Genomic DNA, 72,089 nt, shown 5'->3' on the forward strand with positions numbered 1-72,089 from the left:
GTCAGTGACGATAAGCCGTTCACTGATGACATAATGTGGTTCATGCCTTGACTCATCACTAACCACCCATTCATGGCTTCAACAACATATCACCGACGAACATTTCATCGCCAGTCAGTGATAGGCCTCATCTATGCCCAATGAATGGTGGTCGGTCAGTGATGAGGGGTCAGTGTTGTTCACAGCTGTAGCAGTGGACAATGGGAAACTAGAGGCGGTTACTAATTACCAACTGCCTCCAGTATATATCGTGGGCGGTTTTGTTATCCTGACTGTGTCCAGTGCTTTGGATAGGAAAAATAACCACATCCGATGGTGGTATTATAGGTGACTTTGTTCTGTTTGGTCACAACCACTTCCCGGGGGGGGGGGGGGGGGGGAGGCGCTCCTAATGTTCGTTTTTCTACTAGTGAATGTGACAAAATGCCTCTTTTATGTGACAATGAAAGTGCAATCCAGATCACTGAGAACCCCATGCAACATAGCTAAACCAAGAATATTTATATTGTCATCATTTTCTTCACGATCATGTGGCACACAAAGACATTGAAATTTTGCATGTTGGCACCAAGAAGCAACTTATCGATATTTTCACCAAGCTGCTTGATGAAGCTATATTCTGTGAGTTAAGCTTAGAGTGCTTGTTCCAATAAAGAAGATGTAGTTTGCATGTGTGGTAGTTTATCGGCTCCATATCAAGAGGGCACACCACCTTCTTGGCATCATTGATACTTTTAGGCAGCACGTTAGGTTCATATCGAGGGACGTGTCCGTGCTATTGGTTGTTGCCTTGATGTCCACAAGATTGATTGTGACACTAAGGCGGGTGTGTTTCGGCTTGCAACCCATGTACAATGGAGTTTTTGAGTCTTTCTAAGAGTCTCTAGTTTGGCAGCCTCTCCACAAGCCCCTCTCTCACTGGTAGTCTCTTCCATAATCAACTCTTGCACATGAGGGCCCTAGACCATTCCGGCCAACTTTCCTCCTATGTGTGTCGTGTCCGCTTCAGCTTCTTCATGTCCATTGGACACTTCACTGATTAGGCCTCTTCATGTCCATTAGACTATTCATCATGTCCGGCCTCTTGGTGCTCCATCTCCCTTCTTATTCTGAGTCTACATGCCCTGCTTCTTCATCTGACATCCAATCATCCTCCTCAACATGACTTGCCATCTTGTACAACCAGGCATGAAACCATTTACAACAAGTGTTGATGCAACTTGCCAGAGTCAAGTGTATACAGAGAATAATGTTTCCGCAAACACAACATGTACAACATATTTTTTTGGCACCCCTTTGTGTCATATCTTGCACCGCAACCTCTAAGAACTTAGTCAAACCTTGAAAGGAATTTTTTGACACCCAGGGTCTGGTTTTATACATCCAACTTTGATCCATCTTTCCATCACCACCTATAACAAATACATAATTGAATTCATTAGTTTATTCTAAAAAGATGCAAATTTGAATTTTTGGCATGATCTTTGCTAAAATGGGACGTATTGAGTGCCAAAAATTCAATGAAATGAAAATGAATCAGCATTTCGTCAGAATGTTGGCGCTTATTTGTATTCCTTGAAAAAGAAAGACAACAAAGAGGAAGCAAATTCATCGCGAGCAACCAAATGTTGCCTCGGCTCAATGGCCCTGGCATAACACAACCAAATATATGCCCATACTATACTCATGCGTCATATGTCTTGCAAAAATACTCGCCGAAAAGTATCCAATGTGGTGGTGAAGGTTGAATCGATGATGCGTCTTAGCTAATTAATTAAGGAAGGTAGCCAACAAACTTATTATGGAGGGGGTGGGGGTTGTTTAATTTGGTGGGCCCAGCTACTTCCACCTAGATTAACGAGGGTAGAGAGAGAAAGAGAGTGTTTGTAATGGAGATGGGAGAGAGAGAGTGTGTGTGTGTGGGTATTAATGGATGGGTTAAGATGGCAAAGAGAGTGAGAGTGGCTAGCTACATGAAAAAATGGGTCCCATAAGGTGGTAGAGGTGGCTAGATGGGAAATGGTGGAAGAGGAGTAAGAGGGAGAAGGAGATGAGGTTGGAGAAGTGAAAGTGACGAAGAAGATGGGTGGGAAAAGCTACTAGCCCAACCACCTCAATTATTGCGATTGCACTAGTGGCGTGCGGCGATATGAACCCGCCACCGGTAACTTTGATCAAATTTGATCATAGGGCGAAATATACGTGTGGCGGTCAGCGATATGTGCCCTCCAAGTGGTACTAGTACACCGGCGAGCAACCTAGGAGCACCCGCCACTCGTGCATTTAACCCACGGCTACTTTGGTAAGAATTTACTAGCAGCAGGTGAAATTTTGGGTCTGCCACTGATGTGTATACACCAATGGCGTTTATAATTCCTACCCGCCACTAGTATTTGACCAAGATACCAATGGTGGGGTCCTGAGCCTACCCATCACGAATGTGACCCTACTTATATTTTTTTCTTAGTAGTGATTTATTGGATAAAGATATAATACAACAAAAAAGATGAGAGATATTAAAACATCAGCCTATCTGTTTGGTAGACTCTTATTGATAATCACCTACTCCTACGAAGCCTAGGTTGAACAGAGTAAGAAAGTCAATCATTCACCTAACCGTCCATCTTCCCAAGTGTACCTAAAGAGGTCACCGTAAAATAGGCCATTGTATTTTAGCTAAAATATATTAATATCTTATAAAAGGAAAAATATCGCCAAACTTATCACAAAAATGCAAAACCACCAATCATCTATATGGTACATCCTCCTTTTATTAGTATCATGGGATATCAGTGACTAGCTTAAAAATATATGGTGGTGTCACGAGATTGTAAATATTACACTGGTACAGACATGAAACAATAAAATTATTGTTTGAATTCAATCAAACGGGATTAGAACCATATTGTTTCTAATCATGGAGTATTAATATTATCATATTTCATCATATTATAATTTAAGTTTCTTGCACTTAAGATGATGCCCTCATTTCCTGGGACCTCCTACCCAAACGCATATGCGCTGGCCAACCCAATGAAGACCACTTGGAGTTCAGTAAACTGCTAGATTTTTATTTTATGTTTAACAGGTGATCAGTTTTCTAAACAAGACACGTGAACAGTATGTTGAATGCATCACTTGCAAAAAAAAAGTATGTTGAATGCATCCCTAATTCTCTATTGCAGGACTTACAAAAGGGAAAGCGAAAAATCAATCACCTGCAATGCATCACATGCCTTCTAGACGGATCGCCAAAGTTGAGCGAGCTGTTATGGTACATCCCACTGCCTTTATCATTCGAACCGTACATACGGATTGGGTACTCATAAGTAGTATCATACACGTTTACCATGATGGATTGCTTCCCCGCAAGCTGATGAAGCAACTTATCAACAAGTGCTTCCATATCAATTATGGCACCTAGATAGCTGTTTGCAAGCAAAAGCAACCAGTTAGAGAATCTGTTGCATATATAACATATTGGCTTTAATAAGATGCTCGTGTAGATTTTACCCTATGGCAGCTTGGGTGAGCTCCTGCGGCCTCGCATTTACAACGGCCTCGGACGTGTACACAGAGTATGTCAAGATCACACCGATGCGGCCATTCAGTAGCTGGAAAGGAGCAGTCAGAGCACCCCTCCCAGATTCTCTAGCTCGTATGATGTTTTCGCGATCATCCTGTACGAAAGCAAACCAAATGCCCCTCTTTAGCATCAAACAATGTTCCCAGGAAAATTAGCATGACACATAATTGATTCCGAATATACAATTATTCCTCAAAATAAATTAAACCAAGATAATAAATAACCACACTGTAAGTTATTTTTTTTTTTGAGGGAAGGCCATCATGGCTAGTTTTAACCACACTGTAAGTTGGTAAAAGAAAATACTGTTAAAACACATGCAACAGCGCTGAGCTGTAAAACCACATGGTGAGCACCAACAGTTCCGGTTTTATACGGACGGCGGGCACTAGGCTAAAGGATAAATCTAGTTAGCTTGACAGTGGGAAAAAAAGGAAACAACCGAGATATATACGAAAGCAAGCAAATCCTCATTTTTCAAAAAAAAAAAGCAAGCAAATCCTCACGCACAGCGCCGGAGAGCATGTCAAATGAGATGACGTTCTTGTAGGCGTCCTGCGCGAAGATGACAGGGGCGTACTCCTCGTCCGGCTCGCGGATCATCGCCCCGGCGGCGTCCCCCTCCCCCTGCGAATTCGGGGAGTACATCTTCTTGATGCTCCACCCCTGCTGCCGCTCGAACTGGTCCCGCTCGGCGTGCGTGACCCGCACCGCGTAAGCGACCCCGCTTGTCAGCGGCCGCTCGAACGCCGTCCTCTCCATGTACGTCGCGAATGTCACCTGCAGCCAACGAAAACAAACATAAATCGACTCCGCCGTCGCCGTTGAAGGTGGAACGGAGAGCAGAGCGAGAAGAAGTTGAGCCAGCCGTACCTGGTTGATGGAGGAAGGATTCCCGGAGTGGTGGAAGGTGTTGACGAGGATGGCGAGGGCATGGAGGTGGTTCATGCTGACGTTGAACTGATCCTGGAGCATGCGGGCGCGCTCGTCGCACATGCTGGCGAGCGAGTCCCGGCGCTTCTCGACGGCGTTGGAGTTGATGTAGTGGAAGAGGTGGAAGGAGGCGAGCGTGGAGCCGATGATCCAGAGCACCAGCAGCGATCGCCACCACCGCTCCCGCGCCTTGCGCGAGCCGAAGTATTTGCTGTACACGTGGCATCCCAGCATCTTCGTCGACTCCGCCAGCGTGGCACCGGCTCCGAGCGGGGACAAGCGGGAGAAAGGGCCAGCCGGCGCCGACAAAACGTCCCGCGCGCCAACGGGGAAGAAGCTGAGCCGCTCTGGTAGGTGTTTCAAAAACTGATCACCTGTTAAAAATAAAGAAAAGTCTAGCAGTTTACTGAACACCAAGGGTGCTGATAATTTTTTCATCTTAAGTGTCCTCTTTTCACAGAAGAGGTAAGAGTATGTAGTCGATCTGAACATACTCTTACCTCTCCTGTGAAAAGAGGGAGTAAGAGGGGGTAAGAGGGAGCATGCTAAAACTGCTCTTTCTTTAATTCATGATGAAGTTTGGTCGGTGAACATAATTTCTTTCAGTTCTCGATAGACTCAAATTCATTCAACAAGAATGTCTGGGGTCCAGGATGCAATTGCCAGTTAATCACGATCTTGGAGCTACTTAGACTGATGAGAAGATATTGGTTTGGGCAATAGCAACTTGAAATTAGAGACCAGATGATATTCTAGGTTTTTTCTTGACGAACTATATTAATCAAGATAATTACCTGAGTTCCAGCTTCGTTTCTTGGCGATCTGCATATACAGGCATACAGCACTTAAGATGATTAGTCCTTTATAAAGGCATCTTGTAAGTTGTGTACAAAATGGAATCTACTCTTTAAAAAGAGTTTACATCAATAATACTATACAGTAGCATCAAATGATTTTTTTTTTCATCTTAGAAAATAAATTTGTTGTGACTTAATATATATCAAACCCAACATTAACATTGCACTATATGTAGTTCAAAATTGATATCATTTAGTGGGTGGGCGCGGGGCTCTGTTTTTTTTTCAAAAGCAATTTGGTGAAAGATATATATTTTCCTAATCACTATAGTAGCTTATTAATTAGTAGGAGTACATCAGTTTGATTCGGTAGTTTAATCTAGACCTCACTGAAAATTGTGTTTATTAAGAAAAATTTGGTGAAAGATATATATATTTTCCTAATCACTATAGTAGCTTAATTAGTTAGTAGGAGTACCGTGTCAAAATTATCTAAAACACAATTTTCAGTGAGTTCTATATTAGTTAGTAGGAGTACACCATCATTTGATTTCAGATTTCTACGGAAAATATTTTCTTAATATAATACTTACATATTTTTTACTTATATATTCATATGAAAAGTAATGGTCATAATTCATGTTGGACACGGTGTCCATGTCTAAAACACCATCTATTTCCAAATGGGCGGATTAATTATCAACTTTGCCTACTTATCACTCCCATAATAAATGTACAAAACGACTACTAGGTAAAGAACAAAATGAAATTATTAAGTAAGCATTCATCATGAGTGGGAAGTTCGTGTGGGTAATTATAGAGGATATGTGATGCGGTCAATCACGTGTACCTCCTTCTCAGAAATGACAATTGTGGCACTAGTGGCCACATACATGATCAATATGGAAAGGGGTGTAATATGTTTCTGCCCAACGTATATACCTGGCTTGTAGATAAACTTTCTGTTGTATCAACCATGTTCAGTTTATCAACAATTTCGGCAATATTAGGCCTTTTCTCACGCGTGTTTTCCACGCAGCTTAATGCTATTTTGATGCATGTTGTAACTTGCTCTGGTGTGTACGACGACATTGTGTCTTGTAACCGTTTTTCCCAGTTTTCATGCACCTACAAAGTTGGAACGCAATGCGAAAGGTGGCATGAAAATTAATGCATCACAATATGAATATAATATATGTGGAAAAAATTGTTTTCATAATACAAGATATCTTCCATACATGCTTAATAAATTCTTCTAGAGACATGCGTGCACATTTGGAGTAGCCGTCATATCCAGCCACTATCCTCGTGATCGTAACACCCAAACTGAATATATCAAACTTTGATGTAATTTCGCGTCTCTCGATGAATTCTGGTGGCATGTATCCACTGCATGGTATGTATCCAATGCACTTTCTTTCAATATTTTTCCAGACAAGCTGATTATATATCATGAGGCATATCAACTTACATTGTTCCTATGACTTTGATTGTGACATAGGTTCGTGCTGAGGGGAAGAGTCTCGACAAACCAAAATCTCCAATTTTGGGGACCATATTCTCGTCCAACATTATATTCTCGGGTTTCAAGTCAAGATGGTAAATAGGATCTTTGGATCCATTGTGAAGATAATTTAAGCCCTCACAAATGCCCTTAATAATTTTGAAGCGGGTGTGCCAATTGAGTCCGCACGATTCATCTGTGGAAGTAAACATGCATCATATTACCAAGACGCTAAAAATAATAATAATAAGGCTAATTTTGATTTACATGCAAAATAATAATAAGGTTTAAGTAGAGCACCATCATACCTGAAATGTGCTTGTCAAGGCTTCCACCCTTCAAGTATTCGAAGCATAGAACTTTTTCATCCGAATGGGCAAAAACATACTTATCATTGAGCTTAACGCGTTCATTTTTTACATTATAACAGTAGCCAATCAGCCGGGTAACATTTGGATGTTGGGCCTTCATAAGATTATTAAACTCGTTCGTAAATTGCGTGTCATCAAGCCCAGGCACGGGATAAAGCCTTTTGAGAGCAATCTCTTCCCCATCAGCCAGCACTCCCTGCTACATTGGTTCATGAAGGTGCATACAATTATATCATTTTGAAATTATAACAAGATCGACGTAGGTAATAATCATATTGGCATACCTTGTAAACTACTCCATAGCCACCATGACCAATGATGTGCTTCTCAGAAAAATTATCCGTAATTTCTTTTAGTAACTGGAGTGAAAACTCCTTTGTCGTCATGGTATAACGCTAGCTTGGACGTCTTCTGTTTATCTCTCTAATAACATGGAAACCCTTTCACATAGTTAGCATATATGCATACAAATTGTATGGAAAGAATAGACATGACCGCTACCAAGCTCGCAAAACACCAAGCACGTGACATGGCAGCAACGACCCAATGCCTCAGCGCGGCATCCTTGTTGGCCAGCATCTTTCTCCGACACCACCGGCCAGGTCATTAATAGTGGCTCGGGGAGTCTCTATGGATGAGAGAGAGCAAATGGTGGCGACTAAGTTAGGGCTAGTTTGTACACAGAAGGTCCCGCCATTTTGAGTTGGAGTTGGAGGATTCAGGCCTCCAAGGAGGCCTTCCAGATGCGTGTGGCGGATTCTCGGCATGAAGGGCCTTATGGTTGCAACTTAGTAAAGCGAAATACCAGTAGGGTCATTCTCTTCTTGCCTGCGTTCATAGAGGTAGGGGAGGTTTTCAGTTTTATAAGTCTCTCTAATCAATCAAACATGGTATTCTCCTTGGGCTCAGCATCATCATAGGCAATGGAGAAGGGACCATCTTCTCGCTGGACCAATGGCTTGGCAGGTTTCCGCTTTGCACGAGTTTCCTGATCTTTTTGCGATCTGCTCAGACCTGATGATTCTGATTTCCTTGGCCACCCACAATAAGAATTGGAACATACCATTTCGATAATCCAAGGAAACCGTAGCTTCGGATGCCTTATGGGTGGCCCTCCCACCAATGCTACCGGACACTCCGGGCGTCATATCCTACCACCTGACCTCGTTGGGGCTCTTCTATGTTGGCTTGGCATACCGCTACCCGCTTCCTATGGAGAGTTGACCGTGGGTCTCTGGGGCCTAAGTTAAGTTCTTGGAAAGTAGGGCCAACTGTACTTGTTGGGAGGAAATGCCTCTTATGGTTAGTGTTCGTGGTGATGACCTAAACCCGTCGGACGACTCATAACAAGATGATCATCAAGCATGTCTTTTTTACGATGTACCTCTAACTCTGTGTTTGATTTTTGGCCTTCTTGCAGCACTGACAACCACATGGGCTGGTAGGGCAGCATGATGGATTCTCTGATTGCAGTGGGCCGCCGTCTTGCGTCACCTCCTAGCCATTGACCTATCGGCTTGATGGAGCCTTGCGTTGGCTTTTCCTTTTGTTTTTAGGAGTGTATATTTTGTTATCCCAACATATAGTTTTTACTATACTTCAGCTTGCTGTATAGACTTGATTTTTTTGAGGGGTTGTTGTATAGACTTTTTTTAGAGGGTCCTGTATACACACATGTATAAACGTATGTGCAAAACTTCACAATATTTTACTTTCACATGTGGCGTATAAAAATATAAATATATATTTTCCAATGGGTCGCTTTTGTTTATTTTTTGGCCAGAATTTTGTTCTTTGTACAGATTACAAATTAATAAACAAAATTTCATGGATCCCTAGTAAATACATTCAAGTTTTCACATAAATTTTTTGATTTTTCTAGAAACTTCTAAATATATATAAAAAAAACTAGCACTATGGTACCTGAGCACCAAATGTTTGCTCTCGGTTGTGTACGTCCCTTCTATTAGCTTATGACAGAATACAAATCAGTTGCCGTTGCAGTTGATATGTTTTGTTCAAGATGAGCACACTGCAGTTCGTTCTTGTCAACAACTGCTGTCTGTCAGCTCTCTCTTTTGAAAAGAAAAAAAATAACGTCTATATAAAACACTTTCTAAAACTGTTGATGACAATTTAGAAAGAATGCTTATAAATTTGTAAATAATGTTTAGACATTAAAATTTATAAACGTTTACCACATTAGAAAATGTTAATGGAAAGTAAAAAATTGTTCGTGCAATTTTACACGTTCATGCCATTTAAGAAAAATGTTCATGTCATTAAATATGTTTTTGATTTTTTTTAAAAGTCATGAAAATTTAAAATTGTGATCATGTAATTCTTAAATTTGTTTGTAACATAAAAATATTGTCCATGAAATTTTAAAAATATTCACCCATTCAAAAATATTTTCATGAAATTTTAATGTTCATGAAATGTACAAAATTGTCCGCACAATTTTTCTAAAAACATATCTGTGCCAGAAAAATGTTCATTAGCACTCAGGAAATGTTCACATGTTATAAAAAAATGTGGAGTTTTTGAAAAACGTTCAATATGTGTTTACAAATGGTCATTGTCTATTAAAAAATGTTAAATATGAATTTTAAAAATGTTCAACACGTATTTGGATAAAGTTTAAGCATGTATCGAAAAATGCTGACCGTGTATATGAAAAATGTTCAACCTGTATACGTTAAATGTTCACTATGTAAAAGTTGATATGTATTCCAAAAATGAAAAGGAAAAGTGTAAACATGGATAATGTTAAAACAGAAATGGAAAAAAATATCAAGTTTCAGAAGAACAGTAAAGAAACAAAAGAAAACTGGACACAAGAGCTACTACCACAAGTCCACAACACGACCGCATGGCATGGAACGCCAGTGCGCTAACAAAAACCAGCACCCTAATCCAAACGGGGGAAAAGACCAAGTTGTCTATGCGCCACATGCTTGCCCATCAAGCGATCCTGGGTCGTAGTCTTGGCGCATTCATGTATTTTAAACCCTATTGTTTTTCCTTTTATGATTTTCAAGATAAACAACTGTTACGTGCCTCTTCTTGATCTAGTTCATCGATTCAGGGAGATTGGGGTAGAGGAATTTGGGGATTCGGGGAGAGAGGAGGAACTAGGGTTCGGGAAATAGAGGAAGGGAAAATGGGAAAGACTACACCCAGTCACTTCTGCGATACCGATCACCCTCCTCGCTTGACTACTTTTTTTTTTGAGACAACCTCGCTTGACTACATATCACATTTCCCAGGTCGTTGGGTCGAATACACGGTTGGGCCGCTTCTTTCTCTTCGGCCGGCTCGGCCCATCAGATGAACCTGCCTGACGTGGTGTCCTCATGCGTGACAACAAGTGTAAACGTCGCATCACTTTAGAAAAACTTGTAGAGCTCTCATTTTATAACAAAGGTAAGATACAGTTTCGTTTTTTTAGGGTAAAGGTAAGGTACAGTTTGCACGTACTGAGACAAGCATACTGAGATTGAAGGGAACTGATCAGTCTAAGACAAAGTTTACTAGAGCTCTCGCTTGTGCAAGAAAATAGACACAGACGATCTTCACTGGTTTTCAGATCAGATTTTACTAAGCCATGCATAACTGCTTATTTATACTCCTGTTTAGGTACTGTATTATCTCTTACAAATGTCTATAGCTATGTAGATCGAATTGACAGATCTTATGGTATGTAACTCTAATGATTATGATCTACCATTAAAGGATGGTCCATCAAATCGAGGACTGTTTTCAATACATCTCACTGTTTCTTTTGTATTATGTATTTAGTGTACTACAATGGATAGGTAGATAGATTAGATCTTATACACCGCTAATTATAAAGTATATGAAGTCCTGTCCGCGGACTAGGACGAGCGATACGAGATTTGACGGGCATCAAATAAGGTTTTTTTAGACAAGGGCATCATAATAAGTAAGTTAAAGGAAATAGAACCCAGGACTTGAGGCATCGATATATACATACATATGTGAAGATGTGTGTGCAGATCGGGCAGGGAAATGATCAGATCTAGAAAAAGGACCTGTGTGAAGCTTGAAGGACAAAGCTATTCATTGGATTTATAGTCTGCGTATGCATCAAGAAACAGAGCTAGAACAGGAAGGAATCTATCAAACGAAAACGATAACAGCAGCTTGCCGCTGGCCACTTGCATAAGGGGATCATCAAACACAAATTGGGCCACAAAAGATGCTTAATTTAGTTGGTAAAAGCACAGAGTTTGCATCTACCTGCAGGAGATCCAAGATTCCAAGGTGCCGCCAGGGGGGGTATGGAGCAGGTCGAAGAGTTTGCTAGTTGACGGGAAGGATATGGCATAGTATGTAGGATCCCTCGCACTTATACAAGCATGATCTTTGTAGTGATTGGACTACATTTTCTCGTTTAATTTATTCTGCGACAATTAAGTAATTTAGCAGCTGGCTTGGTTAAGCCGTCGACGCTGCCTCTTGGAAATTAGCTGATCTGAGGGCAATATGAAAGTACGACTTGACCACGATCGGGCCAGGCCACTTGTAAAAATATGAATATATGCTCACACGTGGCCTGCGCTAAGATAAGAACTAGACTTGTAATATACAAAATGCAGGCCGGCATACACGACAACAAGACAAGTCAAAAATATCATCCGTCAGCTCTTACCGAGATATCCCTAAAAAAAAGGCTCTAACCAAGACAGAGAGTCTGTAGATAAGTTCTTTTTTTTCCTGATAAATAATTTTTATTTTTTTTGTGAGAAAAATAGTGTTTTATTAACTAAAAAAAATATAACATCAACAGGCTACAAAACCAGTTAAGATGAGTAACTTTCCACCTCTGCATAGTTTAAGATGTACATAGTCAAACATCAAATGTCCGACAAAAGAAAAGATAAAAACCCGAAAATATGGGCAACCGTAAAGCAATATAGGACCGGCACTATGTCATTCATATTGGGTAAAAACCTCTATAGCCAACCGCATACACATTGCATTGAACATGGGTTAGTACTCTGTTGGGTGTAGCGTAAACCACGTACAAAGACAATGCGTACAGCGAAAAATTACCTTCAAAACAGTAGAGTTTTTGCAACTAAAAATAATATCATTTATACATTGGTACAGCGATCATAATAAGACCGAAGCGACCATAATAAGACAGAAGCAACCATCATTGTTAATGTTTTCAACCTATTTGCAATTCCGTTCACCAAGTATCATAAATATTGATAACAACACAAAAATGAACTTGCACTAAAAGAAAAAGTGTTTGATTGTCTTGTCGCGATTACAGAAACTACAGTTCTCGCTTCATTGCCAATTGCGATGAGTGAGATTGTCTTTAGTTATTACGAGTCCCCTTATTAAGACATCACATATAAATCTTAACTTTTACTGGAATCTTTGACTTCCAAATTTGATTATTATTATCCATTAAAATCTTTGAGTGCGTAAGTGCATGGTACATAGAGTTGATTATGAAGGACATACCATAGTGAGATACAAGAAAAACACATCTGATCATTGTGTCGGGCTAATCAGATCCAAACGGGATAGAAGATTTTTCCATGACATAAGGCGGGGGCAAATCAAATCCCACCTAAATGATATATCTGACAGGATGAATTGAAAACATGCGGAAGAGTACCATTTTTATCATGTACAATGTGGTTCAAGGTTGGACACTATTCCCAAAGAGTGACGTCTCCTAGCCAATTATCCTTTCAGAGTTGTATCTCCAAGCTATCCTTTATCACTAAAGATCCAAAGAAAAAGGTGTTTCTTTTCCGCTATCGGACCAGCCCAAAGTGCGAGTCTTGAAGTTTTCAACATGCCTGAGACACAACTTTTTGCTCTAGATACTTATTGTGCAACAAAGTTGGTTAAATGTCATCCTGAGTAAATAGTTTGAACAACCATTTACTAAGTAAGAAATATTTTTTTTGCGGGAATACTTTTAATCTATTTAATTTCAATCATGGTGGTACAACGATCAGAAATGGTAAAAATTAAATCGAGAACCGTAGACCACCTAACGACGATTACAAGTACTGAAGCGAGCCGAAGGCGCACCACCGTCATCTTCCCTCCCTTGCTGGAGCTAGGCAGAACTTATTGTAGTAGACAGTCGGGAAGTCGTCGTGCTAAGAACCATAGGACCAGCGCATCAGAACAACAACCGCCACCGATGAAGAGTAGCGTAGATCAAAATGATCCAACCTGAAGACACATTAACGTAGACGGACGAGTACTAGATCTGAGTAGATCCACCAAAGATAGACCTGCAGGAGACACATCTCCGCACACCCACTGATGATGCTAGACGCACCACCGGGATGGGGCTAGGCGGGATTCTCTAAGTCGGACACAAGTAAAAAGTAATTCTTAACCTGAAGGTCATGAATGCCTAGACCACCTTAGAGCATCTCCACTAGCCCCCAGGACATCTTTTTAGACTCAATTTTAGGCTCGGCGCTTTTTACCGAAAAACGGCCCAGCCACGCCCCCAACGCCCCTCAGGGCGTCAAAATAGCGTCGGCAAACTCATGTGAAATCTGACACGTTGGGGGGTCTCTTGGGGGCGCCGGCGGAAGTTTCGAGTCTCACCACATGTTTTTTTTCTTGGCCCACTTAATCATTCTCCTCACAAACTTTTGCTTAGGGTGGGGTGTGACTGGGAACATGCCCTTTTTATTTCGCCGGATTTCACTGGATGACCCCTAAGACACCAACTTTTTTGATTCGGTGATGTTCTTGGAGGTGCCAACGGCTAGAGATGCTCTTAGTCTTTCGGTCTACTAACCAGGCTCCTTTTGCTAAGCCTATACGGTTAGACCCATGGTCGGACCATCATCATGGTGTTTCCAGATGAGAGGGATAATATCATCATCGGGTATGAAATCATCCTCCTCAAGCACGAGTGGAAAGCTGTATCCATTTAGCTTGACAATAACCCCGACAGAGACCGAGGTAATTCCAACATTGCCGTTGTTTCGAAACATGTTTAGATTTAGCATATCCACCTGAAAGTGTACAATGGCACGGCGGCGCAGGAAGATCAAGTCAACCTCGCGAGTTGCATGGTTGACGGATCCCACAAATCAAGAAAGTGGCGAATTGGTGATGAAACCTCGGTATCGTGTACCCAAAGTAGTTTCAACAGACTATATCGCGGCCTCAAATAGGATTCATATGGCCATTCACGGATACTCCTTTCGTTCCTAAATATAAGTCTTTTTAGAGATTTCAATATCGACTATATATGGATGTATATAGACATATTTTAAAGTATAGATTCACTCATTTTGTTTCGTATGTAATCATTATTGAAATCTCTCAAAGGACTTATATTTAGGAATGGAGAGAGTAGCAATTATGGACATTGTGAGATTTGACCTTGAATATCCAACGTCTGCAAAATCTCCATAGATGGGAAAGTGGCTAATTAGCATGAGGAACGACTTCTTTATTCTTGATTGCAATTAAACTCAATTGTTTTAGTGTGGGATATAGATGTATCCACAATTCATTTAGAGATTCTTGTTTAAAAGAATGAAAAAAGTTTAATAGAGAACTCCCCTTCCATGGAATTAAGACCGAGGCGATTTTAGCAACCTCAACCTCCACAACGCCGGCGATCACCAAACCTCCAGATATCATAATCGGACCAGTCGGAGAAGAAGTTGGTGACAGGTGCTCCTTAAAAACTTAGTTCGACAGGCATGCTCCTTAAAATACGAATCTGTAGATAAATTCCAGAGGGAGCAAATAATTGAGAATCTTCAGCGTTATGCAAGATAGCATAGGCCTTCCACAGTGTATCATTTCCATCGATGCAAAACTGTACTTTATCCTTACTCCGCACAAAGACCAGATTCATCCGAGAAGTGAGGCAAGCAATGATACATGCGAGTCGTTTTTCTAGACGAGCTCATCGCCTGCGAGAAATCGCGAATTGCACTGGGCTGTAACAGCGACGGGCGATCCATCCAGGCAACCGCATACCCTGCCTCGAACCTTTAAATCCATGCAGGCACATGCATTGTAGAGTTTCACATGTAGTTCATTCATACATAATTCTTTATCAGTTTTTTTTTTCAACACAATATAAATTTTTGGTATACATGTGGAACATTGTTTTGATAAATGTTGAATATTTTTTGAATCACAGATTTTTTTTTCAAAGACATGTTTTCAAGATTTTTGTCGAATACATGATAAACATTCATCAAATACACAGTGAACATTTTTTAATGGCACGAAACATTTTTCTCAACTACACAAATATAATTTTTACATTGTACAAACGCTTTCTAAAAATCTCATGAACATATATTTAAAAATCACGAACATTTTTTAGATGGCGCATACACTTTTTTTATGCTACGAAATAAATTTTGAATTTCCTGAAAAATTATTTAATTTTTTAATGTTATTACATTTTTTGTGAAACAACTGAACATGTTTTTTTAATTAAAAAACATTATTCAAATGCTATTAATTTTTTAGAGCTGCTTGAATATTGTTTACACTTCATGAACAATTTTAAATGTGGAATGAACTTTTTAAATTTTGGTAAACAAATTTCTTGAATATATCTATTTACAATTTTTCGAAAATATGAACAAAAATAAAAAAGGAGGTAAAAAGCCGATACACAACTACAAGACACACCCACACTATGATAATGGGCCGACCACTATAGCCTCGCTTGAGGCCAGGCTTGCCCCAATTTCCTATTTGACGCTTGCAGGCTATTCTACAAACAGGTTACAGCCCCTTGATCCTGGGCTCGGCTCATTTACATTTTCTTTATCTTTTCTTCAACTATCAAAAAATGGGCGTACATGAGATAACATACTTGCACACCTCACTTTTCATGCCTACTTACTCTTTTTTATCTTTTCTGTGCGTCAAAATGTAACTCTACAAAAGGGACTCTGGTTTCCTTTTTCTTTCGATATGGTTTGGATGGTTTTTCTATGGTTTATACACGGTTTTATTTCCTGTTTTCTTTTTCTATTTGTTTTTCCTTTTTAAATGCATGACTTTTTTTTCAGATTGATGGATTTTTTTTTCAAATCCGTGAGCCTTTTCAGTTTTCCGCTAACTTTCTAGTGAATGTTTTTTGTAATTTTTATCAATGAACATTTTTTCAGAATCTATGAACTTTTTAATAATCCCTATTTTTTTGAAAATAGATGAATTTTTTTTTTCAAATTCTCAAACTTTATTCAAATCAATCACTTTTTCGAATCAATGAACTTTTTCAAATTTATGATTTTTTTAGAATTGACGAACATTTTCAAATCCATTTTTTTCAAAATTGATGATTTTTCTTCAAATCACGAACTTTTTTAAGAAATTCATGAACATATTTTTTAATCAATGATCTTTTACAAATTTTAAAAAAATTCAATGGTGAAAGTGGTCAAAGGTTCAATGGTCAACTTTATTTGAATCTCTTCATCAACTGTCAAGGTACTACAAAAAACCCCAGAAGTAAATTATTCATTCAGATCCGTAGACCATCTAACGACAACTATTAGCACTGGAGGAAAGTCGAAGGCCACAAAGGACCATCCATCACCGGAGCACGGCAAAGCTTGTTGTAATTAACAATTGGAAAGTTGTCCTGCTAAGGCCCCATAGGGCCAACATACCAGAACAGTATCCACCACCAATGAACAGAAGCGTAGATCGGTTCTGCTAAATAGGCCAGCCCAAACAACCTATACGTAAGCGTTGCCGGGCCGAGCAAGCGCATAAGGCGCGGACGAGGTGCTCTGAAGCTAGTCTCCCTGATCATATTCCACGCACGTGCGTCCGCCGCTTTTTTTTTGAGAATCTGGACCCTTTATTAAATCATAATGTTTCTAGGGATACAAATTATATCAGGCATAGCTACTGGCCACACATGGCGCCCAGATGGAAGAGAGAAAGCCGCCTTGGCAAGGGCGTGAGCCTCGCCATTGTATTGACGCTTCTCGTGGACAAAATCGATAGCTTGAAAGAGGGTTTGCTGGTGCTTGATCTCCCGCAAGACAGTGACATACCGGCATGAAACTTTAGGTGCTAGGTTCGCCACCCCTTCTGCATAGTCGGTAGCCACAACTACTGAAGCTAGGTGTAAATCAAAGGCAAGCGATAGAGCTTCTTTGCATGCTTGCGCTTCTAGGGTAGCCGGATCGACGAGGCCATCAAACACCACGGTTGATGCTCCGAGGTAGCGACCATCCTTGTCTCTGCATATAACTGCTGCCACACCTCGAGCTCCGCTCCTAGCCAACCAGCCATCAACATTCATCTTTGCAGCGTGGCTTGCCGGAGGTAGCCAGGAGCCTCCGCCGCTTGGTTATAGTGTATTTCCGTTACTCGCGCACGCTCCTCCGACTGAGTGGGCCGGCCCATTTAGGAATTGTACTGTGTTTTATTCTGGTGTTCTTCTTTTTCTTTTCCTTTCATTTTCCATTTTTTGTTCTTTTTTCACTTTTTTACTTTTATATGCACAAACTTTTTACAAATTAAAAAAATTATCTAAATTTATGAACCTTTTTTAAAAAACACATGAACATTATTCAAAATCCTGAACTTTCTTTTGAATCCTACAATTTTCTTCAAAATACATGAATACATACAAATTCATGAAAAATTACAAAATTTATGAACCTTTTTTCATAACCAATGAACATTCAAATTTGTGATTTTTTTTCGAAATTGTTGATCTTTTGTTTTGCAAATTTATGTAGTTTTTACAATCCTTGAACATTTTGAAAACAATGCGATAAAATTTTCAAACTCGTGATTTAAAAAAACAGTGAACCTTTTCTGTATCCGTGATTTTTTTTACACTTGTGAACTATTTTCAAAATCTTCAAACATAACCTAAATATGTAAACTTCTAATCGAACCAATGGAAAATTTCAAATCCATGAACTTTGTTTCAAAATCCACGTTTTTGTTTCAAAATCTATGAACTATTTTCGAATTCTAGAACTTTTTGTTTCTATCGATTATCTTTTATTTCAAATCCTCAAAATTAATTGCAATGCGTACCCACCACCGACGCTACATACATTTTGGCAGGCCAAACTATCTCCTTTTTTATTTTTGGAATGTTCTAGATGCTTCCAATACCTGGTTATTATTATTATTATTTTTCTTTCTTTCCTTGTCTTAATTTTGGGTTTTTTTTCTATTTTTATTTGTTTACCTCAATATTTTTATTGCTTTTTCTTGTCTTTCCTTTTTTATTATTCTTTTTTTCTTTTCCGTTTACCTTTTTTTTGTCTCTTATTCCTTTTCAGTTTGTGAACATCTTTGATATTCTTGAATATTTTCAGAAATTGAGAGCATTTGATTAAATCATGAACATTTTACAAATTCACAATGTTTTTTGAAATCGTGAGTTTCTTTTTTAAAATTAAGATCCTTCTTTAAATTCGTTATATTCTTGGAATTCATGATCATTTCTTTACTCATTCACGAATATTTTTACGAAACTTGTGAATATTTCTTTGAATCAGCAAACGTTTTCTGAATCAACGTATATTATTAGAATTTTTGGAACATTTTGTTATATTCGCGATATTTTTCATTTCTATTAACATTTTTAAAGGCATCTATAATTACTGAATCATGAAATTTTTAGAGAACATTGTTTGAATGGATGAACTTTTTTGAAATGTGGGAAAAAAAAATTAAGTTCACGAACATGTTTTTTTGTGTGAACAATTTCTGATTACACAAACATTTGTTAAAATTCACGTACCATTTATGAGTAGGCAATTATTTTCCAAATTATGATTGTTTTTATATGAGAGCATTTTTTTTTCAAAATCATGAAGATTTTGAAATCTGTGAACAGTTTATGATTTCCTGAACTTGTTTCAAAATCATGACTATTTTTATAATTCATGAACATTTATAATTGCTCAAACACTTTTTCTTTAAACATTCGTATTTTTTGAAATTTGGATATTTTTTAAACTTGGAAGTTCTTTGAAATCATGAATTATTTTAAAGTAGAAAAAGCAAAACAAAAAGATCAAAACTGAAAAAAAAACAGGTGGCATCCAGCCTCGCAAATGGGTGGTCCCAAAAAGACACGCGTGTGAGGGGATGCACATTTCATGACTGATGAAAGCAATTTCTTGTTTCTCTTCCCATCCTTAATAGAAAAGACATGCAATGCTCTTGCGTGTTCTTGGAAAAAAATACTTCTGAAGTTGCTGACACAGGTGCTGAGCAACTTAATTCTGAGAGTTCACTTCTCCGTATTATGAGTATAAATACCATTCATAAGAAAATTTTAAGTGTACATTTTGTAGTGTATGGTTTATCGTGTGTTATAAATATACTCTGATATAAACTACTGGTAACCGAAAATCACGAGCAAATACTGAAAACAATTGGTAATAGAAATTGTCATTCCTACATGTCTAATTTCCACACAATGAAGACGTGCTCTAGTGGTCAGGTGTGCAAAATCGAACCGAAAACTAAAAACAGAACCAAACAACCAAACCGAACCGAAATTTTGGTTTTTCCAGGTTTCAGTGTCAGTTTTGAAATATGAAAACCATTTGCATTTCAGTTTTTTCGGTTAGAAACCGAAAACCATTTGGTTAAACCGAATTAATCGAAATTGAGGATTTTTGGGTTCAAAAGCGTAATGGGTTGCTATAGTATAGTACTCCCTCCATCTCATAATGTAAGACGTTTTTTGACACTGATTAGCTTGATTGTTTTATCCAACGTCCCTTCTTTATCCTTTTCTGATTGTTTTTCCCTTCCTTAATGAAAATCAAAAGGGGAGAGCCCTTCTTTTATAAAAAACATAAAAAAAATACATGGTCTATGAGCTCAGAACATCTTGATTGTAAGCAACATAATGACACACTAATCAACCACAAATGATCCACACATAGATCTGGACGTGGCAAAACTATGAACAAACAATAACTGACCACACATTTATTCTGAATTGGGAAGAACCAGACTGAAGAAACTGGAAACACTGCTCTGCTCTTGTTGCATCCAGAGCAGCAAAGACGGGTGCCAAAACTGAACATGCTTGTCTTCCAGCTGAAGAGCTTCTATTCTGACGGAACTTACCGCCCGGTAACGTCCCAATGACAGCGAAGAACGGTGGAGGCGGTGACAACCGGAAGAGGTAGAAGTGAATTGGCCAAGAAATACAAGAATGCCCGGCGAGACAAGAAAGAAAGCTCAGGGTGCCGTTAAGGAAGAAGAAAGAAGATACATTAAAGCTGCAGGTTGTGACTCAAAGATAAATCAGGTTGTGACCCATCGTGGTGCCCTTCCATTTCCGCCAGCAATAGCATGATGTTACACCACACTTCAGGGTCTGCCGGCACCGATGTCCAGGCCAGTGCAGAGCACTCATACCGGCTGTGCGTGATGCGCCGGAAACACTTGACTTCCTTGCTTCTCATCATATTGTCATCTGGGTTGATGTTCACCACGAAGATGTCGCCGTAGGGCCGCACCCCATACATGGACATCGGCAACGAGTTTCGGTCCACCGACACTGCCACCAGGTCCATTGTCACTGCAATGCTCCTCCCGTCTGGGCTGAACACCGGGCAGTGCACGTGACCGCGGTAGCCATCCAATCCATTTATCAGTTTGATCACCACCGTCGGGTCGTACGCCTTCACCAGGTACACGGAGAAAGACCCCGGGGCCATGCTGTTCTCCCCCGGCTTGTCACGCGTCGACGAGAAGGCGACCCAGTCCCCTCTAGGAGACCACTGGCAGTGGGTGTCTGTCCACGACCCTTTTGTCAGCCGCGTCACCCAACCTTCCTCCGATCCCTTGTCGTCTATCTTCAGCATTATGTATAGGTTCTTGTGCTCTTTATCGACAAACAGATTCTCGTACTCTTTATCGACAAACAGATTCTTGTGCTCCTGCTTCTCCCTTATATTCCTCATCGGCCGAGATGTTGATTTACCCCCAAAAGACTGCTGCTGCTGCTGCTGCAGTGAGTTGACCTTTTCTGCAAAAAAATCCCTTGTGGACTGGAAGACGAATTTGTTCCCATCTGGGCTGCTCGATGGGAACGCATTGTTGAACCCGCCATAGGTGAGTCTCTGGACCTGTCGCTGCACCGCGTCACCAGAGGCGTTACTAATGGCGTAGATCTCCAGCGACTTCCGAGCATTCAAGTAGGTGCTAGTGGTAGTGCTAATGCAAACGTAGAGGATGTCCTTGTCAGGGTTCTGGTTCCACACAGGGGAAAAGATGCTGTCCGGCTCTCTTGTCTCGTACACGATGCGCAACCCTTGGCTGTCAGCAATCCACACAGCTTTAAACTCTTTATTGATGAAGGCGAGCTTGGAGCCGTCCTTGGAGATGGTCGGGAACACACCAGACACCCGAAACAAACCAACGTCCTTCATCGGGGACTCCAGCCTGTGCAAATTCCTGGGGACGTGGTCTCCGTGTTGTACAAGGTCACTCCCACTCCTGCAGCGGTGGTATCAAATGCGGCCACCACAGTCCAGCACGAAGGGGTTGTAATGGTCGCTTTCCGGCCTCATCGTCTGGGTGATGTGCACCGGTGGCAGCCCATTCATATCGAAGATATCAATGTGCCGGTATTGTGTCATCATGCGGGCACTGCCGACTAGGGGCCAGCGGATGGTCGCCACAACTACCTTTGTCTCATTGCTGGAGTCACCGCATTCGACATCTCTGAAGTCACTCGGACAGTCTTTTTAGTGCTGATGTTGTATCGGAACACGCCCCAAGTTGGGAAGGGGACGGGCTGTTGTGATCAACTTGAAGAAATGGACGTGGCCTTGCTGTGACATTTCTGTTTGTCTAAAAGTCAGGGTGGACTTTGTGATCAACTTGAAGAAAAGAAATGGATGGAGAATAGAGCGACAAGCGAGATGGGCCGACTATTTTCTGTACGGCATAGCAAATTGAAAGGCGATTCGGGAGGCGATGGCATTAGTAGTGCTCAGGGGAGCGGATGATCGGCCGGCGCTGTCCTTTCCTAGTCCCCGCGCCAAGGGACTCGCGGCGGTCGGTGAGCTAGAGCCTAGAGCCCAGCGAGGAGTCGAGGAGGACGTGGGAGAGGACCTCCCAAGGGTGGTCACCGCCGAGTCTCGTCAGTGGGTCACCTCGGATTTCATTGCGGGAGACAGGCAAGCTTGCGGGCTAGGAAGGGGAGGTGACAATGGGATATCGGCGGCTTCGGAACTAGGGTTCCCTCCCTTTGTGCATCGCATCAAGGGTTCGGGGCTTCGGCCATGGGAGCGCCTATTGGGCGTTGGGCCTACAGAGGAAAATTGAGCGTTAACCTTACCTACCAGCTAGTGATCTCGTGCGAATCAACCTGTGGTTGAGATAGTTAGGTGGACAGTGGTATCCCAGCGCATCAGGGTTCAAATGGTGCTCGTATTTATCCTGGATTTATTTCAGAATTTCCAGTGATACGCTTTCAGTGGGAGGAGACATTCCTGTTGACTACGAGGCGCCTACGATGACTTAGTAAAATCTCAATATGATATGCCGCCTCAGTCTCTCGGAGATGCTCGTAAGAGTAGGGATGAGTGTATGCGCGTTTGTATGAGCGCTTGCGGCTGTACTGTGTTAAACGAAAACTAGTGATCTTGAATTGTATATTACTTTTCTACAACGTTTATGAAATATTGGTATTTCAGCAGCCGGCCCATCACGGTACTTCACATGCAAGACAGGCACAGTAATGTGGCAGACCTACTCTCTCTTCTTCCACACAATAAATTCAATATTTTCTTTCACCTCTAATTTAAAGCATCCAAATCTTTTAAATCATATAACTTTTTTAGGTTTTTATTTTTAATATTTGAACTTCTTGCACCAAAATCTTTAAACTGATACCAATATTAACTGCCTTATTCAGTTTCGTGTTCAGTTTACACCGAGCAAACTCGTCAAATGTGTTGCTTTGTGTTATGACACTTTGTTGCATTATATAGCAGAGTTCTGTGCCCCATTTGGGGCCATTTGACGGATGTTGAAAAACAACATGCTTTCAAATGAACCATCCTCGCCCTACACGAACAACATTCGTTGCACATGGTTTGAATGAATTTTGACATCATATGCAAATTGCAACACGTCTGCTCATTTATCGGCATTTTTCAGAGAAAACTCCAGAAAAGTTAAGTGTTTTGAAAACTCAAACAAATTGGCATGGTGCCTTGAATTGGTCATACAAGGCAATGAAAAAAATTGGGGACATTTAAGAAATGTAGAGAAACGAGGTGCTCCCAAACGGACCCTTCTCGCCTACCCGAACACTCTCTGTTGAACATGTTATTTTTTCTAGAAATCTCAGGACTGACCTCAAATTTTGCAATCCGGTGGGCATGCACATGTTAGGTGTCCTTGCACGTCTGCCCATTTGTTGGCCTTTTTCCACCAGGAAAACTCTAGAAAATCAAAAATTTGTGAAAAACTCAAACAACTTGGCATGCTGCTTTGAATTGGTCATACAAGGTCGTGTAAAAAAATTGGGGCCATTTCAAGAATGTCTAGATACAAATATGCTCTCAAACGGAGCCTTTTAGCCTACCCAGACACCTGTTTAACACAACCTACTTTCGTACATCCTTAAATTGAACCCAACTTTTGCAGGAAGATGGAGGTGGACATGCCCATGATAGGCATCCATGCTAGGGTTGAACGATTTCTGACACCATACGGAAGTTGCGACACGTCGGGCCATTTATCAACCTTTTTTCACCGGGAAAACTCCAGAAAATGCGAAAATTATTGAAAATCCAAACAACTTGGCATGATGCCTTGAACTGGTCATACAAGGCCATGAAAAAAGTTGAGGCCAGTTCAACGATGTCGAGAAACAACATGCTCTTAGATATAGCCTTATGGCCTACCCGAACACACTCCGTTGAACACAATCTAGTTTTATCATTCTTGAAATAACTCCAACTTTTGCAAGAAAGGTGTGAATGCCCATGGAATGCATCCATACCAGGTTTGAACGATTTTCGACAAAGTTGCGATACGTCCGACCATTTATCTGCCTTTTGTAACCAAGAACACTCCAGAAAATACAAAATTTCTCCAAAAGCAAAATAACATGGCATGGTGCATTTAATTGGTCATATAAGTTAATGGGAAAAAATTGGGGTCATTTGATGGATGTTGAAAAAAATGTGCTCTCAAACAGACCCCTTCTGACCTAACCGAATATTTTGTTGAATATGATCTATTTTTGGACATGATTGTAAAAAAACAACTCAATTTTCTTAAAATGCCCAGTTTTTAAAATTACTTCACAAATCTAAAAATTGTTTGCGTTTCATAAAACATACACGTTTGCTTAAAAAATGTTTGGCGTTCAAAGTTTTAAAAAATATTCTGCGTGGGTGATATCCTTAAGGCTTTGTAGTGCTATAAAACCATGAACGCTCACTAGCTGAACTAGTTGTAGCACGTTTGTCCATTCAGGAGACCCTGTGTTTGTCAACAACGCTAATTAATCCCTTTTCCTGATTTTCAGTGGGGTGGGTCCGCCTCTCTCCTAATCTCCAATCAAAAAGCTTCACCTAATCACAGTCCATTGAATCTGTAAAAACTACCCCGTGTGTGTAGCATTGCTCTTTTTGCAGGGCTACAGTGTGCATCCACTGTTGAACGCTAGTTCATGGGCCGGCCCAGTTGGGCGGCCTCCTGTGCGTGGTGTCGTCTATTTGACGCTATCCCCAAACTTACGAGAGCTCCTAATTAGCGATTGTCGCACTTGGTAAGCCATTCAGTGCTCACACGGTGTAGTTTTTGGGCCGGTCTAGCAAACCGGCACTCACACGCGAGCGGCTGAGCAGGTGAGCGAGCGCGAGTGAGCGTATGAACGCATGGATTAGGATACGTTCTTGACCACTGAAAAATATCCCATGGGCTCATGAATTTTTTTAAACAATCATGACAAAAATAAAATCATAGAGTCAAAAAGTTCATGAATTTGATATAAAATCGCAGAGTTTCCCTTAATAACAGTATGGTATTTTTTTCAATTTTTTAGTGAATTTTTAAAAAGGTCACGAGTTTGGAAACATTTCATTTAAAAAATTCATAAATTTGGGAAATGTAACGAATTTTTAAAAACTCTGTGAATGAAGAAAATAAAACAAAAATAGAAAGAAATAAGGAAAAAAGAAAAATCCACAGAAAAACGGCCAAACTGAAAAAATAAATCAGATCCATGTTTTTTTATATTAGCATTATATTTCGATAACAAGGAGGAAAGAAGGTTTATGGCACAACAGTTAAACTATCTCAGTGGTTAGCAGCATCACTTATAGAGGTGGATCATCTGCCTTCGAATCCCAATAATCACAAGTTGTACTTTTTGAACTATCCCAGTGGTTAAAAGAAAAAAACATAAATGGGCCAGGCCCGCCCAAGGTGCAAATAACACTGACGCCTAGGCGAACATATGGCCACTGTGATTTGAGAAATTTACGTCCTCTCGTCTCTGGCTGCCATCTTGGCGCTGAGAGGTGTGTGTGTGTGTGGGGGGGGGGGGGCACCTTGGATCTTCAAGACCTCTATGTTCTACGTCTAGTGATCATCATAGTTTTGTGTGAAAATAAATTTTCTCTCGTTTCTTCTCACGGTGCCATGAGGTTAGAGAGTTTTCTGCCCTCGTAGATCCAATTATTCGAATCTGATGAGTTTATGTTGTGTCAATCTTTTTTTGTTGATCTCATTCTTTATGGAGGTGAAATCTTTCATCGACATCATGATGAAGATATAGCGATTTGATGACATGCTCTTCTAGGGGATCATCCTCGGCCCAGTACATTCATAGATCAAGGCTTCACATCTTTTCGGATGAGTGACTCAAGACGCTTTGAAAAACCATTATTGATATAGTTCGTGTGGGTGAAAGAGTAACAATATTGTTGCTTCAGTCCAATTGCAGCATATTTACCGAAGTTTTTGGAGTATTTCTTCGAGAAGAGACTGATACCGCGAAGAAGTTGCTTTCAACATATTTCGTGCGTGTTCGGATCCCCTCCACTCCTTCGAATCCTTGACTCCGCTCCCTGCTCCTGGATTGTTCGCTCCGCCCCGAAAAATCGGGAGTAGCTATAACGTTTGTTAACTAACTCCACTCCCTACACGACGGGGTGTGAGGTTCAGGTAGTTGTTGTGCGCTAGCGAGAGAATAGGATCAAGCGAACCCGTAAGTTTTGCGGGAGAGGCCGGGGAGTGGCACACGGAGCTCGGTTGCAGCGACTCTGCCGGATTTAACTACAGTCTGCTCCACTCCGCTCTTCTGACTCTGCGGAGTAGTTGCGTTCGGCACCGCTCGCCCCGCTCCTGGAGCAGAGTTGTGGAGCGGAGTGAATCCGAACACGCTCTTCATTGTAATTCTTAGTTATAGGAGTTAATTTGTCTTTTCTTAGATCTTTGTATTTTTCTTAGATCTTAGGTCCAAATAAGTGTACCTGTAATTGTTATGAGTACGAATAAAATTATAGGTGTTTAAAAAAACCGTGTACCATATGTCAAAGGCTTCATATTACTCTTTATACGTTTTTCGTGGGTGTACCGAAGGGGAACAAGACTTGATGTTGTATTCCTAATCCTATTTGATTGACTAGCAAAAGAGCCCGTGCGTTGCAATGGGAGAGAAAACCGAACACACACTCTTAACTCAACAACATCTAGTCCATGTTCTACGTCTAGTGATCATCCTAGTTTTGTGTGAAAATAAATTTTCTCTCGTTTCTTCTCACGGTGCCATGAGGTTAGAGAGTTTTCTGCCCTCGTAGATCCAATTATTCGAATCTGATGAGTTTATGTTGTGTCAATCTTTTTTCTGTTGATCTAATTCTTTATGGAGGTGAAATCTTTCATCGACATCATGATGAAGATATAGCGATTTGATGACCTGCTCTTCTAGGGGATCATCCTCGGCCCAGTACATTCATAGATCAAGGCTTCGCATCTTTTCGGATGGGCGACTCAAGACGCTTTGAAAAACCATTATTGATATAGTTCGTGTGGGTGAAAGAGTAACAATATTGTTGCTTCAGTCCAATTGCAGCATATTTACCGAAGTTTTTGGAGTATTTCTTCGAGAAGAGACTGATACCGCGGAGAAGTTGCTTTCAAGATATTTCGTGCGTGTTCGGATCCCCACCACTCCTTCGAATCCTTGACTCCACTCCCTGCTCCTGGATTGTTCGCTCCGCCCCCAAAAATCGGGAGTAGCTATCACGTTTGTTAACTAACTCCACTCCCTACACGACGGGGTGTGAGGTTCAGGTAGTTGTTGTGCGCTAGCGAGAGAATAGGATCAAGCGAACCCGTAAGTTTTGCGGGAGAGGCCGGGGAGTGGCACGCGGAGCTCGGTTGCAGCGACTCTGCCGGATTTAACTACAGTCTGCTCCACTCCGCTCTTCTGACTCTGCGGAGTAGTTGCGTTCGGCACCGCTCGCCCCGCTCCTGGAGCAAAGTTGTGGAGCGGAGTGGATCCGAACACGCTCTTCATTGTAATTCTTAGTCATAGGAGTTAATTTGTCTTTTCTTAGATCTTTGTATTTTTCTTAGATCTTAGGTCCAAATAAGTGTACCTGTAATTGTTATGAGTACGAATAAAATTATAGGTGTTTAAAAAAACCGTGTACCATATGTCAAAGGTTCATATTACTCTTTATACGTTTTCGTGGGTGTACCGAAGGGGAACCAGACTTGATGTTGTATTCCTAATCCTATTTGATTGACTAGCAAAAGAGCCCGTGCGTTGCAACGGGAGAGAAAACAGAACACACACTCTTAATTCAATAACCATCACTCAAGACCACAATAGGTCCATCTTCTTTATTTTTACAAGGCATTATATTTGTGTTGCCGCTTATCCTCCTTCTCACCCTCGCCGGTGATGGCCTCGGTATTCACACAAAATAAAAATAAAAAACGTGTTTGAATATGGTTAATCCTAAGGCGTCTCTCTCTCTCGCTATCTCTCAATCCCGCGATGAGAAATCTATTGTTTTCCCCTGTGACATTTTTCAGATGTATGCATGTGTAGTTAGCGATGTTTTCTTTTCCCTACATGATTGTAGTGGGGTGTTTATTTGCAATCCGGATCGCCGCCGATATGAAAGAAAAATGGATCTTGCGCTATAAATTATAAGTTTGCTTCCAAAATAATATTTTAAAAATATTTAAAGTTAAAATTAACGACATATTTAGATTCCACACATTTTTCTAATAAAATTTCATATATAATATGTTAAAATCGAAGTTACGGTTTAAAAGATACGGATAATTTAGAAAATCATTTGTTTGACTTAAATATATTCCAAAATAATATTTAAAATACTTAACAAGTAAAAATAATCTCGTATTCATATTCTACATATTTTTCTAATCAAATTTTATATATAACATGTTCAAATCGGAGTTACGGTTTAAAAAATATGGATGATTTAAAAAAGCATTTATTTGATTTAGATATGATCCATGGATGAATTACCTAAAACATCAGGGGGTTTTCAAAAAAGTAAAATAACGGTTCGAGTGTGACTTAAATCCAAACCGCGGATTGATTTTATCAAAACACAAAGACTTTTCTAAAAAATGCCATGACGGACGACCGAAACCCAATTTGCTTTATTATTATATGTAATGTAATGTAAAGATGTAAAGAAAAAATTTAAAATACTATAATATGACCAGGACGGGACGAGCAGGCAAGCCTCGTCCGACCAGGTGAGGGACCGAATAGGGAGGGGCTAGTTTCCTTTTAAATCCCCACACTGCATGCTATAATTTTTCCATGTAATAAGGCTCCATCTAATCTCAGCCCCCCTGATTTCAGGGGTGGGCCATCCTTAATTACCTATTAAACCTCATATAATCTCCACTCCCTGATTTCAGAGGTGGGCCCTCTGTTTTTTCCTATTAAACAAATGTGATGTGTTCTGCACTTTCGGCTGGTCGGAAACCGCGCACTAGCGCGGGCACGCGCATATTAGCCATTCCCTAATCCGACAGACGCAGCTCCCCTGACGTGCCATTGGCACACTGACAGATGACCCCAGGCCCACACGTCAGGGGTGCAGTACGTCAGACGATCCTGGTCCTAATCCGAATAGTGCACTGTGACGTGTTGTGTTTAAAAAAGCAAAGTACACGCAACTAGACTTTGTTTAATCCGGACATCTGGATCTGGTTCACGACAATTGGAGCCACAGATCGGCCAAGCTTCTCCTTATCCCCAAATTGAGTATCGTCGACCAAATCGACCAAGAGGATCATTCGTCTTACTGCGGTGTGGAGCTGCATCTTCAGTTCTTTGGTAGCTCCACACCGACCTAATCCTCTTTCCTGCTGCATCGACCAAGAGGTGAATGCAGGACTTCATTTTTTTCAAGGTGAATGCTTTTCCTTTTGGTATTTCTTCCTCTCATCTATCTGCTACTGAGTTTACCAGTGTTACCCGTTTGCCGATGCTCCATGAGCTTCATATCAAAATCTGGTTTGCATCCTGTGTAAACCTGGTTGTTTCTTCTAGCTGGCAGGACATGGACCGTGCAAGAGTGGCGCCTAGGCCCTTACCATTCCATTTATTAGAAGAAATCACGGATGGTTTCTCCGAGGAGCGAAAACTTGGTGCTGGTGCGTATGGAAGTGTTTACAAGGTAAGAATTTTCAGCCACCCAGCTTTTGTACAGAGTAGAAATCTATTGGGTTTGGTTTCACCTCGGTTATACAGACATCATTTGCTTCCACGGGGCTGGGATGGGGAGCGGCTGGCGAGGTGGAGCAGGACCAGTCTTTCTGATGCCTTCTGGCGCTGTCAATTACTGGCCTGCTGAAAACCCCAATAGATTTTCTTGCTGTTTTGGTTTCTAAGTTGAAACAATGTTACTCCCTCCGTTTCCAAATACAGTTCCTAAATATAAATCTTTTTAAAGATTTCAATAAAGACTACATACCGATCTATATAGACATATTTTAGAGTGTAGATTCCCTCATTTTGCTTCATATATACTTTGTATTGGAATCTCTAAAAAGATTTATATTTAAAAACAGAGAAAGTAGCTGTAGTGGAACAGCTTTAAGAGTTGTAATAATGTTGTAGTTTCCTATCTTTCCTTTTCTCTGCTCCACTGGAGCGTGGACATATGACTAGCATGTGAGATTTCTTTATGTTACTTGCCGGGTGGGGGATTGTACCCTCCAGATGATCTAAAAACATCACACTTCATTTAACTTAATACTCCTAAAGATTAAGCTAGCATCTGTAGTGGGTGAAGTTACTTAAATAGCCCCAGCTATTTTAGCCATAAATAGCCTCTCATTAGCCACTAAAACAGAGGAGAATTGCAGGCAGCGCCAGCTATATTTATTTCCATTCAATCTGATTCGATACAACTTGTGAGCTGAATGGTTGCATATATTTGTTTGCATTGAATAGTTTAATGAGTTGGAGCTCGAATCATGTTTGAGTCATAATTTCCCCCCTTTTTGGCTAGTTATGACTGGAATTTGCACAGTTCTTTTTAAACAACGCTAAATAGATAAGCCCGCCATAGCTGCACTATAGCCTTTCTTAGCTTCTGAAAATGTTGCTGCTAAATGCAATAGCCCCCTATTTTAAACAGAGATTATACTAACACGGGACGTGTAGTCTTCATGGCTGTTACCTTTTCATCCTTGGACTTGAAAATCATGGACTCGCTAGTGATAGCTTTCAGGCATTGTCTTTTACGTGTTGTACCTAAACAAGGTAATTGCATCTAAGAAAGATGTGATAACCTGATACAACTTGAATCATCAATTTCCAAACCCCCTTGTCGCTCCCAGGAGGGGCGGCTCGGACGGACTCCTAGAGCCGCCGCCTCCCCTCCCCCTCCGCCCCCGCTCCTCCCACCGCAGCAGCAGGATGCCGCCGGTTAAAGGCCGCGGCTGACGGCGGTGGCGGGCTCTCATCCCCGAGCGCAACTGGTAGCGGCAGGGGCCTCTTCCTCCTTGTGTGGCGGGATTTCCGGCCGGAGCTTTGGGGTGGCCCTGGACGGCACGACTAGTCCGGCGGAGATGGACGCCGGGGCGGCGGCCTCGGACTTATTCGGTGACCTTGGCGACCGTTGTGGCCGCGAGGGCGGCACGACGCCTAGTTCAGGGGACTCGGTGCGGCTCAGCTCATAATCTCCATGTGGTGCGGGTGGTGGCAGCAGTGTCCGCTAAGATATCCGACCTGCTATTGGGAGCCGGCGGGCAGCGGCATGTGGGCCTGCCGTTCGGCCTAATAAAGGAGGTGGTCCTATGCTTCTTCTCGTACCAAGATGGTGTTCTGCTTGATGACTACTCTCATTGATCTCTCCGATAATGAGTTTCGGAAAGCTCCGCCGTTATCTCCATTGGGCACCTGATGCCTGTAGATTGTTGGATCAGATGAGATTTGGTCGTGTGCACCCATATTTCTTGCCGTGCTGCTTCAGGAGGGAGTGATGCGAAGCTTCACTCTCTGATGCCATCATGGGACCTATCGGCGTTTTGATTTCCATGGTGAAGACAGTGGCAGAGAATGTCATGGTAGCAGAGGTCTGAGATCTAGTAATGGCGGACTGAGTCTTTGGGGCGATGAGGACTTTGCTTGGTGTTTCTTGACTTATAGGAGTGGCATCGGCAAGCGGGGCGGCAACATAGGAGGAGTACAGAGTCATATCTTTCAGGGTCAAAATCCAAGGTCTCGCCTAAATTGATTGTGCTTGACAATGGCCTTGTTGAAGACATTGTTTTGAGAGAGTGAACTTTCTTTAGGGTGAAAACCAAAGATCTTTAATCGGGCGGGGACGATGCTTGTGCATTGTTTCCTTCTTAGAGGCATTGCTTTTGGAGAATTTGGATTCCGGGTGCTGTCTTGGTAGTGGTCTGTTTTGCAGCTACAAGGTTTTGATCACCGTAGCAGGATCTTTTGTTTTTTCTTCTCTTTTTTGTTGGGTTGTGTGCATCCGTGATTTCTTTAGAATAATTCTTGTTGTAGAGACTGGGTGTAATTGATATCTTCGCAATATTAATATATCCCCATTGTCGTTTTTTTGGCTTATAGACCTTTTCATTTGTTGAATTGAGTCACTGCCTAAGGAGGCAAGCTAAGACTCTTATCTTCACTAACATACACTGCTAATCTATTTTTTCTTTTATTAATATTTCACCTTAACATTTTTCCTACAGTCATTAGGGACAGCTCACGAATAGATATTAATTGTATGTAAAATACATATTGTATGGCGAACGATTCAAAATTGGCCAGACTAAGACTTATGGCGTCTTTCCCATTTGGCCTCACATAACAATGCAAATTTAGGCAAGTGTCACGGCATATTTATGATCAGGGCCATTTTTTGCTTTATACTATCTTCTAGATATGTTGCTGCAAGCAGAAAATGAAATGGCGTTGCGTGTTTAACAGGGACAGCATAAAAATGGGGAAATTATTGCCATCAAGAAGCTTCATTCTATGCCAGAACTTAATAACCAACAATTCCAAAAGGAATATCTTAATCTTGCAACTCTCCAGCATCAGAATATTGTGAGGTTAGTTGGTTATTGCCATGAAACTCGTGGAGAATACATAGAGTTCAATGGAAGGACGGTTTTTGCTGAAAACCAACACATGGCGCTGTGCTTTGAGTACATGTGCAACGGAAGTCTTGACAACTGTCTTCAAGGTATGAGGGTGCTCTATGTGTACTAAATGTAGCATGTTAAGAACCAATGACAATTTATATATTGATATTATTCACTTTTGTGATTGCTACAGATGAATCAAGTGGACATGATTGGAAGACACGCTATAAAATAATTAAAGGCATATGCAAGGGTTTGAAATACCTCCACGAGGAACTAAATCCTCCAGTTTACCATTTGGACTTGAAGCCGGCCAATATATTGCTGGATGAGCAAATGAACCCCAAAATTGCAGATTTTGGATTGTCGAAATTCTTTGGAGATGAACGAACACGTGTATCAGCCAGCGCCATTGGAACAATGTAAGCCAAATACTTCATATCAAATAAATTCAATAAGCTGGAAATTCTATGAATAAACTAGTAACATATGTGATATGTTGTGTGTGCAGTGGGTACTTGCCGCCGGAGTACATAAATTGTAGTCTTGTCTCAAATAAATTGGATGTATTTAGCTTAGGGGTAATAATCATAAAGACAATGACGGGACACTTGGGCTACTCCCAAAGTGCTGAAATGCCTTCTGAAGAGTTCATTGATCTCGTAAGAAAAATTTCCTGACTTAATTCATCGTGATCGATTGTAATTTTTTTTGCAAAAAACATTATATTATCTACTACCATTTTGTGCCACCTACCCAAATTGCCAGGTACAAGAGAAGTGGAAAAATAGGATACAAGGGGCATCAACTGATGATATTGATTCATGCGCCGAACTTGTGAAGACATGCATCAAGATAGCTCTGAATTGTGTTGACGCCGATCGACACAAAAGGCCCAATATAGGAGACATTATCAGGGAGCTGGATGAGACCGAGATTATGACACAGTTTTCTCAAGCATTAACAACTGACACCGGGTCTACGTCGTTGGACGAGCAGGTGCGATTACTCAGGGTGCCATGTTTCAGTATTCATTTTCAATAAAAGAAAGAATTTTCTATACTCCTTTGGTCTTTGTACTTTGTTCCTAACTTTGACTAATAATTTGATCGACTGTGAATCCAACAATATAATTTTTTGGCCACTAAAAGTATATTACCAGACTTTCAACTGTGAATCCAACAATATAACTTTTTGGCATATAAGTCATTGTACTAGAATTTTAATGTCGAACTATCCGTTTCGAAAAAACAAATGTCGAACTCAGACCCAAAATGTAAGTGTGACCTTTTATACGAAGATTGAGCGACTATGTTCTCGTATTGAGCCAAGGTGCTGCCTCTTAATTAACGGTTAGCCCGCCCTGCACCACAACAGGAAGAGAATGGATTCCTAGAGGTTCATCCCCACCAGCTTCGTTTTCCCTTCTTCGAGATAAACAAGGCCATTTGCCCTCTCCTCTTAAGTAACAACACAGAAGATAATGTTGCCTTCAGAATTCTCTCCGAGAACCACATGGAGGAGCTGTCGGAGCTCAGCGGCGTTGTGCCACCAAGGTCCACCCAAACCTACTGTCTAGTGATGAAAAAGCAGCCTCCGGCGAACACGAGCGAGCTTGCTATGACCCTGGAGAGCTGCATAGCACACGAGGACATAGCAGACGGGGACGACCAGTTCTTACCGGAAGTCCTAGAACTAACTCAAGGCAACAAAGTGCATAAGGTGGCATTAATGGCGGTCACCTCTGAGGTGAGAGGCTCATTAAGGCTTCATTCATTATAAACTTGAACTTGAGCTGTGACTAATGTTTCTTCTTTTCTTTAAACTCGCGGGGATCGTTCTCGGGCTTGTTGTCATGGTGTGACAAGCAGCAGACGCGATCAGGAGTAACCAAGGTGAGAACTTTAATTTTCTCCCTACATCTTTCCTAGTAATTCCAACGAATTGCTTTACCAACCATGCATCATTTGTACGTTTAGGTCATATGCCGGGTGGATGGTGCCGTGGATCATTTAACAGAAATAGATGTGCATCCAACACAGCCGAGGTGAGTTCTTATGCCTGGGCACCTTCCCTAAAAACCGTTGGATGACATTAAGATGTGTGCACATGTAATTAGTATTACCATTAATTGATAATTAGTACTAGGAAAGAATTATTGCTAATTATTGCTTCATATGAACACTTAATACCCACCCAAATTAAGCCCATGCATGTCTCATATGTCACATAGTCAGGTATTTTTTTGCGTATAATAGAGGTTGTATTTTTTTATATGCTCTCCTTTATTTTTCACCAACTATCTAATACCTTGAATAAATCACTAGGTATATACATACATAACTCAAAATATCTTAGATATGTTTTTGTACTCGAAATATGTTGGGTATATATTCGATACCCATACGTCAGGTAGCCAGGTATATACGTAGCCATACAATACTTTAGGTACATACGTCGATTGGTTATGTACAATATTTTCCAAGCATTTTCGTACAGCGGGGTATACAAGTGTGCAGACACCTTGGGTATGAGATTTTCCTATATTTTTTCACATAGCCAGGTATATACGTCGACCGGGTATGTACAATATTTTCCTACCTTTTTCATATACCCGGTTATATACGTCGACCGGGTATTACAATATTTTCGTCAGTAGGTATTGTATAACTGTATTGGACAGTTAGAAAACAAAAATAAAATGCAATTAGTAAAAAAAGAAAATATTATGTATATACATACTCGCATACGTATATTCTTTCGTTAGTAAGTATATGATACCCATTTTAAATAATTAGAAAACAAAAATGTAATAGTTTAAAAATAAATTATTGAATATATATACATACATATGTATATAATTTCGTTGATAGGTATTAGAGACTCGTATTAGATAGTTATGAAACAAAAATACGCATATTATATACCTGCAATAATCCAAACAAAATCAACATTAATATGTTAATTGTATGGCAAGTCTTGCATGCCTAATAGTTAGAACCAAAAATAAAATGTAAGCATGAAAAGTCTTGCCTAAAGAATAGTTGGGAAACAAATTAATTATATTATATATATATATTCCGATAATATTATCAGAATAGTTATTCTGATAACACTTCCGCATTGTATGCTCAACGGGAGGGCACTGCACTTTCTTTAGCAAAAGCACTGCATTACAGAGACTAGTGAACTTCGCGTTGGAAAAAATTGCACGCACTGTTTTTTCGGTACTGTTTTCGCTCTAATTTTTTAACCGTTTATCGGAACAAGGCGTGTAATATACCGTTGGAAAGCTACGGATTAGGCGCAACTTTGCCGTATTGAACACTTTTCGAGATTCCCTGCGGTTTAAGAGCAGTTTCAAAAACGGTGCGGCCCACAAAGAGTGATAGCGAGCGTTTTTTCGCGTTTTTTCTAAACCGCTCGTCGAAACGAGGCAAATGATACACCGTTGGATAGATATCGTTGAGGCGCATCTTTTACATATCTATTGCTTTCTCTAATTTGTTACAGTTTAAGAGCAGTTTCAAATTTACTAAATCGCGGAATTCTGTTTTTCAAAAAATTTCAAATTTTCGGTACTGTTTTCGCTCCAGTTTTTTAACCGTTTGTCGAAACGAGGCGCGTAATATATCGTTGAAAAGCTATGGATGAGGCGCAACTTTCATATGTTGAAATGGTTTTGAGATTCCTTACAGTTTTAAGTTAATTTTGAAAATCATGCGGCGGACGACGAGAGGCAGCGGTCGTTTTTCAAGAAAATTTTACAAACCGGTTGTCGAAATGATTCAAATGATATGCTGTTGGAAATATATCGACGAGACACAACTTTTTCATGTAGAACACTCTCTCTAATTCCTTACGGTTTAAGAGGAATTTTGAATTTTACCGAAATGTGTACACTCTGTTTTTCACGATACCCAAATCGACGTGCGTACTTCATCCGACTAAAAACCGCACTGCATCGGACGAAAAGGCGCACTGCATCGGATGGGTAAGAGAACTGCATGGTTTCTTTTATTCAAACGTAATTTTTTTTAAGGACGAGAAAGTAGAGTGTACTTCACATCGGGTGTAAATGAACCACAACACTATTAAGAAGTGAACCGCATTACTTTTCTTTGCTTTCATAACAATCTTTTTCCACTTACGGGATGAACAACATCATACAGCCGACTGCACTGCTTGAGACTGAAACCCGCACTGCATCAGACGGTCAAGTGAACTTCATGGTTTCTTTTCTTAGACGATTTTTTTTGCAAACACGCAAGTGAAGTGTGCATCACATCGAGCATAACTGAACCACAAAACACTTGAAACTAATCCACAACACACTTGAAACCACACTGCATCAGGGCATTAGTAAACCGCAACACACTCGAAACTGAACCACAACACACTTGAAACTAATCCACATTATCGTAAATAAACAACATTTTTCTGAGATAAATAACAACAAATTAGATACGTAACAACAATTTCAGCACACATGACCCAACCGAACTGCATCGCTGCTCAAGCCGAACAGAGGCATCGAAGCCATGGTTTTTTATAACATATATTTTGCAGTGCACAACGAAGGGCCACCTCGAATCCGAGCAAAACTGCGTGGGTGCAACCCGAATTGGACGCCTGCACCAAACTGCATGCCCGCTGGCACTGAGCTGCTCATTTGTGTTGACGAACCTGATGACGACATCGTTTAAGTGAAACTGTTGCTCGGTGCTGGATAGGGGGGACTACGCCGGTGAATTGCATCACCAGAACCAGTGCACCACACTGCACCGCGCCGGCAAACTGCATGCCCCCACAGATGTAGGAGAGGAGGTCAATGGTGTTTGAGGTGCACTGAACCTCATCACGCGTGCCTTCGAGCTGCACTTCCACGATCGGTGAGCTGCACTAAAATGCACGGCAACCCCACGTGCACGGTTGTAGGTGGCTAAGGGACTGCTGGAAGTGAAGGAGGCCACGTGGCCATGCCCGCGACGCCCGGCCTGCTCCATCTCGACGGTCAACGGCGGGCGTGGTAGGGCCACGTGCTGCTGGAGTGTGGGAAGGAGGGATTTGCCCGTGGCTGGCCAGATCTGCTGCATGGGCGGCTGGATCCATCCCAGGGCGCAGCGGACATGGTGGTGGCCGCTGGACCGGAGCAGGAGAGGTCGCTCGGATCTGGGGTCGACGTGGCGGTGCGATGGGGTGGGCCGCATCGGGAGAAGGTGGGCAGGGGAGGAGCGGGACAAGGAGCCCCGCACGGTAGAAGTGGCGACCTCCAGGCCCTGGCCGCACTGGCCTCGCCGTCCCGGCGCATGGACACAGCCACGGTGGTGGCGCTGCTCCACTGCGACGGCGGAGGATGCATGACTAGCGATGGGGAGGCGCAACAAACTGCCCGACGAAAGCCAGCGAACCTCCCTTTGCTACTTAACCGCACGGCTAAGTCAGGAGATCGATCCCGGTGGACATTGGCGAGAGTCAGAGCACGGTGGAGAGAGCCAGGGATCCAGGCCGTGGTGGTTGGAGGTGGCCATCTCCGTCGGCATCGGTAGGATCCGGTGCCAATCGGGCCACCAAATGTGGAGGAAGGCGAGGGGCTAGGAGGAAGTTGGTGGAGGAGGGTGGGGGAGGGGGCTCGTGTGTAGGAGGCGAGGCCGGATCCAGGCCCTCGCGGCTCCGGTGGTTGGCCGCCGGAGGTAGCTAGCTGGGCGGCGGACCATGGCTCTATGCGGCGGCGGTGCATGTGATTAGAAGGCGGAGCAGGGGGAGGCGGGGGGGGGGGGGGGGGGGGGGGGGGGAAGGGGGGGGGAAGGTGAAGGCAGCGGGGGAGGAAGAAGGGTGGCGCTGGTGGCTAGCCACCGGCTAGGATTTGGGCGCGGGGAGAGGGGAAGAAGGTGGGTAGAAGTGGGATGGGTGCGGGGTGGGGTGCGGTTTTGTTTTTTATTCCTGTAGTTTGTGTCGAAGGGTGGGTGTTATCAGAATAAGGCGGAAGTGTTATTAGAATAAGGTCTTAAGGGGTGTTATTAGAATATATATAGGGTCGCGCTATTCGTCATCCTGGGTGAGGAATAGTTATTCTTCACCCCCTCTCTATTTTGACGTCAATGCACCGTATTTTTAGGTTTCGTAAATTTTGTCATATTTCATATGTAAAAGGAGAACGTAAGAAAATATATACTCGCCGTAATTTTTTTTATGTTATGTAAAGTTACGAACATAAAAACATACATAAAAATGCGGTATTTTTGGTCTTGTAACCTATTTTTTTATTTTATTATACCAAATTTTATGTAGTGAATCAATATGAATGTAACTATTTGTATTCCAAACGTAATTTGTTTATGAAGCGATCGTAAGATTACCTCGGATGAAGAATAACTTATTCCGCATCCTGAGATAATCTTACGATCATTTCATAATTAAATTACGTTTCGAATTCAAATAGTTACATTCCTATTGATTCATTACGTAAAATTTGACATAAGAAAATAAAAATATAGGTCATAAGACAAGAAAAATTTGCAGTTTATGTGTATTTTAGACTATGTTTTTACGTTTGTAATTTTACGTAACATAAAATATTTTTTACGGAGATTATATATTTTTTACGGTCCCTTTTTGCGTCGGAAATAAGACAAAACTTACGAAACGTAAAATTACGATGCATCGATGGTAAAATAGAGGGGTGAAGAATAACTATTCCTCACTAGTATAACGCCCGTGCGTTGCCACGGGCTCTTCAAAATTTATAATCAGTATCTTTAATTTATCATCCCCTCATATTGGGTGATTATGCGGTGCTCTAATTAGAAACACAACAATCAAATATTAGGAAATTTCACCGAACGAACAACAACGAATAATACGATATCTATCAAACGAATAAAATGAGGTCATATTTTTGGTCCGTCATGCACTTCTGTTGAAAAGTGCCTATCCCTTTTAGAATCAACCCACTGTTTGCTCGCACGCAAAAAAATACATCTCTAAAGTGGGGAACCGATCGGTGCCAAAAAGAACTCAAACTCCTATCGAATCTCGACTTCGTGCTCTTCCACTTCCATTGATAAAGATGGGACGTCAAGGGTTTCATCATGATGACCTCGAGCAGTCGCCGACATCCTTCCCCACATCTACCCCTACCCCCTGCTGCCGCTTGCACTGTCCTTCCTCCTCGAGGGAGTTAGGGACACAATGTTCTCTAGGATGGGCATGACCAGATCCACGAGGAGGCCACATTCTTCCATGGGAACCCAACCAAGCACACCACCCTCCGCAACCATCCAATCCCAGCCTAACAAAGTCAAGACCCGCCATCGATCCACAAATCAGGCTCGCCGCATCCAGGTTCACTGCAAGTCTGCGACGAGTCTGTAGTCGACATCTTGACTTTGGCTATCCCCACGGAAGAATCATCGGATTTTTGCTGAAACTGAAACATACTAAAGTGACACATGCTCGAATTTTTAAATCAGATGACTATCGAAAAGAAGCCGCCCAAGAAAAGTAAATAAGCATCAAGTGTTGAAAGAAAATGATGGACCCTAAGGCCATGAACTGATAAAAGAGAGCAGTCAAGCAATGTAGAGTAGCAAAAAATCTAATAACAAGACCTTACCTTCATAAAAATAAGGGAAGAACACTTCCTTCATAGCCTTCCTACAAGTACAGAACATACTAAATTAGCATTGTTTCAGTCTCATTTTTTGCAAATAAAGAGTGTAATAATTACCACCTATTTCATTTGGCACTAAAAATTTCTACCTCTGTCTGACCTCCTGCAGCACTAAAAAAACTCATCACTTACAATATCATAGCCGCACACTCCAAGTCAAAGTAGAACATATATCAAGGATTCTGTGACAACCAACCATGGCCAGATCAGATGGCTTTTAATTGCATTCCATCTCATAATCCAGAGCCCCCTCTATCTCAATGGAAATTAAATTTAGCGTAGATGGCGGGTGCCCCCGACGACGGCTGGGAAGGATGGTGGAGGAGGTGGATGAGGATGGCGGCGGCGGCGGCTGCGGTTGCGCCTCGTCCGCAGCCGTGCTGGTGGTGGTCGATGCGAGAGCCGGATGGCGTCGGCCAGAATCAGGCAGGGGCGGCAAAGATTTAGAGGAGAGAGAGAATGGAGGCGATGAGCGATGGGAGGAAGGGCCACCGGCGATTGGGGTGGCCTCAGATCCGCCCCTCCGTGGCCGCCTATTTCATGGGACGAACACCCGTGCTCACCGTCGGGCTCGCCTTCGGCCGCTGCCTCGCCGACATTCACGACGTAGAGCCCCTTCCTCCGATCCCATTTGCCAGGGAGGCAGCGCCATCCTTCATCGCAGAGAACGAGTCCACACTGAGATCCCAACAAGATCGTGATTGCGCCTCCCCAAACCGCAGCGGCACATCCCACTCCATCAACGACCAACCTATATGAGGCGGAGGATCAGTGTAGGACGCGAGCGCCGTCACCATGGACGTGGGGGACGCCGTAGGTGGGAAGGAGGCGGCGACGACGTCTGTGTCAGGAAGATCGCACGACGGTGGCGGCGTTTACTCGAGGGGATCGAGAGGAGCTGCGTTTGGTGCTGGGTGGGTTCTTTGATGCGTGCGTGGGGCTGGAGATTGTGATAGGTGATCAGGTGAGGGCGTGCCATACCTGGATCGATAGCCTTACCATATCTGGTGGTAATTTAAATTTATTACCATATTCGATATTTCCCGAGTTATGAACTTACCATACCTGGATTGATAGCCTTTGGGGTAATTTAAATTTATTACCATATAATTACCATATTCAAAATTTCCTGAGTTATGACCTTACCATACCTGGATTGATTTATTACTATACATGGATTAATTATGATTGATTACCCTAAATACGTTGGGTAATTTAAATTTATTACCATATTCGATATTTCCCGAGTTATGACCTTAACATACCTGGATTGATAGCCTTTGGGGTAATTTAAATTTATTACCATATAATTACCATATTCAAAATTTCCTGAGTTATGACCTTACCATACCTGGATTGATTTATTACTATACGTGGATTAATTATGATTGATTACCATAAATACGTTGGGTAATTTAAATTTATTACCATATTCGATATTTTCCGAGTTATGGCCTTACCATACCTGGATTGATAGCTTTTGGGGTAATTTAAATTTATTACCATATAATTACCATATTCAAAATTTCCTGAGTTATGACCTTACCATACCTGGATTGATTTATTACTATACGTGGATTAATTATGATTGATTACCATAAATACGTTGGGTAATTTAAATTTATTACCATATTCGATATTTTCCGAGTTATGGCCTTACCATACCTGGATTGATAGCTTTTGGGGTAATTTAAATTTATTACCATATAATTACCATATTCAAAATTTCCTGAGTTATGACCTTACCATACCTGGATTGATTTATTACTATACGTGGATTAATTATGATTGATTACCATAAATACGTTGGGTATTGCCGGTCAGACGAGAAAAGAGAAAAACCGGTGGGAGGGGCTGGTGGGAGGTGGGACGAAGAAAAACCGGTTGAAAATAAACCGGTTGAAAATAAACCGGTTGAAAGTGGGGGGGGGGGACTATTCAACCAATTCGTCCATTAGGAGTAGAGATTCATGATGACGAATAACGCGACCCTAGATGGGGCACGTAGGTGCCTGGGCACCTACGCCTGTTATGGCAGGTAATTTTTACTAGTGCATGACATGCAATCCATTAAATACTAGCTTTCCATATTTCGTTTGCATGCACTATATCCTCAATGGTCAATGATTGCTTTCCAAAAAATCATAAATATGTTGATTTCCTAGCAATAATTTCTTTTTAAATATTATGTCAATGCATGATACCTATTGAAAATATACACATAAGAGGGTTATTATATCTTATAAATTATAAACATTTCATAAGTATTATACTTAATGAAAAATATACATATACAGATGATATTATGTGTATAAGAATATACACATACGCGATGTATTATAGAAAATAAAATTTATGGATATATCTCGGGTATCTCAAATACCTACTAATAAGACGTAATGAATATACCCACAAACATCATGAGTATGTGGATACCTCGAAATATTATGAGTACGTACGTATATCCTGTATGTATATACCTAAATGGTGTACGTACTCGAAATCATTGGCACATACCCGAGGTATCAAATACCTAACAACGAGATGCAATGTATATACCAAAAAATATCATGAGTATGGAGATACCTCAAAATAAATTTGTCATGCATGTCGCAAGAATTTGTCCTAGGTATCATACCCGGTATTTCTATAGTCAAAATAAATATGATATACCCCAAGATGATAATAAATATGTTGTACCAAAAATAAATATGATATACCCACAATATTATATTCAAAACATATATACTCATGATTTGTATCATACTCTTTTTTTTGCGAAACGATTTGTATCATACTCATGGTATCATATACCCAATGTATCGTATACCTAATTTTAAAAAATAAAACTACGTCCCACAGAAGAGTACAACATACCTTTTATTAACGTATGTATGAAAAAATATCTTCATATACGTATACAAATCATGACGCATTAATTTTATTTATCTCTTTCCTATTTCTATTAATATCTCTCAGTATGCACCATTGCCATGCGTGACATTCTCTTTCCTATTTAGTACCACTACATAATTGTTACCATGCATGTTACTCTCACTGCAATAATTATGTTTCCAATTAGTGATTCTATCATACTTATTTCTAAATTAGTCATCACAACAACACACATCTAAATGCAATTGAGTGGTGGAAAGTCAAGGAGCATGGGCACCTAGGTGTCCCAAACTGTATATATATGGTAAATATATAAATTTTGTCTTGTTTCATACGTAAATGACCTATATTTTTGTTTTCTTATGCCATACTATATCTAAGATATTTCAAAGCAGGTTATACAAAAAAATTGCATGTGAATTTATAGTTTTTTTATATGTGAAAAATACCTTTATATTCATACATATATAATAATATACTAAAAATATAGTGCATACTACCTAAAAAATAGTATATATACTACCCAAATATTCTTATATACTATATACTACATGTACATATTCTCGGTTTTGACATATACTACAGACAACGTACAAAACTCATGTGAGGGCAACTACAACCGGTGCACGTTAGTAATTAAATGGGATTGTTAGTTATGCCCAGAAAAAAGTTCAATCAGAAATGATTTCTTTTGTCATGGATAAGATATATAATCCAAACAATAAAATTCTTCTAATAAAGTCATTAATAAATTCATACACAAATATAGCTTGATATAGTATATCTCTAAATTTGCCACTTTGGAGGAAATACGGGCAGCTTTCTATACTCTGACATGCAAGATATCTAGCGGTGAAAATGGACCGTAACGGATTTTGATTGCGCGATGTACTTTATCATATTTTTTCATAGGATTTGCAGCGGAGCGGATAAGTACCGTTTGCAGATTCGAATGTGGATACGCGAGCCCCGCCAAGGAATCTCTCTCCTAATATCTCTTGTTTCTTCCTTTCTTCCTCTCTTTACCCAAGCCCGAGATCCTCCTCTAATGCCTCCTTGCAAAAGCCCGAGAGATGCGACGATGCGGTTCACTCCCTCCTCTCCTCCACACTTTTTGGAGGACGATCAAAAGCAAGCAAAAACGTAGTTAGCCATGACGGAGAAGGCCCCAACAAGTTGTGAACAAGTCAGAGACAAGGCCAACATGGCTGGCCGCAGCGGCACTGTCATAAGCTAGAAGGGTGCGGGGTCACCTGACATAGGGTTTAGGTGCGGGGGGAGGGGAGGCGATGTCGGAGGATGAGGTAGGGGAGGGTAGGGCGTTACATGACATGGGGTTTAGGTGTGGGTCCAGCGTTAGAGAAGGAGGTAGGGGCTTAGAGGGACAGCTTGGGAGCAACAACAAACCAAGGAAGGAGGGGATTTGAGCAAGATGTGGTGGCAAGGCGGCACAAGAGTGCCACTGGCCACAGGTGGCGGTGGCCAGCGGTAGGGGCGATTGAGGTGGTCTCTGGTAGTGCAGCAGTGTTATCCTTCACCCTCCTCTCCGGCGGTACAGCGGTGGTGCTCCTTTCCGCTCCTCTGCGGTGGCGGAAGGTACTTCACCCCCTCCCATCCCCTCCCCTCAATTCAGACAACATAGGCACCAGTGGCATGTCGGAGATTCGATTGTGCCAATGGTGCCCGTAATCTAGCAGCTCCTATTTGTAACTACGCTACCTCTAGTATGAGATGGCGCTCTAAAATCGAATGACTCGTAATTTAAGCCGGTAACATCCAACTGTAGTAAGGACTAAGGATCACACCCCACCTATAGAGACGTGGGATGACAGATGATTTAGATAATTTAACACGACTCAAGTATCTTCTGAGTATTCCGTAGAACTACTTTCAATATATTTTCTAAGTATGCAAGTGTGACACAGGATTTTGGCAAGTCGTCGCCGTGGCGGTGTCGCAGTTTGGAACTACGAGACCCAGGTTTGTTGCTGCATAATACCAGCTTTCACTTGTACTAGTATTTACACGGCAAGTTGGAGGAGCACACATGCGATGGAAGAGCGGGTCTTATTAATGTTTTTTACTCCTACAACGTCATACACCCTTTACTAGAAGAGGTGGTACAATGTTGGGGGGAGAATCATCTAACTCATGTGTTGCATTATTTGTATTCATAGTCAACTTGAAGGAGCTCTGACTCCACTCGAGTATAACCAATCTGTTGCACCCTGGAGTCTCAGCTAGTAAGAAGCCTTTGCTTCAGAGCATGACACTCCACAGACAAAACGTGATGCACTAACTGGTGGAATTATTGGTTCAGAGCCAGCCCATTTAGTAATCCAATAATTTATAGTGAAAACGTCAAAGGCTAAATTGCCCCATTCATGCATGGCTCCATTATGTGGGTCTAAAGTTTAGTACTAGATTGCTACTCCCCCCTCTGGTAATATAAGAGCATTTTTTACAATGCACTAGTATCAAAAACGTTTTTATATTATGAGACAGAGGAAGTAGTTTATAAGGAGTTGGGCTTTTTTATAAGGGGCTGGTTTGTTGTAGGTGCCAGGTGTATCGTCTTGATATTTAAATATTTCATTTATTTTAAAAATAAATAGCAAGGCAAGAAATTTTCTGCGATGCAAGTCTTGGTAATGCTTATATGTCAGACTGGTTTTAGTACCTCTTTCAAATGAACTGATCTGACCTCATTTATCCGTCTGGGCGTGCAGGAAAGAGTGATGATGTTGAAAAATCTGGCGCCCACGGACATGATACGTAGCGTCAAGTTCATAGCGCGAGAGCGCTGGTTCTTGGCCGGCGACTTTCACGGGTGGATCCACGTGCGCTCGTTCGCGATGAACGACGAGGTGACAAAATTCAAAGGGCATGACGGCGCGGTCATTTCACTGGTGGTTCATCCAAGCGACCCTCTAGTGGTGTCATCCTCTGTCGATCGCCATATCAAGCTCTGGAACTGGGAGGCTGGCTGGAGGTGCGTCCGGAAACTCAAGGCGCACTTGAACAACGTGGAGAAAGTTGTGTTTAACCCCTGGGATAGCAACTGCTTGGCTAGCGTCGGCATGGACAACATGCTCAAGGTTAGTTAGTTACATACTCACTCCGCCCCATAATATAAGATATAAGATGTTGGTACAATCAATATAATACATTGGTTATAACAACATGTTATATCATTAGATAGAGGCAGTACTTAGTCGGCTTTTCTATATAAGATGTACGCATTTCTTTTCCAAAATCCACAGATCTGGAAAATTTCTTCACCACTTCCTGTCACCGTACTGGACTGCGACGAGCATCAGCTCACTGTTGATTATTTTCATCCGGGTGGCGACCGGCAGTACATTGTCACCGGATCCGTGTCCGGGAAAGCTCGAGTATATATGCAGTATACATGGATTTTTTCCTCTTCACCCCAATCAATATGCGTATCCTCAGTTCTCTTTTTTTCCCCACCAGATCTGGGATGTGAAGACAAATACGTGCATTCGACAAATCAGTGGGCTCCAAACTGATAACAGCCGATGCGTTGGTGTGGTACGTCCAGACTGTCCATTGCTAGTCATGACTTTACAGGGAAATGTTACTTCTTTGTACAACTTCGATACTGATTGGTAACGTCTCTCTCTCTCTCTCTCTCTCTCTCCACGGTTTCTCTGTCGACCACGTACATACGTGCGCAGGCTAAATAATAGTATTGGTTTGCAGCTACGAGAACTCGATTGACTTCAAACTTGGAGATGTCTTAAATTTCGCTTACGCGGAGGGCATAAAAAGGTTACCACCTCCCAAACGAACATCATCTAGTGGAATGCACAGTGTCGTGATGGTAAGGTTGTCTTACACTTCTTTCTTGTTATCAAACTTGTGCAGTGTCGTGATCGGATTTTTTGGAGGAATAGCAATGATGAAAATCAATTGATTTCCATCAAGTATCAAGACAAAACTGCAAAAGTTAAGTACGCATGGATGAAATGTAGACGGGGTTTGGGATGCCAGCGAAGCGACACACAACACAAGAGTCAAGCCGTTGATTTGTACTCAACAAAGATTTGTGTTATCTAAATATGAGCTCTTTTACGTTAATTGGAGAGTTATCATTTGTAATTTCATGTAACCCCCTCTTTGATTATTTTCCACCGTTGATTTTAACATATTAATTAAGGTTAATCAACAAAGGTATTATGCTCATGTTTTTTTAACAATCTTTGTCAATGTTGGGTCAATCACACGTATCTAGCCCAATCCATCTCGCGACAGGGAGGCACCGGTGTAGTGAGCTGGGAGACGGCGACGGCGCAAGGTCCTCGAGGCGACCATGCTGGCGCGAGGTCCTGGAGGTGAATCACAGGCTGGGCTTGGTCGTAGTGGTTGACCAACGGAGCAAGGTACTTCGGCCCCTTCCATCATCTCTTCCTTCCCTACCTCCCAGATCCAGGGTATCAATTTTGGGTGTTGCAAATTCAGCGCGTGTGGGATGCAAGTTGGAGACGCTCGGTCCAGCTTTGCTGTGAATATGATCTTGGTGGTTCCTCTTCTGATTGTTACGGTAACAAAAAAAATGTGACCAGTGTGGTAATATTATTTGGATTTCTCACCGGTTGGAGTGGTCGTTGTTCAAATCGTTCGCTACCGCTATCTTACTTCCATATGAAGTTCAGTAATTGCATCCTCGTTGTGTTATCTCGTCTTCAAAATATCGTATATTAGACAAAAGAAAAAGATAATGAGATCTGATATTATTATGAATGATGATTCAGTTAGGACTGGTCGTCGAAATTCAGATGGGTTTTGGCTGCGTGTGTAGATAGATATACGCTTGTCTGTTATAAGACACACAAGAGCGGGACCACAGGTTAGCTTTGGGCTTCATCTATAGAGCTTGTTTGACTCACCCTTCATATTAGGTCCTTCAGAAATAATACTATCTGGAAAACTCGTGTTCAGTTGGAATTATGGTTGAACCTATCTGTGTAGCATTATTTCAGTTACTCAAAAGCCCTTGAGATTTCTGAAGGGCGTAATCCGAGAAATCTAAAAATACAGCAAAACTCATGTTCATTTGGAAATATGACGATTTCGGTGTAACCGAACACCAGTACACCATGCCCAACAGGCATTGCATGGTTTTTTCCCTCCCTTCTTTTTTGGCCTCTCTTCTCTTATGCATGTACATATTTAATTAGAATTAATATATAGAAATTCAGTAGAACAAAAAAGTACTAGTACGCGATGCCGAACAGCAAAGCAGACCAGATCACCATGTTGGTTAGTCTTTCATACAGTTTAATTTGCCATGATGTCACCTATCTAAGGCTTATGAAGGTTAGTCTTTCATACATTTACTTTATTTACTCGCAAAAAATGTGCTTGTGGTCCTATTATCAAGTACTCCCTCCGTTCGTATCTAGACTAATCTAAGACAAGAATTTTGGGACGGAGAGTGTATTATTTTCTGCAACTATTTTGTTCTCTGCAACTAAGCATGATTAAGCATTTAGTTTTGACCTTTTCTACTATCTTTGTATATATGACGGAGTTATGAGAGAAATTTTAAACAATTGTACCGCTCGACAGAGCAAAGGATGCCATCACTAGTAGAAAAAAGGCCTATTGTCCCGGTTCGTAAGGGCATTTTGTTCCGGTTCCTGAACCGGGACTAAAGGGTCGGTACTAATTCCCTGTCCCTTTAGTCCCGGTTCAATCCAGAACCGGGACAGATGGACCTCCACGTGGCCTGTGCGCGGAGCCTAGGCAGGAGGGCCTTTGGTCCCGGTTGTTGGCACCAACCGGGACCAACAGGTATCCACGCGTCAGCATTTCTGTGGCTGGGGTTTTTGTTTTTTTTTGAAAGGGGGGGGGGGTTTGGGGTTTTGGGGGGTTAATTTAGGTGTTTCATATATTGTGTTAGCTAGCTATAATTAATAGAGAGAAGTGTCCTCTCTTATGTCCATGCTTGGTCGACGCTACGTACTATACATACGTATAGAGAGGACTAGACACGCTAGCTAGCTAGTAAGCAAACGAAGGAAATAGAAGATCGTCATGAACATATATGCATACAGAGAGAAGTGATAACGACCACCTCTGCTTCTCTGAGAGATTGGTCGAACAACAAGTTCTCGTATATCTATCCGACACTACCGGCTACATATATACAATAATTATATCTTATAAATATAATCTCCTAACATACGGACTCATGGTCCATATAGTATTCTCCGTCTTCAGCGATCACGTGGTCAAGAAAGAATACCGCCAATTCCTCTTGAATTGCTCGCATGCGAGCTGGTGCTAGGAGTTCAACCCGCTTCCGAAACATCTAATTTGAAGAAGGGGGTCAATACATATATATATGAATGAATAAAACTCAACACAAATGGTGGTAATAAAATAAAATTGTGAATGTTGTTATTTACGTACTTCATATTGTTCGTCAGAGTAGCCCCGCTCACAGGTCATGTGGCGGATGGACTCGCAAACGTAGTATGCACAGAAATCATTCCCTTGTTCCTGCCACAACCACTTTACAAGAAATAGAGGTCAATCAAACTGATAAGCAAGAATGCCAAATGGTATTGATGAAACTAGCGCTAGAATCAATAGGAGATGCGCGGAACATGCTACTATAGTACTTACTTTCGGGTGTCTAAATTGCAGCTTCTTCGGGAGTCCTGGAGCTTTTTTGGTGGATTTTTTCCAAACCCTGCCAGACAAAGAAAACAATTACTTGATATATCAGGAAATGAACAAAGTTGCGGATATGGTGGATAATGATCGATTTAACTTACTTTTCGAGCATTTAAGTCATGTCCGCATAGTCCTGGGAATCTTTTCGTCTTGAGTCTAAGACGGTTACTAGTCCCTACTCAAACTTAATATCTAGGAGAATATAGTGGAAACTGCACACGCATGCATAACTCATCAATTACATTACTATAACCTTGACTAATATATAAGGGAAACCGAATACGCACAAGACAGTAACACTCACTTGAAGTTGTAAGGAAAGAGTATTATATCTTTGTTTTCGTTTATTACCAACGATCATAGCAAGTTGGCCTCGGTATCTGCGGCATGAAATTTAACCTCAGTTGCATCTATGAGATATGTGTTAATGAACCCAATATCATCGACTTGTCTTTTATTCAATTCGGCGATCTTCAATCTGCATAATATAGTGAGGATAATTATAAATACATGCAATGAAAGAGCTGAGCTATATAGAGAGACTTAATGATAGAAGTAGTACTACTTACAGACAGTAGCAGGTGACCGTTGCTTTATCGAGGGCCAATTGATTGAAAACTGAAAGAACTCCTCCAATGGAACAGACAACAGTTCAATTCCAACGAGGTCATGCTCCTTTTTAACTCTCACATACAAAGTACGTACTCCTCCCCCCAGACTCTCTGCAGATTTTCAAGTACCAATCATGCAATCTTCGCATCATCGTTGATAGAGATCTTTCATCTTTGACGAGAGGCTTTCCGTACTCGTATTTTTGTATCTACACCTCCATGAAATCATAATGTACATCGTCGGGCAGGTAATCGCCAAGATTGCTATAACCGGGCACCATCCTTGGATCATTAGCGACGATGTCGCTAGGCACCTTGAGCGGGGGGCACGATTGCTTCGCTTGTTCGCCGAGCTGGGCAATTTGTTTCCCAGCTCGTCATTCTTTCAGCCTTTGATCACTGACAGTACTTCCCAACCGCTCTGCTTCGGCAAATTCCTTTCCAATAATGCGCTCATAGTTTCCTTTCGGCGGAGACTTGGGTGGTTTTGTCAGGGCAGCCAGAGTGCGCTTCGCTTTCACCGGATCTACCTTCTCCTCCGGAGGTGGATGTTTCTTTGCTTTTACCCCTTCAAAGAAGTTCCTCACTTCTTCTCGCGCGATCTTGGCGTTCTCCTCCGGGGTCCTCTCGTATGGTAACTTCTCTGGAGTCTTCAGAGAAGGACCGAATCTGTATGTCCTCCCGCCTCTGGCTGTACTGCTAGACGCCGGCAGAGCAGACGAAGCGGTTGTCTTTTTTACTTGCTTACGAGGCGGAGGAGAAGGACTACGACGCGCCGGAGTAGCCGGAGCGGCGGCAGGTCTCTTCCGCCCTTGCTGACGAGGCGGAGAAGGAGGAGGCTGGCTGCTCGGGCGCGCCGGCGCGGGCGAAGAAGGAGGCGGAGTGCCGCCACACGCCGGAGAAGGAGCCGGCCGAGTGCCCTGATCGTCACTCGCCGGAGGAGGAGGCGGTGGAGGAGGCGGAGTGCCCTGACTCACCGGAGGAGGAGGAGGCGGAGGCGTCCAGTTCGGAAGGTTGATGAGCTCCTTCCACCATAGGCATGGAGTCTTCAGAGCAGAACCCAGCCGAGTCTCCCCTTCACCGGTAGGGTGGTCAAGCTGGAGGTCCTCAAATCCCTCCGTTATTTCATCCACCATCACCCTAGCATATCCTTCGGGAATCGGCCGGCAGTGAAAAGTTGCGCCGGGTTCAGTAGGAAAAACAGAGCCAACAGCCGCCTTGACCTTCATATTAATCCATTGCGTCATAAGGTGGCAATTTTGAGACTCCGTGATAGCATCCACGGGATAGCTGGCAGGAGCCGTCAAGACATGCTCCGGCTGAAGCAGCTCGGTGGAAGCCACGCTGCTTCTCCGCTGAGATGGCGGGGTAGCTTCGGGGGAAGCTTCGGCAGTTCGTTTGCTGTGATTTGCTTCTCGTTCCTCTATCGCTTGTACCCTTGCTTGCAGCGCCTGCATTTGGGTCTGCTGCACTTTTTTCCTCCTCTCCTAGCATTTGTAACCGCCTGCGTATGGAAACCCAACCTTCCACGGAATGGAGCCTGCCATGCCTCATGTCCGTCCAGGGTGCTCAGCATTCCCGAGGGCCATTGTGAGCTCGTCGTTCTCTCTGTCTGGAACGAACGTCCCTTGCTGCGCTGCTTCGATATACTGTTGAAGCTTCTTGACTGGTATGTCCATTTGATCATTCGTCCAAATGCACTTCCCTGATACAGGGTCCAAGGTTCCGTCAGCCCTGAAGAACCAAGTCCGGCAATGGTCTGGCCAGTTAATTGTCTCTGGTTCGATCCCTTTATCAACCAGATCATTCTCAGTCTTGGCCCACTTAGGCCGGGCTACGAGGTAGCCACCTGACCCCATGCGATGGTGATGCTTCTTCTTCGCAGCATTTTGCTTGTTTGTCGCCGACATCTTCTTACTCTTTTTCGATGTCTTGTGGGCCACAAATGTGGGCCAGTGATCTCTGATCTTCTCATATCTGCCCTTGAATTCTGGTGTCTCTTTATTTTTGACAAACTTATTCAGCTCTTTCTTCCACCTCCTGAATAGTTTTGCCATCCTCTTAAGAGCAAAAGACTTGATTAATTGCTCTTTAACTGGCTTCTCTGGATCATCCTCTTGCGGTAGGGTGAAATTAGACTTCAGCTCAGTCCAAAGATCATTTTTCTGCATATCATTAACATAAGACACCTCAGGGTCTTCTGTAGCCGGCTTTAACCATTGCTGGATGCTGATCGGGATCTTGTCCCTAACCAAAACCCCGCACTGAGCGACAAATGCGCTCTTTGTCCGGAGGGGTTCAATCGGTTGGCCGTCGGGCGCGATTGCTATGATCTCAAACTTTTCATCCGAGCTCAACTTTTTCTTCGGTCCTCGTCTCTTTACCGAAGTTGTGCTCGATCCGGAGGGCTAGAAAAAAGAACAAAGACTTAATTAATATGTGTACATACCAAAACAATGAATGCATCAATTAGCTAGTCAGCAGAAGCTTAACTAATATATATACCTGGCCGGACTCAGTTCGGTCACCGGAGACGTCATCACGGTCTCCTTCTTGCACCGGCATTGGGTCACCGGAGCCGTCCTCATGGTCTCCTTCTTGCACCGGCATTAGGTCACTGGAGCCATCATAATCATAGCCAGCTGCTTCCAGACCATCGGTGTCGTTGAGAACAACGAGCAGACGGCATCACTTCCTCGTGCGATTATGTCCCCCAACAACTCTTCTTGTACTTCGTCTCGGGCGGTGTCCATAGTTTCTACAAATATTTACAACATGGCAATTATTATTCAAACATGACAGATGGATATATTAGTGGCAAACGTAGAACTAATATTAATTAGTGGCCTCGACGCTGCTTCTCTAGGGTTTGGGGTGGCCTCTACGCTGCTTCTCTAGGGTTTGGGGTGGCCTCGACAACGCTTCAAGGATAAAAAAAAAGAGGAAGAAGAAGAAAAAAAAGAGGAGAAGAAAGATTCTGAGGAGCGGTCGCACCTGTTTATAAGCGCTGCCCCGCCCTCTTCATTGAACTCCTCAGAACTGGAGACCTTTGGGCATAATCTCACACCGCTATGCCTGTGGGCCTGATGGGCCTTCTACGGGCCTGAATCCTGACCCCCATGGATGGGCTTCTAGTCGTATTCAGGCCGTGGTGGCCCGGTAGGTGGCATTTTTTTACTATTTGTTTTTTCATTTCTACTTAGAACTAAATACTTATAGTTTTTAGTGATTTTTTTCTTTTAGGTCACAAAAATTATAAACTTTCTGTTAGTGCCATTAGTTTTAAAATTTGAATAGTTTAAATTTGAATTTTTTAAAATTTGTGTGAATCACTAGTTTATGAATAACTTTACAATAAAAATTGATTTTTGAGTCATTCTTTTTCCTGCTATTTTTAGTTTTTTTGTTTTCTTTGTTGCTTTATTTATTTTATTTTGTTTCTACTTACAACAAAATACTTATTGTTGCTATTTTTATTTTTTTCAGTTTTTTTGTTTTGTTTTCTGTATTATTTATTTTCTTTTGTTTTTTGCTTTATTTTTTAATTCTTTTCGCTTTGAGGTCAGCAAAATTATAAACTTTCTGTTGGTGCCATTAGTTTTAGAAAAATTATAAACTTTCTGTTAGTGCCATTAGTTTTCAAATTTGAATTCTTTGAAATTTGTGTGAATCACAAGTTTGTGATTAACCTTACTAAAAAAATGAACATGGATGCACCTATAGAGAAAATTCGACCTAAATTCATAGTTTTCAAATGAACTCTGAAAAAGTTGGCATAACATACTCGTGTGTTACAAAGTTGGCATGGTATCATCATAATAGTTGCGGGAGAAAGTCTTCACTTTTTCTTCGCTTGTGTCATTTGCTTATTGCGCTGTAACCATGGATAATCTTCATCGTTTATCAGGATGCTTGGGTCAGCCTTGACATTGAAGGGAGGAATTTCATGAAACTTTTCATAATCTTCAGACATGTCTGTCTTGCCCTCCACTCCCAGGATATCCCTTTTTCCTGAAAGAACTATGTGGCGCTTTGGCTCATCGTATGATGTATTCGCTTCCTTATCTTTTTTCTCTTGGTTTGGTAGACATGTCCTTCACATAGATAATCTGTGCCACATCATTGGCTAGAACAAATGGTTCATCAGTGTACCCAAGATTTTTCAGATCCACTGTTGTCATTCCGTACTGTGGGTTTACCTGTACCCCGCCGCCTGACAGATTGACCCATTTGTACTTAAACAAAGGGACCTTAATTAAAATCATGTCCGTAGTTAAGTTCCCATATGTCCACTATGTAACCATAATATGTGTCCTTTCCGCTCTCGGTTGCTGCATCAAAGCGGACACCGCTGTTTTGGTTGGTGCTCTTTTGATCTTGGGCGATCGTGTAAAATGTATTCCCATTTATCTCGTATCCTTTGTAAGTCAATACAGTCAAAGATGGTCCCCTGGACAACAAGTACAGCTCATCATAAACAGTGTTGTCACCTCTGAGATGTGTTTCCAACCAACTGCTAAAAGGCCTGATGTGTTGACATGTAATCCAGTCATCGCACTGCTCCGGGTGTTTGGAACGCAGACTGTTCTTGTGTTTATCGACATACGGGGTCACCAAGGTAGAGTTCTGTAGAACTGTGTAGTGTGCTTGAGATCAAGAATATCCGTCCCTACATATTATTGAGTCACTTCCAATAGTGCCTTTTCCAGTCAGTCTCCCCTCATACCGCTATTTAGGGAGACCTATCTTCTTAAGGCGAGGAATGAAGTCAACACAAAACCCAATAACATCCTCTGTTTGATGGCCCATGGAGATGCTTCCTTCTGGCCTAGCGTGGTTACGGATATATTTCTTTAGGACTCCCATGAACCTCTCAAAGGGGAACATATTGTGTAGAAATACGGGCCCCAAGATGACAATCTCGTCGACTAGATGAACTAGGACGTGCGTCATGATATTAAAGAAGGATGGTGGGAACACCAGCTTAAAACTGACAAGGCATTGCGCCACATCACTCCTTAGCCTTGGTACGATTTCTGGAACGATCACCTTCTGAGAGATTGCATTGAGGAATGTACATAGCTTCACAATGGCTAATCGGAAGTTTTCCGGTAGAAGCCCCCTCAATGCAACCGGAAGCAGTTGCGTCATAATCACGTGGCAGTCATGAGACTTTGGGTTCTGAAACTTTTTCTCTGGCATATTTATTATTCCCTTTATATTCGACGAGAAGCCAATCGTGACCTTCATACTGAGCAGGCATTCAAAGAAGATTTCTTTCTCTTCTTTCGTAAGAGCATAGCTGGCAGGACCTTTATACTGCTTCGGAGGCATGCCGTCTTTTTCGTGCAAATGTTGCAGGTCCTCCTGTGCCTCAGGTGTATCTTTTGTCTTCCCATACAAGCCCAAGAAGCCTAGCAGGTTCATGCAAAGGTTCTTCGTCACGTGCATCACGTCGATTGAAGAGCGGACCTCTAGGTCTTTCCAGTAGGGTAGGTCCCAAAATATAGATTTCTTCTTTCACATGGGTGCGTGTCCCTCAGCGTCATTCGGAACAGCTAGTCCGCCGCGACCCTTTCCAAAGGTTACGTGTAAATCATTGACCATAGCAAGTACGTGATCACCGGTACGCATGGCGGGCTTCTTCCGGTGATCTACCTCGCCTTTGAAATGCTTGCCTTTCTTTCGACATTGATGGTTGGTCGGAAGAAATCGATGATGGCCCAGGTACACATTCTTCCAGCATTTGTCCAGGTATATACTTTCAGTGTCATCTAAACAGTGCGTGCATGCGTGGTATCCTTTGTTTGTCTTTCCTGAAAGGTTACTGAGAGCGGGCCAATCGTTGATGGTCACGAACAGCAACGCCTTTAGGTTAAATTCCTCCTGTATGTGCTCATCCCACGTATGTACATCGTTTCCATTCCACAGCTGTAAAATTTCATCAACTAATGGCCTTAGGTACACATCAATGTCGTTGCCGGGTTGCTTAGGGCCTTGGATGAGAACTGGCATCATAATGAACTTCCGCTTCATGCACATCCAAGGACGAAGGTTATACATACATAGAGTCACGGGCCAGGTGCTGTGATTGCTGCTCTGCTCCCCGAAAGGATTAATGCCATCCGTGCTTAAAGCAAACCATACATTCCTTGGGTCCTTTGCAAACTCATTCCAGTACTTTCTCTCGATTTTTCTCCACTGCGACCCGTCAGCGGGTGCTCTCAACTTCCCGTCTTTCTTCTGGTCCTCACTGTGCCATCGCATCAACTTGGCATGCTCTTCGTTTCTGAACAGACGTTTCAACCGTGGTATTATTGGAGCATACCACATCACCTTCGCAGGAACCCTCTTCCTGGGGGCTCGCCGTCAACATCACCAGGGTCATCTCGTCTGATCTTATACTGCAATGCACTGCATACTGGGCATGCGTTCAGATCCTTGTATGCACCGCGGTAGAGGATGCAGTCATTAGGGCATGCATGTATCTTCTCCACCTATAATCCTAGAGGGCATACGATCTTCTTTGTTGCGTATGTACTGTCGGGCAATTCATTATCCTTTGGAAGCTTCTTCTTCAACATTTTCAGTAGCTTCTCAAATCCTTTGTCAGCCACAACATTCTCTGCCTTCCACTGCAGCAATTCCAGTACGGTACCGAGCTTTGTGTTGCCATCTTCGCAATTGAGGTACAACCCTTTTTTGTGATCCTCTAACATGCGATCGAACTTCAGCTTCTCCTTTTGACTTTCGCATTGCGTCCTTGCATCGACAATGACCCGACGGAGATCATCATCATCGGGCACATCGTCTGGTTCCTCTTGATCTTCAGCAGCTTCACCCGTTGCAGCATCATTGGGCACATCGTCTGGTTCCTCTTCATCTTCACCAGCTCCCCCCGTTGCAGCATCACCATATTCAGGGGGCACATAGTTGTCATCGTACTCTTCTTCTTCGGCGTCTTCCATCATAACCCCTATTTCTCCGTGCCTCGTCCAAACATTATAGTGTGGCATGAAACCCTTTTAAAGCAGGTGGGAGTGAAGGATTTTCCGGTTAGAGTAAGACCTTGTATTCCCACATTCAGTGCATGGACAAATTCTACTTGTTTGCCTCAGCCGCATCGAGAAACTCATGCACGCCCTTAATGTACTCGGAGGTGTGTCTGTCACCGTACATCCATTGCCGATTCATCCGCGTGCATTATATATAATTAAGTGTCCAAATTAATCGAAGGTCATCATCACATTAAAACCAAAGTGCATACATAGTTCTCATCTAACAACATATAGCTCTCCAGAGCATCTAATTAATTAAACCATACATTGAAACTATGTAAAACATTTCAATGCGAAAACAAATGCGATCATAATCGCAACCAAGGTAACAATTGATCCAACGGCATAATGATACCAAGCCTCGGTAGGAATGGCATATTTTCTAATCTTTCTAATCTCCAAGCGCATTGCATCCATCTTGATCTTGTGATCATCGACGACATCCACAACATGCAACTCCAATATCATCTTCTCCTGCTCAATTTTTTTTATTTTTTCCTTCAACAAATTGTTTTCTTCTTCAACTAAATTTAACCTCTCGACAATAGCGTCGGTTGGCATTTCCGATTCACATACATCCTACATAAATAAAATCTATGTCACGTTGGTCGGCATAATTTTCATAAACAATAAATGAACCAATAGTTATAAAGATAATATATATACCACATCCGAATCATAGACAGGACGAGGGCCGACGGGGGCAGATACCAAAACCATCGCACTATATAAGATGCAATAATAAAATTAAGAAAATAATACAAGTATCTATGTAAACATACAAGTAAGAATATTTTTCCTTTCAGAAAGAAGATAAGAACAAGAGGCTCACCACGGTGGTGCTGGCGATGAGCTCGGCGCGGGTGATCGACGGCGGTGAAGACGGGGACGGGGCGTGACGGACCGCTAAACCTAGACAAATATTGAGGAAAATGGAGCTTGGAGGTCGAGCTTGGAGAGGAGAAAGCTTAAGTAGTGTGGCTCGGGCATTCCATCGAACACCTTGTGTGCATAGGAGGTGAGCTAGAGCACCACCAAGCCCTCTCCCCCTCGGCCAGAAAAAAACAGAGCTGTGTGCTCTGCTTTTACGCAAGGGGTATATATAGGCACCTCATTGGTCCTGGTTGGTGGCATGAACCGGGACTAAAGGGGAGCCTTTGGTCCCGGTTCAAGCCACCAACCGGGACCAATGGTGGTGGGCCAGGAGCGAGGCCCATTGGTCCCGGTTCGTCCCACCAACCGGGACCAAAAGGTCCAGATGAACCGGGACCAATGGCCCACGTGGCCCGGCCGACCCCTGGTCTCACGAACCGGGTCCAATGCCCCCATTGGTCCCGGTTCTGGACTGAACCGGGACTAATGGGCTGACCTGACTTGGACCAAAGCCCTGTTTCCTACTAGTGCATAGTTCTGATTTTATCATTTCCTTTGCACCCGCTCTTAATCGACTATGCCTACCTGCACATCACATACAACTACTTAGGATTGATTTAGTGCACGAGACTGGTTTTTCAGCACCCGGTGTCTAGGCACCCAGTTATCACCACCATCCGTGCAGAAACTTAGCACGTAGAGATTTTCGCCAGGTCCTGTACCAGAAGTTTGATTAGCAGGCCTAGGAGAGCTACCCATGGGAGCCTGGAAATATTTAAAATGAAATTTGTACCTGTACTAACACTGTTCATTTGTAGGTGGATTCCACCTCGCCTATTACCGACAAGTGTACGGGCTGCTCTCAAAAAATGGACACTTCTTCTTCGGTACAACCCCCCTATACACATCAACGGTCCAGATTAAAAGATACCCTTTCGTGAGAATAAGTGAGTAGGGGTAGGATGGGAAATTAAGGTGGGGGAGGCGTACCGCGGCGTAGCGAGGCGCGTGTCCGTACGGCCCGCTGTACGCCCGTACGTGGGCGGTGTACGCCGCGTGAGGAGGAGGGCGGGCCCACACGTACTAAACCTAATCCATTAATTCGGCGCGGATTAGGCGAATCCATTAACGCCGGCGCAGTGAGACGTCCCGTCGCCGGCGTCGGTCCGCGGGCGGCACGGATTCACATGCCACCGCCTGCCGCGCGCCTGCGCACGCTACCGCTTGACCGCCCACGCACGCCGCCCTCGCGTACCAGGCATTAATCGCCGGCGCCGATGCACACGCCGCCGCCTGACCTTCTGCGCCCTTGACCGCTCGGCTGCCCACCGACATTGATCGCCGGCACCCCACCCCACCCACCACTACGCCCTATAAAGAGCGCCCCGCGCCCTCCATCGGCTCGCACACCACCCTCGCCTCGCCTCTCCTTCTTCCCCTGTCGCCGGCGTCGCCCTCTTGCGCCCTTCACCACCTCGCGCGCCGTACCTCTCCCTCTCGTCGGCGATGGCACGCCCCAACTTGACGCTCGAGGAGGCGGAGGAGCTCGCCCACTTCATCATCCCCGCCGCGCCCGACGTGCGCCTGCCGGCGAGGTGGCGCCTGAGCGTCGACGACGTTCCTGTGGCGCCGGTGCCTGAGGTTGGCACCCACCTCCTCGCCCACGCCGTCGGCCTGTACAGGGCTCGCCTGTCGCCGGAGGAGCTCGCCGACCCCTAGTATGCCCCCAACAACCCCGGCTGGGTGGACCGCCTCGCCGACGATCACCTGCGCCGCCTCCACGCCTATGCCGGCCCGCGCCCGCCCATGAAGCACAACCGCGCGCGGCGGCATCAGCTCTGGGACGGGCGCACCGTCGAGGAGGTGGTCGCGCCGTACCGCGCGCAGGCGGTCACCGGCGCCGTGCCGGCTCCGCCGGGGTACGGCTTTGAGCTGTACCACCGCGGCGAGGCGCACTCGACCCGCGCCCGCCTCGACTTCGGCGCCATGCACCCGCCCGCGCCCCACGGAGGCCCAGGCGGTGACCACGGTGCTGTCCTCCTCGGCCCCGGCGATCGCCGTACGGTGGGCTGGAACGGCGCAGGGTCCAGCCGTACCGCGGGCAGGAACGGCGCAGGGTCCAGCCGCGCCCCTCCGCCCGAGCCACAGCAGCTGCCAGAGCCGGCATTGGTGGCGGAGTACAGGCGGCTGGCGGCGGAGGCCAGCGACCCGGGCGACATGCCGGGCTACCTGACGGCTCTTCGGGAGTCGGAGAACATGCCGCAGCCTCCGCCGCTCGTTCAGGAGTACATTCAGGTCGCCCCGGGCACCGTCCACCCGGAGGACTTTCCCGGGTATCACGCCGCGCTCGAGGACTCGACGGTCGTGCCCGTGATGCCCCTCGACGACAGCAGCAGCAGCAGCAGCGACGACAGCGACAACGGCGACGACCTCTATGACGAAGCAGACTTCGGCGACGTGGAGGACGAGTAGTTTAGGGTTTATTTCAAAATGTCGTTTAGTAATGTTTAATTATTTTCGTAATGTTCTTTAGTTAAGTTTTATTTCTAGTACTATGTAAAATATCTATGAAAACTATAATGAAATATCGAGTGTTTGAATGGATGGTTTTTAAATGTTGTTGAACAATCAAGTGTTTGAATCGATACTGTTATTTTTAGTTTTAAAAAGAGTTGTATTGTAAAAAAAAGAGAAAAGAATTAAACTTGAATTGAAAAAACCTATGAAAACTAGAAAAGTAAATAAAACCAAACAATAAAAAATTGACATAATATTCGCAAAACAAGTTAGAAGATTTTTTTAAAAAATCTATTGTATTATAAAAAATAAAAATCAGAAAAGAAGTAAACTTGAATTGAAAAAAACCTATGAAAACTAGAAAAGTAAATATAAAACCAAACAATAAAAAATTGACATAATATTCGCAAAACAAGTTAGAAGATTTTTTTTAAAAGAACACTGCCACGGAGCCGAGCGAGGCTTAGTAAGTCGCTCCCGATCAAGCCGATCGGCGAAAGGGAACGCTTTTCGGCCCTGCAAGGCCCACGGGCCCAACCAGGCGGCGTTGTGAAAGTAGGCGGTCTATTTCTTCGGATCACGTCGGTGTAGGGCGGGGCGCGCTATTTAAACTGGTGCGGGTGAGCTCCGGCAGGCATGGTGGGACTAAAGATAGAGCTCGCCTGTCACGGCGCTGCGCGTGGACCGCCTAGGTGGGCCGATTTCTGTGGGCCACTGTAAGGCGCGCGTGCGAGCGGCCTGTCGTGGCGCTGCGCGTTGACTGGCAAGGTGGGCCGATTTCAGTAGGCCTAGTAGGCCGCTGGAAGGCACGCCTGCGAGCGGTCGAGGGCGCTGGGGCGGGGTTGGTACGATCGATGGTTTCGTTTAGTCCCACCTCGCCCGCCGAAGGAGGCCCAGACCGGCTTATATAGGCGGATTCATGCACCCTAGCAGATAAGATAGATAGTAATAATGTGATTTGACTTTGCACTGCCCGGGCAGCTCTGCCGCAGCTGACCGGACAGTGTTACACTGTTCGGGCAGCTGCGGTAGTGTATTGTAAATTCAGATCACATCATTATTATGTATCTTATTTTTGATAGTTTAGCACTTTACGCAAAGTTTGTTTTATTAATACATAAAGTTTTGTAATATTTTTGTCCGGTCAGCGTTTTACTTGTTTCAAATTCATGCATCATATTCATTTAAAGAATGTCGAAAAATAACTCGTTTTTGGACAGAGCCTTTGCTCCTACCCGAACGGTCTACGGAGAACAAGGTCAATTTTTTGACATCTTCAGAATGGCCAGAAATTTTGCATGTGAGTTAGTATGCCCACTCCCACACAGAATCCAAAAATTTATGGTATTTCGATACGAAGAGCACGCTGCGTCACGTCCGGTCAGCATTTAAAGTGTTTCGACCGAAAGAATTATGGAAAATTCATAAAATGGCAAAAAGCCATGAAACTTGTCATGCATCCTATTCATGATGGTACAAGACCGTGGAAAAAATTGGGTTCATTTGAAGGATGTCGAAAAATACCTCGTTTTCGGACAAGGCGTTTGCTCCACTACCCGAACGGTCTACGGAGAAGAAGATCAATTTTTTGACATCTTCAGAATTGCCTGAAATTTTGCATGTGAGTTAGTATGCCCACTCCCACACAGAATCCAAAAATTTATGGTATTTCGATATGAAGAGCACGTTGCGTCACGTCCGGTCAGCATTTAAAGTGTTTCGACCGAAAAAATTATAGAAAATTCTTAAAATGGCAAAAAGCCACGAAACTTGTCACGCATCCTATTCATGATGGTACAAGACCGTGGAAAAAAATTGGGTTCATTTGAGGGATGTCGAAAAATACCTCGTTTTTCGGATAGGGCCTTTGCTCCTCTACCCGAACGGTCTACGGAGAAGAAGATCAAGTTTTTGACATCTTCAGAATGGCCTGAAATTTTGCATGTGAGTTAGTATGCCCACTCCCACACAGAATCCAAAAATTTAAGGTATTTCGATACGAAGAGCACGTTCCATCACGTCCGGTCAGCATTTAAAGTGTTTCGACCGAAAGAATTATAGAAAATTCATAAAATGGCAAAAAGCCACGAAACTTGTCATGCATCCTATTCATGATGATACAAGACTGTGGAAAAAAATTGGGTTCATTTGAAGGATGTCAAAAAATACCTCGTTTTCGGACAGGGCCTTTGCTCCTACCCGAACGGTCTACGGAGAAGAAGGTCAATTTTTTGACATCTTCAGAATGGCCTGAAGTTTTGCATGTGAGTTAGTATGCCCACTCCCACACAGAATCCAAAAATTTATGGTATTTCGATACGAAGAGCACGTTGCGTCATGTCCGGTCACCATTTAAAGTGTTTCGACCGAAACAATTATAGAAAATTCATAAAATGGCAAAAAGCCACGAAACTTGTTATGCATCATATTCATGATGGTACAAGACTATGGAAAAAAATTGGGTTCATTTGAGGGATGTCGGAAAATATCTTGTTTTCATACAGGGCCTTTGCTCCTACCCGAACGGTCTATGGAGAAGGAGGTCAATTTTTTAACATCTTGAGAATGGCCTGAAATTTTGCATGTGAGTTAGTATGCCCACTCACATACGAAGAGCACTCCCACACAGAATAACCATACGCAATTTGAAGGATGTAACAAAATTCTCCGTCGGGACGTACAAATATAAAATAATGTGTCTAAAAAGTACTATATTTCTGAATATTAAAAAAGAGAATAAAAATTCCTGTAGTGTTGACGGATTTACCACATAAGATTAAATAGTTATATTAAAAAGAGTACTTAATACAGAATTTATTTCGTATTTAAATTATACATAAGAAAACTTTACTATTGTTATTTCTGCGTGAATTGACGAGCTGATATTAAAAAATAAGATAGTAATAATGTCAGTTGACTTTAGTCGAAGTCATATGACATTATTACTATCTTATTTAGTAAATCGCTCAAAGGCGGCTATATAAGCCAGTCCTGGCGTCCCTCGGCGCGCGAGGTGGGACTAAAAAAGTGTCCCTTCCACCTCTCCCGCGGCGTGAATCGTAGAAGCCAAAAAAATAATGATTAAAAAAATAAGCCCGCCTGTGCTGGCAAGCCGCAAGTGCGCCTAATCGGTCCGGCCCGATCAAGCCGGGTGGCGAAAGGGCCGGCCTTTCGGCCCAGCTATGCCTGGCAGCACAGGCCAACGGGGCAGCGGCGGGGCGGGGCAGGGATCAGAGGAGTTCTGAAAGGGTTGTGTGAGTTGGGCATATAAGGCGGCCGCGGCGTCGTTCGGCGGGCGAGGTGGGACTAAACTTTAGTCCTCACCACTGCCGACCCTGCCCCCGCACTAGGCGCACACTCAATGGGCCAGCCCACGCGCGCCGTCGTGCACAGTCACTGGGCCGACCATCGCGCGGCGTCGTTCGGCGGGCGAGGTGGGATTAGTTTTGTTATTTATTTATTGTTTAAAAAATGTTAATTATTTATTTGTTATAAATGTTTTATAATTTATGTAATGTTCATTATTTATTTGTTATTTGTTTTGCATTAATGGCTACAGTTGTTTTCATAATAGTGAAGTGTTTTTTGTTATAATTTATAGTTAATAATAATTTGGAAAATACTCTTCTTAAAAAAAGTACTTGATATGGAATTTATTAAGTAGTTATGTTAAAAACAATACTTCATATAGAATTTATTATGTAATTATATTAAGAAACTCCTCAATATAGAACTAGTTAATATAAAAAATGTCACCTCAATTTTATTACTTACTTTATAAGTAAGAATAATAAGTTGTTTATTATAAATTATAAGTAGTAATAATCAATTATTGGAAAATAATTGATTATGACTTTTTGGTTACTGCCTAACATTTTTGAGTTTATTAAAAAAATATAATGAGCTAGTTGAAGGAAATATGCCCTAGAGGCAATAATAAACTTATTATTTATTTCCTTATATCATGATAAATGTTTATTATTAATGATAGAATTGTATTAACCGGAAACATAATACATGTGTGAATACATAGACAAACTTAGTGTCACTAGTATGCCTCTACTTGACTAGCTCGTTAATCAAAGATGGTTATGTTTCCTAACCATGAACAAAGAGTTGTTATTTGATTAACGGGATTACATCATTAGGTGAATGATCTGATTGACATGACCCATTCCATTAGCTTAGCACCCGATCGTTTAGTATGTTGATATTGCTTTCTTCATGACTTATACATGTTCCTATGACTATGAGATTATGCAACTCCCGTTTGCCAGGGGAACACTTTGTGTGCTACCAAACGTCACAACGTAAATGGGTGATTATAAAGGAGCTCTACAGGTGTTTCCAAAGGTAGATGTTGGGTTGGCGTATTTCGAGATTAGGATTTGTCACTCCGATTGTCGGAGAGGTATCTCTGGGCCCTCTCGGTAATGCACATCAATTAAGCCTTGCAAGCATTGCAACTAATAAGTTAGTTGCGGGATGATGTATTACGGAACGAGTAAAGAGACTTGCCGGTAACGAGATTGAACTAGGTATTGGATACCGACGATCGAATCTCAGACAAGTAACATACCGATGACAAAGGGAACAACGTATGTTGTTATGCGGTCTGACCGATAAAGATCTTCGTAGAATATGTAGGAGCCAATATGGGCATCCAGGTCCCGCTATTGGTTATTGACCGGAGACGTGTCTCGGTCATGTCTACATTGTTCTCGAACCATAGGGTCCGCATGCTTGAGGTTTCGATGACAGTTATATTATGAGTTTATGAGTTTTGATGTACCGAAGGAGTTCGGAGTCCCGGATGAGATCGGGGACTTGACGAGGAGTCTCGAAATGGTCGAGACGTAAAGATCGATATATTGGACGACTATATTCGGACTTCGGAAAGGTTCCGAGTGATTCGGGTATTTTTCGGAGTACCGGAGAGTTACGGGAATTCGCCGGGAGAAGCATTGGGCCTTATTGGGCCATACGGGAAAGAGAGAGGGGCTGCCTAGGGCAGGCCGCGCGCCCCCCCAAGGCCTAGCCCGAATTGGACTAAGGGGAGGGGCTGCGCCCCTTCCTTGTTTCCTACTCCTACTACATGGAAGGACTCCTAGTTGGACTAGGAAAGGGGGGATCCTACTCCCGGTGGGAGTAGGACTCCCCTAGGGCGCGCCATAGAGAGGGCCGGCCCTCCCCTCCTCCACTCCTTTATATACGGGGGCAGGGGGCACCCCATAGACACACAAGTTGATCCACGTGATCGTTCCTTAGCCGTGTGCGGTGCCCCCTGCCACCATATTTCACCTCGGTCATATTGTAGCGGTGCTTAGGCGAAGCCCTGCGACAGTAGAACATCAAGATCGTCACCATGCTGTTGTGCTGACGGAACTCATCCCCGAAGCTTTGCTGGATCGGAGCCCGGGGAGCGCCATCGAGCCGTACGTGTGCTAAGAACTCGGAGGTGCCGGAGTAACGGTGCTTGGATCGGTCGGATCGGGAAGACGTACGACTACTTCCTCTACGTTGCGTCAACGCTTCCGCAGTCGGTCTGCGTGGGTACGTAGACAACACTCTCCCCTCTCGTTGCTATGCATCACCATGATCTTGAGTGTGCGTAGGAAATTTTTTGAAATTACTACGAAACCCAACACTAGTTGCTATATTAAAAGCAGTACTTAAGGTAAAACGTATTGTAACCCCAGACCGACACCTCAGATTTGTAGTGTGAGTATGTGCCAACATGGACGAAACGCACACAACTTTTGCATGCGTGTGTCAGTAACCCCACGGTCTCGCATGTCAGATTACGATGGAATCGGAGTACGAACGGAAGTTGCGTCATGTCGGGAGACCTTTTCTGGGTATTTCCTCGGAGAAAAACGTAGAAAATGCATCGACTGTCGAAATGCACCCCAATTTTGCAGGCGTGCTTGTGTGCCATACTCTAGCGTGTGAAAAAAAAATCTAGACGTTTCATGGCTTTGCGAAAGGGAACACCTACTGAATGCATGTCACGCCCCAAACCGACACCTCAGATTTATATTGTGAGTATGTGCCAACATGGACGAAATGCACACAACTTTTGTATGCGTGTGTCAGTGACCCCCACGGTCTCGCATGTCAGATTATGACGGAATCGGAGTACGAACGAAAGTTGCGTCACGTCGGGAGACCTTTTCTGGGTATTTCCTTGGAGAAAAACATAGAAAATGCATCGACTTTCGAAACGCACCCCAATTTTGCAGGCGTGCTTCCATGCCATCATGTTGCGTGTCAAAAAAACATGGTGGCGTTTCATGGAAAAATAAAAAAAATTAAAAACAAAAATATAAAATGTCCCATATTGCGGACGGACTCACTTACGAAGATTAATGTGAATTATTGCTGTGACACTGCATGATTATGGAGTGCTAGAGCATAATTTATGTTAACCTCCTGAAGTGATACCGACACAGTAGAGCACTTGACATTGCAAACAGACTACGGTATTTAAACAGGTGAATTAGCATGACGAGAAGCAATGTGGGACTAAACATTAGCATGTTCGACGGTGGCCGCCGTCGCTATAGGTTGGGCGCGATAGGATCGGTGGTATCGGGCCTGGGCCCATTCGGCGAACGAATTACTTTTTCCTTTTCCATCGCCGTATACCGCCACGCACGGCGGAACCCTATCTACACCACTCGCCCCCGTACGCCGCCCCGTGCCCCCAGTCGCCATACCACGATCGCCCTCAGGCGCGCAACGACCTCGCCGCACGTGCAGCGCCGTCCATCGCCGTCCACAGTCAACGGCGCTCGTTGACACAGACTGCCCCATGCCCGCAGGCGCAGATCGCCGACGCTGGGCTGCCTGCTTTCGGCTCCGCCACAGCCGTTGTTCGGCGGATGTCGCCCGGATTAAGGTCACGTTTCCCGCCTTGAACAATTTCTGTCGATGCTATTGCGTAATCATATGTATTAATAGGAAAAAATTAACATGCAGTATGGACATCGATGGTGTGATTCCATGTTCCATAGAGAAGTGGATAAGTCTCGTTAAAAAATTTACCACCGCTCAACGGTTTAGGTTCTACGAAACAGGCTTGGAAGAGATGTTGATCATTCCGTCAGTATAAATGAGAGATTTTTTGCTGCATTTTATGATGTTAGGTTATAACCCAAACAGCAAAAAAATTCATGATACATAAACATAGTGGCAGTAAAGGCCTTATTTCACTTAGACCGGACGATGTGTTTTCAATATTTGGGTTTAAGAATGAAGGTGAGAATGTTTTTGGCATTCTTGCGACAGAAGGAAAGGAGTTAATAAAGAAAATTACTATTCATTACATTCACACAAAAAATGGTCACATAATGATAGGTGACTTGATTCAAAAAATTGTGAGGAATAAATCCGCCGATGATGAATTTCTTCGGATGGCTGTTCTTGTTTTGCTGGGGACCATTATTGCACCCATGTCGGTTGTCTCCATACCAAAGGAGTACTGCATGTTGGTGCATGACGTGAAGCGGATAAGCACGTTGAATTTTAACGTGTTCGCTTTGCGAACTTGTTTGACGGAGATTGGTAAACTCAAGCAGGACCGCCGTGTGAGGCAATGGCCATGTGGCAACCTAGCCCTACTCCAGGTATGCTATTAATTAATGCTATTTCATATTCCTTAAATTTATGCGTTCGTAACTTATTTTGTCATTTGTTTTGTAGTACTTATATTGGGAGAAGGTGCAGCCAACCACCGGCCCGAAAAATGACCCGTTGTCGTTGTAAGTTCCCCTAATGAAAAAATGGACTGAATCTAAAGTGGAGAAACGAGACAAGTACGACCTGGAAAATGGTCGTGGTCATGGATTGGTAATATTATAATGCTTATTTACTAGTACATTGATTATGCATTGAGAATGTTATGTACTCATGTTGTCATTGCATACTCATTTTGCAGATTGATGACTGCATTACGAAGGAGTATAGAATGAAAAAACTTGCAGATGAACAAGCTGAAAGCAGTAAGAAACATAGTAGCTGAAAGTCATCCGTTACGGGAAAGAAAATAGTGGACAATGTGTCCGAGGTCCCTGCTAATCTAAAGCCTTTTATGGACCAGGTTATGAATGATATGAAGGAAATTCGTAAGGAATTGTTTCGTATGCCGGAGTTATGCGCACAGGTAAAAATGTAACAACTCTGATATGCACTTTATTAAACTTGATAAATTAATGAAAAGATATAACATGTGACTGAGCTTACTTTTGCAGAGTCTATTAGAGAAAATGAATAAAACAGGTGTACAATACAAACCGGGCACAATGGCAGAGGAGGAAGAAAATCTATATGGACAGAATAGTGAGTCCAGATATGAAAACAAGTATCCTAAAAAAGAATTTCAGTATGATGACAAACACACACCTAATGGCCGAAATGGCAGTGGGCATTATGATTTGGATTCTGAAGAAGGGGATTCGTTCAAATTCAGTACTGGTCACTTGAGTAGCTTTAAAGATGAGAAGGATGATCCTATAGATGTCCCAGAGCAGTCAGAAAAAAAAGAAGCATCATCTCTAAAAATCGATGAAATAGAAGCTACAAGATGGCAAGTCCCTCAAAATGAGCAAGAAGTGTCACAGACCTTGTCAGATGGTAATAGCGAGGTAGAAGAGAAAAAAGAGGTGATTCCAGAGAAGCGAAAGCGGTGTGCGTCAAAGTACATGAAATCTCCTTATGTTAAAAAGACTCCGAGAAAACGTGCGAAATGTTCCGCGAAAACGAGTAAGTTGAACATGCTATGAATATATTTTTGGAAATTATGTATTACAAATTTGTACTTTAACTTTATTGACTTGTCTTGTAGAACTGTTTAATGAAACAACCCCTCAATTTGATCATTCTGTGGATGATATGGTGCATGCCGATGTGCAGTACGTGAAAGCGTACGAGCACTCACCAAAACATAAGAACCATGAAATATTCAATAATGGTAAAGATGATGGACTTTCTGCGGCAAGAGTTTGCCAGATACTTAACCATGCATGGATATCCGGTGATGTATATATTTTTATTGTCATGCTTATGTCATGCGTTAAGTATGTTGCAACCATGTTAAATTTAGTCATTTATTTCAGGTAATTGACACTTATGCGACGTACATATCAGATTCAAGTATCGTCAAAGACTTATACCCACAGATAGATCTTACTGGTTATTGAACACTTGGTCAAACTCAGTAAGACGAGGGAAGTCGGTAGGCGATCCAGAAGGTTTAGCACATGCAAATGAACCTCTCAACAGATGCATGACAGAATATTTTACAAAACCGAAGGTACCGTTTGTATTGCAGAATTGTATTTTCATTACTATCTTATGTGAAAGCCAAGCTTACTAACAATATTTAAGTTATGAAATAGGCTTATTTTTGAAAGTGCTATTATGCTCCCGAACACAAATGCTCATGTTATCTGAAATGTTTGTTCCCTCTGAGATTCACACTACCACTCGTATTTCTGCATGTATGTGGCATAGTATATTAATAAGCACAGTTCAAGTGGCCCATGCCGATCAGATAATTATTGCAGCCCCTGCCGTTACAGCTACATCCGGTCTAGAATCCTCTCACATTCTGAGCCGGCTCCCATATAGTCACGGGCCGTCACATTAAGCGAGGCCAATCACGTTCCGAGCCAGATGCTTTCTGCTACAAGCTACACGTTGCATTTTAATGAGAAACTCATCACTTAGGCCCCATTTGACAACCCAGACAATTTTTACAGTGGTTATGCTTTCTGCTAGTAATTTCCTTGGCCTGAATGGAAACAGTTGTAAAATCATACACTGGTAAACATTTTACATTCCCTGTTTGGATATGAGGGGTAACTGCTGAACTTGCCGCTGGGAGAGAAAAACCGAATGCAATTTGGCAGAAAAAGATCATAGGTAAACTGGAGAAGAAAATATCCACACAAAAAAAACTGCAATATCCAAAATGTTGAATCAACCATTCTTGGTCATAAACATGGTCATTTCTCTGTAGAAAAACTATGAGCTAAATAAAACTATTTCAACCAGTTCCGCAATCACAAAAAGCTGAATTGACAATGCATCTCTGAAATTTAACAACAATCTATGTTCATGCCAACCATATTTCCCAATTGAACTTATGAGCTACTCCCTCCGTCCGGAAATACTTGTCGGAGAAATGGATAAGAATAGATGTATCTAGAACTTAAATGCGTCTAGATACATCCATCTGTACGACAAGTATTTCCGGGCGGAGGGAGTAGTAATTAAGAACACCGATGAATCATAAAATCACAAAATGAAAGCCTGAAATCATGAGCTGAGGAGAGCCTGATTCCAAGAAGTTCCAAAATAGCAAAACGAAAGAGTAAACACATCAGGCGAGAAGTGGTTCATTGCTTTTATTCTTGTGACCTTCCAACATGTTTCCTGCAATTTAAACATATAACATAACTCAACGAACAAGGCGATATTAAACAAGGCGAGCTCACATCTACATAATCAAGAGCTACGATTAAGAGTGAAAAGCTGAATTAACAAGCATGAATGATAAATGATATTTAGAGCATGCTCTCAAGGGATTTCAGCGGCGTAATCGTAAGTTGAGCACAAAATAATCTACAATATATTAGCTTAAGCTACAACAGTGTAGACTATTTAAAGAACATTGACAATGTCATTAAGCTACAACATGTTTAGCCTCCGAAAATAGGGAATGCTTGAGCACAAAAGAAAACTAGTTGGATGATGAAAGAAAGAAGATAAAACAAGACACTAGCTGGCAAAGGAATTCAATGCAACGCACCCGCATGACATATCGAGCCGCCCAGATACCACGCTCACCTGTGCTCGTGACCAGAACAACCGCCTCCTACAAATCACAACCTATTAAGAAATCAATACAAAACA

The 72,089-nt window shown here is 42.6% G+C and overlaps 3 protein-coding genes and 1 pseudogene across 10 annotated transcripts in view; 1 reads left to right on the forward strand and 3 right to left on the reverse strand.

Moving 5' to 3' along the window:
- Positions 1-796: 796 nt before the first annotated feature.
- On the reverse strand, positions 797-11,631 carry LOC125517412 (putative U-box domain-containing protein 53). Of its 4 annotated transcripts, none has more exons than XM_048682608.1 (12): positions 11,455-11,631; positions 7,476-7,631; positions 7,129-7,390; positions 6,788-7,016; positions 6,555-6,705; positions 6,259-6,444; positions 5,314-5,341; positions 4,460-4,893; positions 4,097-4,366; positions 3,514-3,680; positions 3,219-3,428; positions 797-1,412 (listed from the first exon to the last, which is right to left on the reverse strand). In XM_048682608.1, exons 2-12 carry the CDS (start codon positions 7,575-7,577, stop codon positions 1,406-1,408), a joined length of 2,046 nt encoding a protein of 681 aa, XP_048538565.1. In that variant the 5' UTR covers positions 7,578-7,631; positions 11,455-11,631; the 3' UTR covers positions 797-1,405. The 4 variants fall into 4 exon arrangements, with proteins under 4 accessions (XP_048538565.1, XP_048538564.1, XP_048538566.1 ...); XM_048682607.1 differs by having other exon boundaries at positions 7,476-7,614; positions 11,455-11,630; XM_048682609.1 differs by having other exon boundaries at positions 7,129-7,387; positions 7,476-7,614; positions 11,455-11,629.
- An 8,837-nt stretch (positions 11,632-20,468) lies between these two features.
- Positions 20,469-29,598, reverse strand: LOC125516404 (annotated as a pseudogene).
- On the forward strand, positions 29,406-47,933 carry LOC125516303. 5 transcript variants are annotated; one of them, XM_048681785.1, is made up of 15 exons: positions 29,406-29,636; positions 29,784-29,903; positions 32,681-32,939; positions 33,032-33,260; positions 33,350-33,500; positions 33,607-33,837; positions 34,216-34,587; positions 34,713-34,733; positions 34,818-34,885; positions 45,331-45,385; positions 46,135-46,503; positions 46,669-46,800; positions 46,883-47,037; positions 47,132-47,252; positions 47,684-47,927. In XM_048681785.1, exons 1-15 carry the CDS (start codon positions 29,613-29,615, stop codon positions 47,765-47,767), a joined length of 2,391 nt encoding a protein of 796 aa, XP_048537742.1. In that variant the 5' UTR covers positions 29,406-29,612; the 3' UTR covers positions 47,768-47,927. The 5 variants fall into 5 exon arrangements, with proteins under 5 accessions (XP_048537742.1, XP_048537741.1, XP_048537745.1 ...); XM_048681784.1 differs by having other exon boundaries at positions 34,710-34,733; positions 47,684-47,918; XM_048681786.1 differs by having other exon boundaries at positions 29,407-29,636; positions 29,777-29,903; positions 34,710-34,733; positions 47,684-47,913.
- A 23,559-nt stretch (positions 47,934-71,492) lies between these two features.
- The window catches only part of LOC125516405 (probable serine/threonine-protein kinase PIX13), a 10,635-nt gene continuing 10,038 nt past the window's right edge, over positions 71,493-72,089 (reverse strand). Inside the window, exons 10-11 of the mRNA XM_048681868.1 lie at positions 72,024-72,051; positions 71,493-71,609 (exon numbers count right to left, since the gene is read on the reverse strand). Coding sequence (XP_048537825.1) covers positions 71,493-71,609; positions 72,024-72,051 — 145 coding nt within the window. The remainder of the gene's footprint in view (positions 71,610-72,023; positions 72,052-72,089) is intronic.

Source organism: Triticum urartu, chromosome 6 (assembly GCF_003073215.2).
Source record: "Triticum urartu cultivar G1812 chromosome 6, Tu2.1, whole genome shotgun sequence".
Taxonomy (NCBI): domain Eukaryota; kingdom Viridiplantae; phylum Streptophyta; class Magnoliopsida; order Poales; family Poaceae; genus Triticum; species Triticum urartu.

Coding starts and splice junctions, on each gene's coding strand:
- LOC125516303 (XM_048681784.1), top strand. CDS start 29,613: ATGCAGGACTTCATTTTTTTCAAG. Junction 29,637..29,783: donor AGGACTTCATTTTTTTCAAG/GTGAATGCTTTT, acceptor TCTAGCTGGCAG/GACATGGACCGTGCAAGAGT. Junction 46,801..46,882: donor CCGTGTCCGGGAAAGCTCGA/GTATATATGCAG, acceptor TTTCCCCACCAG/ATCTGGGATGTGAAGACAAA.
- LOC125517412 (XM_048682608.1), bottom strand. CDS start 7,577: ATGACGACAAAGGAGTTTTCACTCCAGTTACTAAAAGAAATTACGGAT. Junction 7,391..7,475: donor GCTATGGAGTAGTTTACAAG/GTATGCCAATAT, acceptor GAACCAATGTAG/CAGGGAGTGCTGGCTGATGG. Junction 7,017..7,128: donor CCTTGACAAGCACATTTCAG/GTATGATGGTGC, acceptor TTACTTCCACAG/ATGAATCGTGCGGACTCAAT.